The sequence below is a fragment of the Tenrec ecaudatus genome, chromosome 10 (assembly GCF_050624435.1).
Source record: "Tenrec ecaudatus isolate mTenEca1 chromosome 10, mTenEca1.hap1, whole genome shotgun sequence".
Lineage (NCBI taxonomy): Eukaryota > Metazoa > Chordata > Mammalia > Afrosoricida > Tenrecidae > Tenrec > Tenrec ecaudatus.
In genome coordinates this window covers 106,950,023-107,005,868 of record NC_134539.1, presented here as the reverse complement: position 1 = coordinate 107,005,868, position 55,846 = coordinate 106,950,023, and the positions used below count along the sequence as shown (strand labels likewise).

The following is a 55,846-nucleotide window of genomic DNA, read 5'->3' as shown; positions in this document are numbered from 1 at the left end:
CAATGGAAAGTATGATTCAGGAGAGGGATGGTCTCAGAGCCTCAGAAGCACGCCTCAGGTGCAGACTAATGGATTTGAAAGCTTCCATCTGTGCTACAAAGGAGAGCCTTCTCTCCTCTAGTAAAAGAGCTGAATTGCTTAGAACCAGGCCCAGAGACTCATTATACGAGTGGCTGAATTACAATGGCAGCTGAATTGCAGATCTACAGCAGTGTCTGATACCAGAGCGAGGGCACTGATTGGGAAAAGCTGGGACCCTGAAACATGGGATGGGAACATATGGGCTGATGATCCAGAAGAGGAGGATATTGAGCCCCTAGAAACAATGGACCCACCCCGGTCAATAGATCTACCCCTCCCAGCTGAAGATATGAATTCGCTATCAATAAAACAATCCACACCCGAGCAGATTAGCCAAACCATTCAAGTTGATATGCCAGGTGGGGCTGCATCGGTAGCATTGCCTGAGGGAGATGCCTTACAATTGCTGAGAGCAACCAGGAAACACCCTCACCACCCATTATTTCCTCTAGACCGGTCACTAAAAGTAAGTCTCAGAAAGCTCCTAAAGGTGAGCTTGAGATGATTACCCAAGGAGAAACACACTATACTCATAAAGATCTGCTCAAGTTTTCAAATACGTATACACAGAAGCCTGGGAACTATCCCTGGGAATGGTTACTAAGGGTGTGGGATACTGGTGCAAGGAATGTAATATTAGACTGGTCTGAGTTTCTGGAAATGGGACCCCTAAGCACAGATTCTTCTTTCAATGTCTCTGCGAGAGAGGCTGAGAGGATCTAATTCTTTATTTGGTTGGTTCAGTGAAGCATGGACTGCCAGATGGCCTAGATTGGACCAACTTGAAGTACCTGACCTACCTTGGCACACTGTAGAGGAAGGCATCCAAAAGCTTAGGGAAATTGATCTATCAGGATATTCCCTTAGACCCAAAAAGGGGGTGTCCTGAGAACATACCCTTTACCACAACCATAAGGAACAAGTTTGTGAAGCGGGCACCAGCATCTCTTAAGACTCCTGTAATTGCTATTTTATGTGCACCAGGATTAACAGTGGGCACTGCCCTAAGTGAACTCTGACATTTGCCCACAGTGGGGATGATTGGTCCCCATGATGGTATAGGGCAGGTGTCAGCACTGAATTAACAGAGACAGAGTGGGCGTGGTTATAATAGACAGCAAGGTTTCAGTAGTAATCAAAGTAACCTGTCTCATGTGGAGTTATGGCATTGGCTACTTAGCCACGGTGTCCCGGGGAATGAAATAGATGGGAAACCTACTATATATTTACATGATTTATACAGGTGGAAGAATGGTAGATCAGGTGAACAGCAGAATGGACAGTCACGATCACTCAATCAATTCCCAGACCTGAGCCAGTTTACAGACCCACAACCCCTTGAATGGGGGGGGGGGGGGGGGCGGGCTGGGTCTCTTTGAAGGAGGATCCTGCTATACTGTTAGTCTTTCTTCTAGCCTTCCCCAAAGGGACCTGCGACCTTTCACAAGAGTGACTGGTCACTGGGGGAAAGGAAATAATCAAACTTTTCTGGGATTACTGGACACTGGCTCAGAATTGACACTAATTCCAGGAGACCCAAAGTATTTAGAAAGTCCGGCAGTCAGAGTGGGGGCTTATGGAGGTCAAGTTATCAATGGAGTTTTAGCTCAGGTACGCATCAGAATGCAGCATTGGAATAGACATACTTAGTAACTGGCAGAACCCCCATATTGGATCCCTGAAATGTGGAATAAGGGCTATCACAGTAGGAAGGGCCAAGTGGCCACCATTAGAACTGCCATTGCCTAGGAAAATAGTAAACCAAAAGCTGTACCGCATTCCTGGAGGGATTGCAGAGATCAGTGCCACCATCAAAGACTTAAAAGATGCAGGGGTGGTGATTCCTACTACATCCCCATTTAACTCACCTATTTGGCCTGTAAAGAAGACAGATGGATCCTGGAGAATGACAGTGGAATTGCAACTGCTGTTCCAGATGTGATTTAATTGCTTGAGCAAATTAGTACTTCTCCTGGTACTTTGGTATGCAGCTATTGATCTAGCCAATGACTTGTCAATACCAGTCTCGAAGGACCACTAGAAGCAGTTTGCCTTCAGCTGGCAGGGGCATTAATACACTTTCACAACTCTTCCCCAGGGGTACATCAACTCTCTGCCCTGTGCCATAAATTAGTTAGAAGGGACCTTGATCTCCTGTCTATTCCATAAAATGTCACACTGGTCCATTATATTGATGACATTATGCTTACTGGACCCACTAAGGAGAATGTATCAAAGACTCTGGTTTAATAGTACAATATCTGCGTACAATAGGTTGGGAAATTAACCAACTAAGATTCAGGCACCCTTCACCTCAGTAAAATGTCTAGGGATCCAGTGGTGTGGGGCATGTCGATATATTCCCCCTCCAATAATTAAAAAGGAGGCACAATGCCCAGTGGGCCTCTTCGGAATTTGAAGGTAACATATCCCTCGTAATATATCCCTCACTTGGGTGTTCTACTTCTACCTATTTATCAGATGACACGAAAAGCCTCCAATTTTGGGGCCCAGAACAAGAAAAGGCTCTTCAACAGGTTCAGGCTGCCATGCAAGCTGCTTTGCCACTGGGACCATATGATCCCACTGGCCCATTGGTGCTAGAGGTGTCAGTTGTAGATAAAGATGCAGTGTGGAGTCTTTGGCTCTGCAGACAACTACTCCTTTGAAAAACAGCTGTTGGCCTGTTACTGGGCCTTGGTGGAGACTGAACGCCTCACCATGGGCCACCAAGTCACCATGAGGCATGAACTACCCATCATGAACTGGGTATTGTCTGACCCACAGAATCATAAAGTTGGACGTGCACAGCAATACTTTATTGTTAAATGGAAGTGATATATATGAGATTGGGCCAAAGCAGGACCTGAAGGGACAAGTAAGCTGCATGAAGCAGTGGCCCAAATGCCCAGTCTCCCTCCTGTCTTATTACCTTCTTTCTCCAAGTCTGCCTCTATGGCCTCCTGGGGAGTTCCTTACATACTGAAAACCAAAAAAGTCATGCTTGGTTCATGGATAGCTCTGCACGATATGCAGGTGCCACTCGTACGTGGACAGCAGCAGCACTACAGCCCCTTTCTGGGATCTCCCTAAAGGACAATGGTGAAGGGAAATCTTCCCAATGGGCAGAACTTCAAGCAGTGTACCTGGCCATTCAGTTTGCATAAAAGGAAAAATGGCCAGATGCGAGACTGTATACTGATTCATGGGCTGTGACTAATGGCTTGGCTGGATGGTCAGGGACTTGGAAGGAACATGATTGGAAGATTGGTGACAAGGAGGTGTGAGGAAAAGGTATGTGGATAGACCTCTCTGAATGGACCAAGACAGTAAAGGTAATTGTATCTCACGTGAACGCTCACCAAAGGGTTACCTCTGAAGAGGAGGACTTTAATAATCAAGTGGAAAAGATGACACGCGCTGTGGAGACTGGTCCGCCTCTTTCCTCTGCCACTGTTGTTATCACCCAATGGGCACATGAACAAAGTGGACATGGTGGCAGGGATGGAGGTTATGCATGGGCACAGCAACATGGACTTCCACTCGCCAAGGCTGACTTGGCCACTGCCACTGCTGAGTGCCCCAATATATAAACCAGCGGCCAATATATGGTGCTGTGTCTCCAATAGCCAGAATTCATGGGTCCAGGAACCAAGGGGTGGAAGCTAGAGTGGCACCACTCACTATTACTCCTAGTGATCCCCTTGTAGCATTTTTGCTTCCTGTCCCAGAAACCTTGTGCTCCTCAGGCCTGGAGGTCCTGGTCCCAAAGAAAGGAACTCTCCCACCTGGAAACACAGCACGAATTCCACTGAACTGGCAGCTGAGAATGCCCCCTGGCCCCTTTGGGAATCTCATGCCTTTGGATCAACAGGTCAGGAAGGGTGTCACCGTACTAAGTGGTGTGATTGATCCTGATTGCCAAGGAGAAATTGGACTGGTGCTACATAATGGAGGTAAAGAAGAATATGTCTGGAATCCAGGAGATCCCATAGGCCAACTCTTAGTGTTACTATGCCCTGTTATTAAAGTAAAATGGTAAGTTACAGCAACCCAATTCTGACAGGACATCTAATGACCCAGACCCCTCAGGAATGAAGGCCTGGGTCACCCCGTCAGGCCAAAAACCACAGCCAGCTGAGGTGCTTGCTGAGGGCAAAGGTAATACAGAATGGGTAGTAGTAGAAGGCAGTTCTACCTATCAATTACAACCATGTGATCAATTGCAAAAGCGCAGTTTGTAATTGTCAATGTATTTTCTTTTTATGTACTTATTGCATATCTTTCCTTTGTTCGGGTATGATATATCAGATACAATTGGACTCAGTGTATTTTCATATATATGTATAATAGATGTTTGATGTTAAGTACAAGTGTGATTTCATTAATGTCTGGAAATTACATATGGCTAAAGAATTGTGTACAGATGCCAAGTTGGCAAGGGGTGGATTGAGGTAGTTATTTTATTGTGCCAACCTGGCCTATAAACACATGTGGGATTAATTGAAAGGTGGCAAGATAAATGGCTCAGCGAGCCTCACCTCTCCTGTCTCTTGCTCTTTGATCATCAGACCAGTATGTGGCTGCCATGCTTGTTCTGTGCCTCAGTTTGCGGGCTACACTACCTGTGGGACACCTAACCCATGGACTGTGTCACTGTAATTTGAGATTCCTTCAAGACCTGCTTTGCCACATCATTGGAATTTACATCTCTTGAGCTGGGGACTGTTGGACCCTGTCATCTGACTGACTGTTGGTGACCTGCCTTGCTGTTTGTTGCCTGTGCCCGGAGAGGCTGAATTGCTCTGCAGAGGACTACCTGGCATCCGTCAAGACTTGAAGGACTGCCAGTATCTCACATCTGTCCTACGGGAGTGAGTTGCACTGAGCCATTTGTACTGCTTTATAATTTAATTAACTGTTTATTTCTTATGTTATCTACCTATCTGTATAAATATATAAAATTATTAGCAATCTGGTTTTGTTTCTCTAGAGAACCCTGTCCAACACAGGTTGCTACCTCTTAGAGCCAACTGGACAATAGCTTTCAGTAACCCCAATGTTCCCACATGGTCTGGGCAAAGAATCCCAGATGGAAACACAGCCGCCACTTTAAGCCGGCTGCTGAGTGAGGCAGGAGTGGTACCCACATCGGTGCCCAAAAGGCCTCTGAGTCTAACGACTCGAACAGTTCTGACTGCCATGACCCTCAGTCAGAAGAGTTAGGACAAGGCCAGTCTGTCATTACCCCATCGAGTTTTCTGTGGGAGGCCAGAAGCAGAGGGCAGCTCACATTGTCTCTTTTGTCTTATTCCCCTCCCAAGGCCCTTTCAGTGGCAACACTGAATCCTCTGAACAGGTCAGGATCTAGCTTTTTAGTACCAAAGTCTCATTTATAAATAAAAAGTGTTCCCTAAAGTATACAAGCAAGTGATCACACTGCTCTTGCGACCAGTCCTTGTAAACAGCTCTATCTAAAAAAACACGTACGTATGATGTCCATAGGGGAACCAATAAACCCAAATGACAGTGCCCAACTGTTAAGAAAGCTATCCGTGATCTGCTCCCCAGTGCATGTCTTTACATATCACAATCTCATCAATAGTATATTCTTTTCTGTTACAATATCAACTGTAAAATATGACCCCGCATGAACTGGATTAGTCTGTAAAGTGTCTTTTAAAATTTCCCCCGATTTTTAACTTTTCATTGTTAATTAAGTGAAGGTTTTACATTCAGCTGTTCATGCACATTTTGCTGAAACTCTTCCACTGTAATCCCCTCAGTGTATCACATTTCTCTCCCTTCCTGTATTCCCTGGTTCCCATCCCTCATTTTCCCCTAACCCCCTGTATGATGTCCTTGGAATGCTGCCGATCTTAAATGATTAAATGATTATTCTTACACAAGGGTGTGTTAGTCTGGGTAGACTAGAGAAACAAATTCATAGACACTCATATGTGCATAAGAAAGAAGTTTATATACAAGAGCAATTGACTACTGAGAAAACATCCCAGCCCAGTCCAGATCAAGTCCATAAATCCAATAGTAGCCTATATGTTCAATACCAATCTATAAAGTCCCCTTCAGACTCACAAAACACATGCAATGATGTCAAATGCAGGAAGATTACAGGCCAGTGGGTTGGAAGTCTTCTGGATCCAGTGGTGTTGTGAGCATCTCAGCGCTGGCAGGGGTCTCCACGTGGCTCCTTCCACAACAAAACACTGACTGCCTCAGGGTAGCTTCATGTGGCTTCTCCTCAGAAATGTCACACAGGGAGAGGTCCCAGAGAGAGAGTCTCCTGCCTCCAAGGAGGAGATACAGGAGTTCCCAGAATCCTTAGGAGAAGGCCATGCCCACACAGAGGCCTCATTGGCTATGAACTGATTGACAGCCTAGACCCCACCCCTTCACTCTGAATCCTCAAACTGACACCAGATTATGTAGCTACCACAAAGGGTAAGATCAATTCCAGACCTGAAGGGTCGCTAAGAGCCATACCTCGTCTTGGGAGTTCCATCAGGTTCTGTCTGACCAGTAAACCCGGTCTCATTGATGAGCTGGGGTTTGTTCCACAGTTTTCTTCCATTGTATCCAGGACTTTCTAATGTGCTACTCTTCAGAGTAGTTGCTGGTCGCTGGGCACTATCTAGTTCAGCTGATCTCGGGCGGTGGACACTGATGTTTGTGTGTTCCATTCAGTCATCTATTGAAATATTCTAGATGTTCATCATTCTTCTTCCCTTTGGATGTGAAGAGACAAATAGTCTTTGCTGCAATGAGAAAATAAATTTTAATAGTTGGACATACAAAGAAGTTGCAAAAGTGGTACAAAGAGGTTCCATGTATATTTCCTCAGACCCTCCGAAGATAACCTCCCATAAATTATAGGACATTACTAATCAGGAAATTGACATTGGTCCAATACTAACCACTCATCTACAGACCTTATTTGGATTTTTAAAAATCAATATTCAGATGCATTTGTGTTTGTATATGCATATAGTGCTATCAATTTTATCACCTGCATAAATTTGCATAATCATCATCTCAATAAAGATATACCCAAACCAATTCAAAGATATTGCCATTGAGCCAATTCTTATGGGCTCTAAAGGAGAAGAGAACTGCCCAGTGGGATTTGTAAGACTTTAGAATTTTTATGGGCACAAACAGCCTCATCTTTCTATATGGAGTGAGTGGTGGGTTTGAGTCACGGACCTTGTGTTTTGTAACTCAGCGCCTAGCCTACTACACCACCAGGGTGTCTTCAATAAGGAAACAGAGTGGTGCAATCACCAAAAAGAAGCTCCCTTCAGTTAGTCATTTAATAACATGCCTCTAACACTAACATCTGGAACCACTGGTCTCTTCTATACTTCTATTACTTTGAGAATGCTGTATAAATGGAACCGTCTTGTGTGCAACCTTTTGAGTTTGGCTTTTATCACTCAGCATAAAGCCCTTCCTTTTCCCTGCAGAGTAGTATTCCACTGTATGGACCTATTACAGTTTGTTTAGCCATCCACCCATGGAAGGGCATTTGAATGGTTTCTAGTTTGGAGGTACACATGAAGCTGTTGTTTGGATCTAAGTTTTCATTAAAGAATGTGAGACAAAATGTGGCCATCCTCACTCCCAAGGAGTCTTCCGGCTCTACTTCTTCTAAGACAGATTTGCTTGCTTTCCTGGCAGTCCATGGTCTTTTCAATATCCTTTGCCAGTACCGTGATACAATTAGATAAATTCTTCAGCAGGCGCCCTCAAACTATGGCTCGCAGGCCACATGCGGCCCACCAAGGACATTAATCCGGCCCGCCAGGTGTTTTTGCCCCATTTTGTTTTTACTTCAAAATAAGATATGTGTAGTGTGCACAGGAATTTGTTCATAGTTGTTGTTTTTTTTAAACTATAGTCCGGCCCTCCAATGGGTCTGAGGGACAGTGAACTGGCCCCTGTTTATAAAGCTTAAGGACCCCTGTTCTTCAGCCTTCCATATTCTACGTCCAACTTCCACACATACACAAAGCTACTGAAAATAGCACTGCTTTAATGGATTGTGTAAGATATGGCAATTAAACTATTATTTTTTTAAAAAGAATAAATGGGCATGAGGGTGATGAAAAGTTCCTAAAATACTACAAATATCCTAGAAAAAAGAAAATACCATAGCTCAGGTCAGGCACAGCTTAGTCCTCAAAGTGACATCCTGGCCAGTCAACACTTGACAGCGGTCCTGTGCAACAGGTTTGCCCAATGCAATACATCGTTGATCTCTTTGTTACTGTTGTTATTCGTTGCTGTCTTTTTTTTTTAACTTTTATTTATTTTTTTTTATTTTAACAATTTATTGGGGCTCATACAATTCTTTTCACAGTTCATACATATACATACATCAATTGTACAAAGCACATCTGCACAGTCTTTGCCCCAATCACTTTTTTCTCTTTTCTTCTTTTACATTTTATTAGGGACTCATACAACTCTTACCACAATCCATACATATACATACATCAATTGTATAAAGCACATCCATACATTCCCTGCCCCAATCATTCTCAAGGCATTTGCTCTCCACTTAAGCCCCTTGCATCAGGTCCTCTTTTCCCCCCCCCCTCCCTCCCCATTCCCCCCTCCCTCATATGCCCTTGGTAATTTATACCTCGTTATTTTGTCATATCTTGCCCTATCCGGAGTCTCCTTGTCTTTTTAATGACCTTTTACATCGTTCATCTCTTGACTGTTGCTTCCAAGCCTGTTGATTATGGATCCAAGCAGATCCTTGATAACTGCAATCTTTTCCCCATGCATCTGATGTTCTCTATCAATTGAGTGGTGTGGATTTGGGTTTCCTTTACATTGGGTTGCGATGTCATCAGGAGAGACCAATCCCTGGAGAAAGACATCATATGTGGTAAAATGGGGGGAGGGCAGTGAAAAAGAGGGAGTCCTTCAACAAGCTGGATTGGAAAAAAAAGAAACAGGTTGGATTGACACAGTGCCTGAGCAATAGGCTCAAGCATAACCATGTGAGAATGGACCAAGACCAGCAGACATGCCAGTCCTTCTTACGTAGCATCTCTGTGAAGCGGAGCCAACCGGATGGCACTTATCAGCTTAAAGTAACAAGTTTTCATTTCGCTAGGACAAATATCCTGGAGTGTGACTCCCCTAAGAAATGATGAATCTGGTTACTGTCTCAGTCATTTTCCCTATCCTGGATGGCATAGAAAGAAAACAATGCCGCCGCCGCCCTGCCACACCACCACCACCACCAAAACACCGAAAAACCTCAATCCAAAAGGAGGCAGAAAATAATAAAACTAGAACAAGTTCAAGATGAGCCCAAAGGGAAAACCACTGGCAAGACGTTCCCTTGTAGCCTAATTGGATCGGCAGTGATCCATCTTCCAATGCATTGTCTGAGGGCAAGACTACTCCCACCCCTGGTCGATGGACCGAGGGAGGTCAGTGGGGGCTTAATCCACATAAGGACTCCGCAAATGAACTTCGGTGCTCACTGTCGCGCATAGGCTTCTGCAAACCTGCTGCTCAGAACGCAATCGCTAATACAATTCCGTCCTCTGCTCACGGATTTTATGATTTCCAATGTTTGGGTCAGCTGGCTGGTGTGCTTCTTCCCTGTGGACTTAGCTGACACCTCTCTCAGATAGCTACTGATGTTAAGGCCCCAGGTGGTATTCTTTCTGATAGGTGTCACCATCTGATTACAATCTGATTTTTCCACTCCCACCACACTTTGCTAAAGCACTCTCCTCTTCAGCGATCCCGTCATGAGGGCCAGTACATCACCAGAACCACCTTAGATTAGACCTTACAACTAGTGTGAGCTCAAAATCCATTCATATACCTACGGCTTATATATGTATCCCAGGTCCACTTTAGAGGCAATATGACGAGTTTCTCGAGAAAAATATAAATAACTTCCAGAGGACATTCAGTAATTCTAACATCATCAATCTAGCACAATGGTGGCTGACAACAGCATAGATTTCATTGAAGGAATAGAATTGGTATTGAACATTAGCTATGAACAAGCTGCTATGACTTTTTCAGAGTGACTTATGATTGCCTCTTTCTTGCAGCTAGGAACCCTGGTGTAGTGATTACGTGCAGGGCTGCCAACTCCAAGGTCAGCAGTTCAAAACCACCGGCTGCACTGAGGGAGAAAGATGGGCTTTCTACTCACATAAAGATTTACAGCAGTGGTTCTCAACCCATGCGTGGATCATGACCCCTTTGGGAGTCGAACGACCCTTTCACAGGGTCACCCCATTCATAACAGTAGCAAAATGACAGTTATGAAATAGCAATGAAAATTAATTTTATGGCTGGGGGGTCACCACAACATGAGGAACTGTATAAAAAGATCACGGAGGTAGTTCTTTGTCCTGTAGGGTTACTATAAGGCAGCATTGACTCGATGGCATTGAGTTTGGTTTTATTATTATTTTTCGGTTTTAGTTTTTGCAGCTGGCAATGCTAATTTGTAGAAACCTGTGTTAGTTTGCGTAGACTAAAGAAACGAATTCATAGGCACTCATATGTGTAAAAGTAAGAGCTTTATAGAAAAGAGTAATCGTATATTGAGAAAACATCCTAGCCCAGTCCAGATCAAGTACATAAGTCCAATCCTAGCCTATATATCCAATACTTATCTATAAATTCTTCTTGTGACTCATGCAACAGATGCAATGATGCTGAATGCAGGAAGATCATGGGCCAGTGGGTGGAAAGCTTTGTGGATCCAGTGGCGGTAGAAGCATCTCAACACTGGTGTGGGTCTCCATGTGGCTCCTCTAGCTCTGGGCTCTGGCTGCATCAGTGTGGTTCTGTCAGTAACGACTCCCAGGGAGTGAGCATGTGTCCCACCTCCAGTGAGCTATTTATCTCCTTAGCGTCTCCAAATGAGGCCATCAAGCTGCGACCTGATTAACAGCCTAAACTCCACCCCTTTACTCTTAAGTCTCAAATTGACAACAGATTATGTAACTACCATACTTCCCAAAGTTGACTTTGACAACTGTATAAAAATGCTAAGCTTATTTACATTTTTATTAACACCCTCAACTTTTATTGTTTTAAAAATACAGTACTTGTATAGCTAGAGGCTGGTAGCTCTGTAAACATGTTTTTGCTAAATAGATAGTTTTATAAAACAGTAACTTGACTGGAGAGAGGCTGTGTAAAGTTATCTGTGTAGCAGTGTTTGGCTTTAAACTCCAAGTTTGTTTTATTTTGAATTTTGTGAAGTTGAAATACTTTACCTCTATTTGTATCACTGCCCTGAGTAAATTTTTTGAGAAATCACCCTTGTGTACACTCTGTCTTGTGCACCTCTGTCTCCTTCCATAACCCCCCCCCATTCTATTTATGAAAAGTTCACCCTTACACTGGTAAGTTTTCAAAAACTGAGGACAGCCAATACCTAAGGCTAAAACCTTCACAACTGAAAACTAGCTTCAGACTGTTTCAGTTTTCAGATGGAAATTCTATTACATTGTCTAGATGGGGACAAATGCTGCATCGTCCAGATAGATACTACGTGGCGTTACCAAGGTAATGGCTGTCTTCATTAGTTAGTGCTGCTGTACCGGAAAGCTCACAAGTATGTGGCGTTAGCAAACAGCAATGCGTTTGTCACGGTGTAGGAGGCTTGTCACCTGAATTCAAGGTGCCAGCTCTAAGGATGGCTTTCTCTCTGCCGGCTTTGGAGGTCGGTCGGTTTCTTTTTGAACTTCTGCTCCTGGACTCTGCTCATGCCCCGGTGGCATAGTGGTTACACGGTGGGCTTCTAACCACAAGGTCAGCAGTTGGTAACTCCTCAGAAGAAAGAGGAGGCGAGTCTTCAAAACCCACAGGGGCAGTTCTACCCTGTTCTATAGATTTGATTCGAGTCAGAGTCGACTCAATGGCAGTGAACTTTGAGGCATTTCTTTCTCCTCACTCCTGTTTCTCTGGTTTGCTTCCTTAATCTCCTTTACATATGAAGAGATTCATTTAAAATACACCCTATCTTTAATATAACAAAGACAACCCATGCCTAAATAGGAGTATGGCCACAGAGACAGAAGTTAGGATTTACGACCCGTATTTTGGAGGTGGACGTAATACTCCCTCAAATAATTTTAATTTGATATATACCAGTAACAATATATTCTTGAGTTGGAGAATGCTTTATTTAATGCTCAAGGGATAGCATCTAATTTTTAGACTCCTTTATTGAGGAAGCAAAATAAAAAGCCTGTCTTTCTTCCTAGGAGCCGCTGGTGGTTTTAAACGCCTGACCTTGACATTAGCAGCCCAATGCGTAACCCTTGGGCCAGCTAGGAGCTAGCAAAATATTTTTTTGAAATATCATTTTCACTTTAGACAAATTAGAAAGAAAATAATGACCCCATTCCAACCACAGATGATTACTAAAAGCAGTCACAACCAGATAAAATGATTGAGTTCTAAAATCAGTTATCCATTTGACCAGTTACCAATACAAGATAATGGGCAGGCTCTGTCTCTCTCTCATGACTTGCTGTGTTATGAGAAAATGTAATGTATAGCTAAAACTATTAATTATTTGCCAAGTAGGGAGTCTAATAAAAAGCAGCAGGCTGAGTGTTTGCTGGGTAAGTATGTCTGCATGCAAAAATCGAACTCCACAGTCAACTTCGGGGAATCATTAAATCAGAAGCATGAATGAGAATCCAAGAATGCCTTTATCAGCTTGTCATATATTGTAATCATACTCTTCCTAGGAGTTGATTGTGTTTAATAGAAGAAACCATTCCATTCCATATTATATTACATATGGAATCATCCGTCCCTTCCCTACTAATTTATAATATAACCTCTCTTGTAGATTAAGTTCTCTTAAAAATGACATGGGTCTACTGCTAGACTCTTTATTCTTGCATTCTAAAACTCATCCCAATAGCTAATGATGAGTTATTTTAACCTCGTAGATCTTTTAGTCTGGTAGGTAATTATCTCCGCCCTCCCCCAATTAACTCTTTTGGGTCGTGCAAATGATTTTAAGCATTTGACTACTAGCTGTCAGTGTGTAAGTTCAAACTCACCCAGAGGCGCCTCAGAAGACAAGGCTGGCTGTCTGCTTCGGAAAGGCCATAGACTGTCTCCCTCCACACTCGGGGGACTTGCCAGGAGTTGGAATCAGCTGAATGGTAGCAACAGCCTGCTGGCTGGAGCTGGGCCTAGGTCAAAGTTCAGGGACTTGGGAGTAGGAGTGTAGCTTAACCCAAGTTTGATTAGCACTTCATTTGGGGTCGATGACTGGGGACAATCAGTTCAGTTACTCCTTTATGAGGCAATGAATGGGAATTTGGAGATCGTCTCTATTCTGATGGCATCGTTGTTAAGCACTCAGTTGCTTACCAAGAGGTCTGAGGTTCGGATCCACCAGCCACTCGGCAAGAGACAGATGTGAGCTTCCGTAAAGATTCACAGCCTTGGCAGCCTGACGGGGCAGCTCCGCTCTGTCCTATGGAACCGCTACAATTAGAATTGCCTCAAGGGCAGAGTGTGGTGGCTGTCCTTGTCATAAGTAAACCACGGGGTGTCAGCACGTCCCATCTACCTCCGGCAGGAATGATGCTTCTTCTTAGGAAGCTGTGTTCTGAACACAGAGGGGGTAGATTTCGATAAGGATGGTTGTTTTCCCAGGGGCTTACAAAGCTTAAGTAAAATCCGACTTCTGTCAAAGTCTTCACTGTTATCTCCATCGATGAATAAATGAACTCAGAGCCATCAGCCAAGGGGGATGAAGAGCCGGGATAGGAAAGTTACCAGCCCAGGTCTTGCTGGGCACAACTGAGAGACAACGAGGCTGGATGGAGGTAAAAGGGGCACGTTTTACTTTGATTGATCAAGCAAGGAGCAAGTCAGGATTCCAGTTGTCAAGGGAAGTTCCCGGGGGTGGGGGATAAAAAGGGGTGTCTGTAGTTTTATAGGCACTCACTCACTGGCATTGAGTGGATGCTGACTCATAGCAACCCTACAGGACAGGGTCAAACTGCCCCAGTGAGTTTCCAAGACTGTAATTCTTTACCAAAGTAGAAAGCCCCATCATTCTCCCGAGGAGCAGCTGTTGGTTTTGAACAGCTGACCTTGTGGATTGCAGGCCAACCAGTAACCACTACACCACCAGGGCTCCTCTTATCTATTTACACCAGGAAGTAAACGGAGGGATCATGAATCTATAGCAGCTGTCTCAGGAGTGGTCGTGAATGTGCGTAACGGCAGGCTATGATTCTTGCTGGGATGTGGCTCATGGCAGCCCTGGCTGTCATGTCTTCCGAGTGGGTCTGGTGGTGTCCTTCTGGAGACTTCTGGTTCCTTGACCAAAGTGCTTTTGTTCCAAGGTGGACCGGAGGGTTGTGACTCTCCTTTCGTGCATGTTTTGGGGGGTCTTGGTCTGGTCAAATGGATACTCAGTTCCTGTGAGGGGTAAAGGGCTCACCACAGAGAGATTATCAGGAAGGTACAACCACCCACTGCCATGGCGTCCATTCCATCACCCAGTGACTTGTGGACTGACCCGCCGATAGGGCAGTGAACCAGGGAGGAAAGTACAGTTTAATAGATGAGGTATGTGCCCACAGCTTGGGACAACATCTCATATCCCAAGGGTATGGATCAGTGTAGAATTTGTTACACAGGCTAAGCAGGCTGAAGAGTAGTGTGTGGTGAATCCAGGCCATCTGCCTCTGGGGGAGCAAGTGCCAACTGCTAGGTGGCTCCTCTCTAACAGCAGGCACAGCAGGGCATTGGAATCCGTTGCTCCTCCATCCATCTGAGTGGGAGGTGGGGTGGGGTGGGGGTGGGGACCACAGCATGGCTAAAAACCGCTAGCCTTGGAGTCAAACAAAGTCCCCCACTCCCACCCCACCCCCACCCCCTCCACACACAGTTCATCTGTGCTCCTCATGCCTGATTTTTTTAAAGGTGGATCGCCAGGATTCCCCCACTGCCCCACCCCATCCCCCACCCCCATCCGAGGCATTTCTGGGTGGGCTCCAACCTCCAGCCTTTGGGTAGCAGCCAAGCGTCCTGACAGCTAGCACCACACAGGGGCTCCTTTGGGGACCCGGGAGAAAGGGACAAAGCAATAAAGGTGGTGGTGGGGGGTCTTCTCACTCCTGCGGATCCTCAAGCAGGATTTAGCGCGATTAGGTCTCCCTTCCGAGTTTGGGGGCGGGGATGGGGGGTGGTGTGGGGGGATGGATGGGCCATTTACTCTCTTACTCTCTCAGTGCAGACCTGGTTCATTCACAAGGGGTCTAGACCCTGTTCTCCTCCACAGCAGCCGGGGTCCGGGGTCCCGCGGGCCCCCACGGCCGGGATACTGCCGCACCCCTTCGAGCTGCGCAGGTCGGTCAGGGCTTCCGCTGAGTCTCCAATGCAGAGCTAAAGCTGCCCAGGCTGCGGACGGAGGACAGGGCTCCCTTCTCCCTCCCTAGCCAGTCTCACTAGGTGATAAGGGGTTTCAGAATCCGGGAGGTACCCAGGACAGGGGGAACCAGAGGAGGCGCAGTCCTGGGGGGATGGGGAGCGAGAGTGACAGAAGTTGAAATATCATTGAGGAGACTGAGCGGTCAATAGAGACTCATCGGAGACCCTCTAAATCATTCAATCAAACCAAACCAGTGTTATCCGAGTCTACTCTGCCCCACGGGGTGACCCCTTTGTGGCAGAGCAGAACTGGCCTGTCCAGAGACCTTTCCGAAGCCAATCTCTAGGTCTTCAGAGCCTTCGTAGCAGTGGCTACCGGTCGGACTCTCAACCCCAAGGGCAGCATTTCCAAACGCCGCAGCTCTGCCTGAGAAAGACGAGGCTTCCTACTTACAGTCTCGGGAACCCACGGGGGTGGCGCGGGAGTCAGAAGGGCTTCGACGGCAGGGAGTTTGGGTCTTCTTTGTTTTCCTCCTCCAGGCGTCGCCGCGAGGGTGCCGTTGGCCGACTTGTGTTTGTAGCAACAAGGCGTGACCGTTTGTACAAGCTGGGCTCTAGACATTCTAAGCCTAGACACGAGCAGGAGCGGCCCCAGCCCCAGACGGCTGCCGCAACCCACGCTGGGCCAGTGCCTGGCCGCTCACGTCCCTTCTCTTGCAGCTCGGGGGTGACTTGGGGGGTCACCCCTAGAAAGCCGTCGGAAGCGTCCGAGTCCGAAGGCAAAGGCGCCTCCGGCCACAGCGAGGTGGCAGAGTTGGGGGCAGGCACTCTTCACAGACCCTGAGGGTTGGCTCCGCCCCCGGGCCGGGGGCGGGGGGGTTGTCCCGCGGTGGGGGTGGGGTTGGGGGCGGAGTTGTCGCCGCTCCCACCCCCCCTACCCACCCCCGGCACTGCCGGAGGCTTCTTAAGCCCTCGGACTCCCAGCGGCCTCCCACTCGCCTCCTGCGCCAATTTGTGCTCCGCGCGATGGCCTCCGCGCTGAGCTATGTCTCCAAGTTCAAGTCTTGCGTGATTTTGTTCGGCACCCCGATACTGCTGCTGCCATTCATCATTCTGATGCCCGCCAAGGTCAGTTGCGTCTCCCAGCAGCTCGGCGGATCTCGGGCGCCGGCGCCCAGCAGCGGCCACTGAACTGAGCGCTGGGCGCGCACGGACCCCGGGAGGGTCCCAGCTCCCCTGGGCGCGCGTCCTCGCCAGCCCCTGATGCCCGAGGCCAGGCGCCCCACAATTGAATCCCTCGGGGCACGGAGAGCCCCGGGCGCCGCGACCTTGGGGACACTGATCCCGGGGCGCAGGAACGGTCCAGGCGAGCACAGAAAACTCGAAGGGCGCACAGAACCTGGGCACACAAACTGGGGGTCAACCCCGCGACATAGAATTCCCCATGGGGCAGAACGGCGTCTCCCCAGGAAAATGCGCTCCGTTAGGACGGGGAGCCTGAGCCGCCAGCTCTCCTCCTCTCTCCTCTGTCATCCCCTCTCTCGACTCTTCTCTCAGCAAGGGGACTCCAGGCTCTCGGTACCTACACGAAAGGCTCATCAGCAAAGTGGGTCCCGAGTACTGCTGTCGACAAACACGCTGGCTCTCCTTGGGGCCCCAGTTTCCCATCCATGCACCCGTGTATTTCCAGCTCTGAACCCTGGAAGCCGACGCTGAGTCAAAAATCTCCGCTCCGGGCTGAACGGGTGGCCCGTTGCACTGGCCGCCCGCCGCGGCTGTGGCAGGAGCGAGAGACGTTCCCAGAGCTCACGCCTTGGGTGGCAGGACGCAGGGTGGCAGGGAAATCGCGTCTCCGCCTTGCCTCGGCCTCCTGTGCGGCTGGCTGGGGGCCCCCCAGAGAATGAATGGCCTTGGCCGCAGGGTGGGGGCGGGGCCGGCGCCCTGGCCTGGGCTCCGCGGGGCTGTGTGCGGCCGGCCCGTTTGGCAGGCAGGCGCCCGAGCGCTTTGAAGGCTTTTGTGGTTCGCTGGTTGCTCCTTCCTCCACATTCCCTCTTAAAGCCCTTTCACTCCCAGCCCAGACAGGAAACCTCCGGCTCTGCCCCTCCTTCCCTATCCGGGGCAGGTTTGGGAAACAGAGGCGCTCTTGAGGGGAGGCTGAGAGCTCTTGAGGGAAGACTGAGGGCAGTCCTGGGGAGGGATGGTGGTGGGGGGAGGCAAACCAACCTGCCGAAGAACTGTTCTTCCACCATGCACTCATCCTGTGGCTTTAGCTGACCTTGACCGCCTGTGCTCCCTAGCCTTGGTGTTCTCATCTGTATAATGGGGCAGGGGGGAGGTCGCTTCTTTTACTTTAAGGTGACAGGCGGGAGTGGGGAGCAGGGAGGAGCCTTTGGGGCTTAGCGCAAACTCTGGAGGGGTCTCGGACAACAGGTCCCATGGTGGTGGCTCTTCCGTGGCCACCCTAGGTGATGCTGGCTGCTGAGTGGGAGGGAGGCGGACAGGAGAGCTGTGATTTCCCTTCTGCTGAGGGGGGAGGGGGGAGTGTTGTTCTTGGGATAATTATAGTAGCTTGGTTGACCTTCCTGCCCCTGGAGAGTGAGACTTTACTGCCACATACACAGGTAGGCCCTGACCGGGGACATGAATCCAGGCGTGTGTGCATGAGAGAGAGAGAGAGAGAGTTTAATGTGCTCTAGGAGTGGGGATCAGGAGAGGGAAGAAGTGACTAGTCACTAGTGAACACTGTTCCAAAGCTGCCTGAATATGCTTTCCCCCTGGGAACTCAGATGGACTTCTGCCTTCTTGGGTGTCATCGCCCCCCCCTCCCCCCACTGAGCCTTTAAAGAGCTCCCTTCCAGCCCCACCCTGCCCCATGACCAGACCGTTGAGCAAGGAAACCTGTGGGTGAGGGGCAAGAAGGAAGAGCAGCTGGGAAGGCAGTTGGGACCTTGGCACCTTGGGCAGCTTCACTGGGTGGGGGAGATACTACTTGTGGGGCTCATTGCCCTTCCGCAGCCCCAGCCTCTGCTCCTGCTGGGCCGCTTGCTGCAATTCCTGGCCTCTGCCTGACTTCCTTCCTGGCCCATTTCTGTTCCATGGTTCCTGCCTTTTCTCTGGACTCTCCCTTTCTTTTTTGATTAAATAAATGATATACTGATTATCATGATCACTTATACTAATCAATTCATTTCCTCTGCACACACTCTCTCTCTCCCTCTCAACTCACTGCCATGAGTCAATTCCGACGCATAGCGACCCTATAAGGCAGGGTAGCATGGCCTCTGTGGGTTTCAGAGACTGTAACACACACGTCCTGTCCTCTAATCTGCATTATTCATTGCACAACGTGTCATAGACAACCTTATACATCAATAAACGCATGCACAACGAACCATAGTTTTATTCATATGCCTATTCCATATTCATTGAGCTCTACTGTGTGGTGGTTCAAGTCCACCCAGAGATGGTTCAGAAGAAAGGCCTGGCGATCTTCTGAAAACAAAGAAAAACAGCCATTGCAAGCCTGATGGAGGCCACTCCTGCTCTGACACATGGGGGGTCACCGTGAGCCAGAATCCAGTCTTTGGCAGCTGTGGCCAGATGCTGAATGATATCCCACTGTGCTTTTACCTCAGCTTCAATCGCTTTTCTCCCACTTCCTCAGAAGCAGGGAAGTACTTTGGACTTATCCACAAGGAACTTGGCTCCTCTTGCAGGTTGAATCCACCACCTTCTCCATGCTTAGCCACACCCCACCCACTCCCTCAGTTTTTCTAACTTCCCCCTTCCTAGTCTGCTCTTTCCACTTCCCTGTGGCAGCCCTGCTGTCCTGGGAAGGTCACGTGTCCACCTGGTATTATACAGAGGCATGCTACCTCTCCTGTGCCTCCCAGTGTATCATGGAGGGGAGAGGCAAAGTTGGTGTGTTCCTCCCTGGCTTTTCTAATGGCCTTGTGTGGCAACCCCAGCCTCTGCATGGAAACAGATGGCACCTGTTACCTTTAAAGTAGGAACTTGATTGGGTGTTTCTAAGCTCCTATGATTGAGAAAGAAAATCACTAGGTACTCTCTGAGTGCCATAAATTATAAGTCCTTAGTTGCTGTCAGGTCAGCCCTGACTCATACAATCTTATACATAACCTTGTGTGGTCCTGCACCATCTGCCTGTTCGTTGGTACCAGGGCAACATGCTGGGTCTGCATTCGCTCCGATCCCAAAGTGGATCGCCATGCCTTTCTTTCTAGTCTTAGCCTGAAAGCTCCATGTGTCCCGGAGCATGGGTGACTCCGCTGGGATTTGCCATCGCTTCTAGCATCACAGCAATGTGAAATACATGTCAGCATGGCATGACAGAACGACAGATGGGAGGTGGGGTACTCTGAACTCTTCAATTGACGGAGGAGACTGTGGAGCAAGCCGAGGAGGCGGGGCCAGGGTGGGGGTGTGTGTCCCAAGTGGGAGGAGCATTGTAATGGAGGGCCTTGTTCAGAACTGCCTGCACAGGATAGTAACAAGAAAGAGACTGGTTTCTGGTTGGTTCTCGGGTTCTCCGTTGTTGTCTCTGGCAGGGATCACGCACACCTCCTGCCCCCAGCCCTGCCCTCCCGCTAGATACACAGCTCATGCCTGGACCACAGCAGTTTGTGACCTCTGAAGACCAGGCAGTGGCAGGCAGGGAGCTCCATTCTGCCTGTCATCAGACTTTAGTCCCCTTGGCTCTCAGCCAGTGGCAGAGTTCCTCCCTCCTCCGCCCCCCCCCCCCCCCCCCCGCAACCCCCCACCCCTGACATTAGGTAGACTATTTTGTTTAAAATCATTTTATTGGGGACTCTTACAACTCATCACAATTTGATAATTTATTATTATTTTGTCATGTCTTACACTGTCTGACATCTCCCTTCATCCACTTTTCTGTAAATCCTTGTAATTGGTTTCCCCTTTTTACACAACCCTCCATCCACCCTCCCTGTATCGCCACTCTCACCACTGGTCCTGAGGGGTTCATCTGTCCTGGATTCCCTGTGTTTCCAGTTTCTATCTGTACCAGTGTACATCCTCTGGTCCAGCCGGATTTGTAAGGTAGAACTGAGATCATGATAGTGAAGGGTGGGGGGAGAAAGCATTTAAGAACTAGAGGAAAGTTGTATGTTTCATCATTGCTACACTGCACCCTGACTGGCTCATCTCCTCCCCACCACCCTTCTGTAAAGGGATGTCCAGTTGCCTGCAGGTGGGCTTTTTGTCCCCACTCTGCACTCTTCCTCATTCACAATGATGTGATTTTTGATGCCTGGTACCTGATCTCTTCAACACCTTGTAGTCACACAGGCTAGTGTGCTTCTTCCATGTGGGCTTTGTTGCTTCTGAGCTAGATGGTTACTTGTTTACCTTCAAGTCTTTAAGACCCCAGATGCTATGTCTTTTGGTGGTTGGGCACCATCAGCTTTCTTTGCCACATTTGCTTATACACCTGCTTTGTCTTCAGCGATTGTGTCGGCAAGGTGAGCATCATGGAATGCCAGTTTAATAGAACAAAGTGTTCTTGAATTGAGGGAGTACTTGTGTGAAAGCCCAATCTCCATCTTCTACCTTAATACTAAACCTATAAATATATGCACATAGATCTATTTCCCCATCATCATATATACATATGTACATGCCTGTATTTAGACTTCTATAAATGTCCTTTGCCTCCTAGTTCCTTCCTCTATTTCCTTTTACTTTCCTCTTGTCCCACTGCCATGGTTAGCCTTCATTTGGGTTTCAGTAATTCCTCTAGGATACATTGCCTTTGATCAAGCCCTACGAGGCCTCTTAACATCCTCCTCACCACCGATTTTAGATCACTTGCTGTTCCCTTGTCCCTGGGTTTGTTAACACCACTTCTTTTCCCCGACCTCCCCAGTCTCCCATGTCCCCAGAGAACCATTGGTCTGTTTTCTCCTCCAGATTGTTTTTCCCGCCTATCTTATCTAGACAGACCTGCAGAGCTAATAATATGCACAAAAACAAAAGAGAATAAAACAAAGCAACAAAAGAAAACAAACAACAACACAAAAAAGAAAAGCCTGAAAGTAGTTCAAGCTCTGTTTGTTGACCTTTAGGAATGTCTTCTGGTTGAGTCTGATGGGGTGCCACGTCTTGGCCCCAAAGTCTATTTTTGGTATTCCCTCAGGACTTCTTTGCTCTGCTCCCCTTACTGTTCTGTTGCACGCCCTTAGTGTTTTGCCTCAGTGTGGTGGGGTCAGATCGGGTGCAATTCCTGCACTGTGTCTCCAGTGTAATCCCCTGTAGGGATATGGGTCAGTGAGGGACATCTTGTCTCACAATGGGGCCGGCCATATGGTCCTCTCGGTGCATTGGCTGCTCTGAGCGGGGATATCGTCCTCAAGGCTTGGTGGGCGAGGATGTGCTCCACTTTCTCTTCTTCCCTCTTCATTTGCTCCCGAGAGACATTTTTTTTTAAACCAAGAACCTCTTTATTCCCTTCACATCTTTTGAGACATTTTTAAAAAATTGCCATAACTAACTCATGGGATTAGCATCCAGGGATGTTCCCAACACCTAGAATGCCCTGGGCATCCTAGACCCTACAATGGAGAACTTTCGAGTGGGAAGCATCAGCGGTGGTGCCTTGAGAACCCTGCTTTAGACGGCAGGGCAGGGCCCCGGGCAAGCGAAGGGGGAGGCTGTGAGAGGAGAGCATCATGCTTCCAGTTACTGCAAATGCTTGGTGGGCCTTGGAGCCGCAGGGCCGGGTGTAACCCTAGGGGGGGCGGGCAGGGGGAAGAGATTCATAAGGCATGTGGATGCCCCTGGGTTTTATCGTGAAGGTAACAAGATATTTGCAAATCAGAGGGTGGCCTGGTTGAAGGTTTGCAAACCAGAAAGGCATGGTGCGGCTTGAAATCAAACCAGGAGACAGCTGCAGGGACCCAGGCAGATAATGGGGCCTGAACCCGGTCACTGGCCACAGGCTTGAAAGGGTAGGTGGGAAGGTGAGGTCAGAGATTTAAGGGTTTGAATCTGTAGTTTTTGGTAACTGACTTCCTTGGAGAGGGCTATAGTGAGGGAGTAAAAATGATACTAAAATATGAGACAGCACCTCACAACAACAATTTTGAAAAGTTGATCCATCCTAAAACGACGTAGAGACATGGCTCTCAGTAACCCTATTTTAATAGATGACAAGCCTGAGGTCCCAAGAGGTTAGTCTCCTGACTCACGGAAAGCCTGACCTTGAGGAGTAATACAGTAAAGACTCGCTTCTCCACCCAGGACTGTCTGGCTCCTTATCCCGACTCTTCCCAACAGGCATGAGCAGACCGTTGATGGAAACATAATGCAATAGCAAAGCTGGACGGAGCCCTGGTAGCTTAGTGGTTATGAGTCGGGCTGCAAGGTCAGCAGTTTGAAACCACCAGCCAGAGACGCTGTGAGTCGCGGGCCTCAGTGAATTGGCAGTGAGAGTAAAGCTGGAGCCCCACGTGATTAGTGCGAGGCTCATCTTCGGGTTGTGCTGATCCTAATAATTGAAAAGCCTGGAGGTACGAAACGTTGACGAGTCCTCTGGATGAACTGGCTGACGCCTGTATTTCTGAGAGCAGGGAACAGTCGAAGCGGTCCTTAGAGAAAACAGTTGGGGATCAGGACCGAGACCGTTTGCTGAAGACTGGCTTTAGAATAGATGCGCTGGGCACATAGGGTGACGCCAGCTTCATTTCCATGGCAGAAAAGGTGGCCCAACCGGGCGATGACCTAGGAGAAGATCTATCCCACCTCTGGAGTCCTCCCAGCTTTACGACTGGTCATGAGAAACATGCTGTGGTTGAATGCCCAGGACAGGAAGTAGGGTTGAAAGGGATTACGGAGAACACTGCATGGCGCATGGCGTTTGCAAAATGGAGAAGGATTGTGCTTGGCAAGATGCTTTGTAAATTTTCTCTTCCTCATTCTTCTACTCTCCCGCCTCCCTTGGCTGTTCGCATTTCATTCGGAGGGGCCAAGACACCACGGCTTGATGAAGGATGAAAGGACTTGTCTAGAAGCACAGCCTTAGGGAGCTGGGACAAGGGTTTGCAACCAGGGATCCGGCACCTTCCTCAAGGTCCCAGACCTGGAGAACAGGGGGCCTTGAGGGGGGTGGGGCACGCAGAGCGGCGGCCTCAGAGCTGTCTCTTCAGTTTGTCAGGTGTGCCTGTATCATCATCCTCATGGCCATTTACTGGTGCACGGAAGTCATCCCTCTGGCTGTCACCTCCCTCCTGCCCGTCTTGCTTTTCCCACTCTTCAAGATTCTGGACTCCAAGCAGGTGAGCCGACTCCGGGGGTCCTGGGGGCTTTGGGAATCTCCCACTGACTCTCTCCGGGCCCAGGTGTGGCCAGATAAGCCCCCTCCCAGGGCTCTCCCTGCTTGGAGGCGTGCCCCCTGAGCCTCCAGCCCCACTCTGCACTGTTGCCTGAAAGCACCCGGACCCACTTGTCCATCTGTCAGGACTCGAGTGGTCCTGGGCCCAGGCAGTGTGTCTCTCTCCAGGTGTGTGTCCAGTACATGAAGGACACCAACATGCTGTTCCTCGGTGGCCTTATAGTGGCAGTGGCTGTAGAGCGTTGGAACCTGCACAAGAGGATTGCCTTGCGCACGCTCCTCTGGGTGGGGGCCAAGCCCGCACGGTAATTATGCCTTCCCTCACACTTGCCCTGTGGCTCGCTGGGCTGGGGAGGGGGAAGTGGCAGAGCAGGGCACCCCCAGACAAGGACTGACCCAAGGCTTCCATGGCCTGCCTGCTTCTGGGGGAGACAGGTGGCAATCTTAGCTGGGGTGGGGGGAGAGGGTGGGGTGGTGCGCAGATGCATGGACGATGAGCGTGGGCACAGGGTGTGCAGCTGTGGGTAGGGATCAGGTCCTTGAGAGCCCCTGCATGTTAGGACGGGTCCTTGGGGAGGGGGCTGCAGGCTTCCATTAGAAAAAGTGGGTGTTGGAGGTGGGCTTGGAAGCTGGGCCTAGCTATACCTGAAGGGGACCTGTGAGGAAATGCAGACCAGAGCCATCCATGTCCTCTGGACAGAAGCTCCACCTTCCTCCCATCGCTCACAGCTGTTAACCCACACCCTCCCCCTTGGTGGTCAGCACGTGGGCCACCTCCAACCAACCAATGGAGTCGATAGAACCAGGATCACCTGGTTCTATGGTTTGTCTTCCATCCCCAGACTTGATCCTGGGGGGCTTCACATGTCTGCACATCCCGATCTCAGCGAGGAGGGGATTATGCCCTACGACCGCATTTTATAGGTGGAGGCAAGGCCTTCGAGACAGAGAAATGAAATGATTTGCCCCTGGTCGAATGGGATGAGACCCAGTCTCTTGGATGGATGCCTGCCCCTAGGTGTGCCCTCCCCTTTGAAACTCAAGATGCAGCTTTCTTTCAAGCAACGTGTAGTGATGCGTCCCGAGCAGCTTAGCTGGTGACTTCTGGTTGCTTGGGACCACCGTTTCCCTCAGTCTGCTCCTTAGTTCCTAGTAGGTACCCCGGGGTCTCACACCAAACAAACCCATGGACACAGTTCCACGCTGTCCCATGGGGTCACCACGAGTCTGAGCTGACTCGATGGGACTCAACGGCAGCCAGGAACCTCCGAGACAGCCTCCTGCCAGGGACGATGCAGGCCCCAGATGCACAGCACCTGTGCCGGCCCTCCCCCCTGCCCACTGACTCCCAGGGCTCCCTGGGTGGTTCTCTGGTCTCCCTCCATGCCAGGGAGAACCCACCGAGGGGACTGATCTGGGCTGGCTCCCAGATTAGGCAGCTCAGGGAGGCGTCAAGTTCCTCTCGCTTTCAAGGACCAACGTCCTAGAAATGTGGGGACTTGGGGGCCTCCGGAGCGGCCTGCTTTCTGCCAGCGGGTGTGGGGTGGGACGCCTCTACAGGGACCTCATCTAGAGTATGCTGGAGAGCTCTGCTTCCAGATCCCAGATCATCACACAGGTTTCTCTGCTCCTACCCAGCTCCCGGCTCCCGGCTCCCCTTCAGCGCTCCATCACTCACTGTCCGCAGCACTACCTACCGGGGGCCACCTTCATGCCGAGACCTCCTTGGTGCCTTAAAGCACCACGAACCTTCTTTGGCAACTGTTTGCATGCCAACCCTCGCCCTCTCGGACGCCTCTCCTTCCTGCCTGCGCGTCAGCCTGGGCTCTTAGGGTCCAAACACGAGCCTGGACCTTGGGGTGGTGTGCTTCCAAATCCCTTCTTCAGGCTCCTACTCTTTGGCCAGTGAACGGCCCTTGGGAGAAGCCTGACAGCAGGGGGCCACGGAGGCAGAGAGCAGTTGTGTTCCATTCGGCCAGCCCTCCTCCATTCCAGCCTTGTCATTCCTGGCCTTACACCGGTGGCCTAGAGGTGACACATTGGTCTGCTAGGCAGTTTGAAACCACCAGCTATGCTGCGGGAGAAAGATGCGGCTTTCTGTTCCAGGAAAAAGTGACAGTCTTGGGAACTCACCTGGGCAGTTCGACCCTGTCCTACAGAGTTACTATGGGGCGGCATTTACTCCGTTGAGAGCTTGTTGTTTGTTGTTGTTTGGGACCCTTACCCCGGGCTGTGGGGGTGCCATAGAAGACCTTACCCCTGTACTTAATAAGCTCAGTCTCTAAGCTGAGCACAGATGTGGAAACAGCTTCTCCCCATCCAGCCTGGTGGCGAGGGTCGGATGCCTGGTGGCATATACGGGGACGGAAGGCCCTGAAGGCAGTGGTCTGAGCAGGTTTTGAAAGACTGAGGCCTTCTAGGCAGGTGGCAGAAGTGGGGGTGGGGGGCAGTGGTGAGTGATTGTGTGTCATGAGCAAAAGGAACCTCTTTCCCGAATACTGTTTGGTTGATCTGGTCCCTTGCAGGATGGAGAGAGGGTGAAACTTGGTGTGGAGGGAGGGGTAGCAGTGGTGGGATCAGCCAGGAGGGAGGTCACGCCTCCCTGGCTCTCCCCACCCTTGAAGGGTGACTCTGTGCCACCCTTCTCAACTTAGGAGAGGGGAGTCAGCATCTGGGATGGGTGGACGTCTCCCACTCAGAGGCGGGGAGCCTGGGCTGCATGCACGCAGGGCTGCTTGACCACACACCTGCTCTGTGCTCTTCCGGGACCTCGGCTGCCATCCAAGTATAGACGCTCCCATTGGTGCGCCACCTGGATGCCTGGCATCTCCTTAGCACTACCGCCAGGACCAGGCCCTCTTACTGACCTCGGCGGCCAACAGAGTAGACATCCGTGTAGATATCTGCACCACTCATGAGAGGTGGTCAGGAAGAAGGCAGGAAGGAAGAAAAGATGGGAGGGAGAAGAGACACCCACTAACAGAAGACCCATTGTGTTGTGGAAATGGCCCCCAGGACCTTGGTCTGCCCTGGTGCCTTGAATCCCTGCAGGGTGGACCTGACCCGCTAGGACTCTACCTCAGGGTTGAAGTAGTGAGGGGGTAGGGGAAGATCCTTGGACTTTCCTCCCTGCTCCTTTTTTTCAGGCTGATGCTGGGCTTCATGGGCGTCACAGCCTTCCTGTCCATGTGGATCAGCAACACGGCCACCACGGCCATGATGGTGCCCATCGTGGAGGCCATGCTGCAGCAGATGGACACCAGGAGGACAGCCACTGAGCTGGAGCTGGCGGACAAGGCCAAGAACAGCGAGCTGCCGGGTGAGCCCCGCGATGGCAGCTTACCCCACTTGGCTTTCCAGCTCCCTGACGCCCTTTCCCAGTCTCCTAGAGCCCTCCTTTCCATGCTCGCAGACAAGAATATGGAGAAAAACCATCTTCTCCTGTGTTTCTGGAATGCAAGTCTGGCCCCCACAGCTAGATGCCCGTGGTAGTGTATTTCCTTTAGTAGACCTTATAACAACCCCCCCCCTCAGTTCCTGCCAATCAGAAATCACCAGCTCAGCTCCACCTGGCTGCTCACTTGTCATCCAGCAACATCTGAGTCCCTCCCAGGTGCCTATCAGCTCTTGCTGCCCCTGCTCATCCTCGGAGATGCTTTCTCTGACTTTGGTCGGGTAGCTCCCCACTCTGCGGGTCCCGCGGGTACTGGGGCTTGCTGCCCAGTGCTGCTTCCCTGCTCGGTGCCAAGTTCCTCTGGCTCGCTGCTACCCTGCCTCTTAGGGCTGGCACTCTGACCAGCAGAGGGGAACTCGGGGCCTAGGGAACACAGAACGCTCCCTAGGATGCAGGATCCTTGGAGAATAAATAGAATACGCATCCCTCTTCCTGATTTGGGTGGAACTACATCCATCCATATGCCAGATGCTGCGAGCGTGCGGAAAACAGTGGTACCTGGCCAAGAGGAGAGGACATTTGGAGTCGACTTGGACGCCCCCAGAGAGGAGGCGGGGATAAGAAGGGCCCTCCTAGATGGAAGGAGAGGCTTGAGCACCAGCGGGGAGGTGGGGAAGCATTTGGATGGAGTGTCGGGGCCTTAGGGGAGCCTTTGGGAAGGCAGACGGGATCAGTCTGGAGGCTGAGAAAGCAAGACAAGGGATATATATGGGTTGGGAGGGGTACCCCCAAGCTGCAGGTCAGCAGCAGAGTCAGGAGCTGGCTGGAGGGGGCAGTGGCTCCCAGGACCGGCTTAGGCCTGAATGCGGCACCTAATAACCTATGCGCCTGCCACAGGGACCCAAGTGGCTTTCGAAGGCCCAGCCATGGGACAGCAGGACAACGAGCACAGGAAGAACTTGGGCAAGGCCATGATGCTGAGTGTGTGCTACGCAGCCAGCATCGGCGGCACGGCCACCCTGACTGGGACGGGACCCAACGTGGTGCTCCAGGGGCAGATGCAGGAGTAAGTCACTGGCCCTACCTTCCAGAGGGGGGCTTGGGGCTGGAGTACCTGCCTCCACTCCCTTCCCCTCGCCCCACTGCCGGTGGGAAGAGGCGGCTCCATCCAGCCTTCGGCACCGGCACCCCAGCACCAACACGGAAGTCTTCCGGGCGGCTGGGAATCCTCAGGGCTGGGTTAAATGAGGACCGAGCTTGCTTTCTGTCCCAGGGTGTCCCCTCTTTCTTCCCCGGGCCAGCGATTCCCAGACAGAGAGGGAGAATCGAGTGAACTCTGAGCATAAGCGGTGGAGGTGTCACCATGTTCCCAGCTAAGGAGCCCTGGCGACACAGTAGGTGACTCGTCGGATTGTAGTTCGAAACCACCAGCCGCCCTGCAGGAGAAAGAGGGGGCTGTCTACTCCCGTAAAGGTTTTCAGTCTCAGAAACCCACAAGGGGCAGTTATACCCTGTCCTGCAGAGTCGCTGTGAGTCAGAGTCGACTCGAGGGCAGTGGTTGGATTCAGCCTGGCAGAAATTGTCATTGTTTTCTGGGCACTGAGTTGACCCCAAGTCACGGAGACTTTGTAGCAGAACTTCTTGGGAGGAATGCCCCCCCCATCACAGCCGACATCGCCTGCAGGACCCTCGGGATGCTGTCATCCATCATGGGGCCGGGGCAGGGTCTCTTCCAACCCACACCAGAAACACCAGACAGTCTTCTCCCGCAGTTCCTGAGGTTCACAGTGGCGAATTTTCAGAAGTCGATCTCCAGGCCTTTCTTCCCAGTCTTTCTCAATCTGCACGCTCCTTTGGAAGCTGTTCACCGGAGGGTGGCCGATAAAGTCCAAGCTGGTGTTTGAAGTACCAGGGGCATAGCCTTCCAGGGTCTCCCAGCAGCACCCAAGCCACCAGCATACGGCAAACTTGGGGGCCCGATGGTATCAGAGATCTACAAGACTGGACTCAGGGTTGGTGATTCAACCCCCTGGCTTGGGAATCCTCCATAAGACGGGGAAGATTCGGCATCTGCTCAGTGGCCATGGGCATAGATGGGAGATAGGCCCAGAGTTAGGTCTCTCATGGCCTCACCGTCTCGATCGCTTGGTTCTTTTGTTAGGTCCCGTTGAGTCGGCTCCCACTCCTATCCACCCTGTGTGCCACACAACCAAACTCTGTGCCAGCCTCACACGGGTTCTTCTGTTTGAGTCCATCGGCGTAGCCATGGTGTCAGTCCATCTTGTCCAGGGCCTTCCTCTCTTTCACTGTCCCTCCACTTTACCAGGCACGCTTACCAGAATGCTCCAGGGCCTGGTCTCTCCTGACAACACATCCAAAGTAGGTGAGACAAAGTCTCACCGCCCTTGCCTTTAAGGAGCATTCTGGCTGAACTTCTTCCAAGACAGACTTGTTTGTTCTTTTGACAGTGTGGGGACCTCCATTAACTACCCACTAATTGGATGATGGGGACTATCAAGGGCAATTAGTCCTCACGAGGCCCCAGGGGGACCCTAGAGATGGGTTGGCACTTTCCAGCTTTGGCTGCCAAGGGCTGCTGGCCCTGAGGACCTCAGTTGTAGGTCCGGTGCGAAGTGAGAGAAATCCAGGCTGTGCCCATGTGGAACTCATGGTCTCCCTCCCTGGGGTGGCAGATGTTAGAAAGTTCCAACCAGGTGGGTAAGCGCAGTCCTTGAGATTGATAGCAATTGCAGTGCACCCAAGGGGGGACACAGATCAGACGGCATTTTTCCTGGGTGGAAAAGAGCTCTGCCCAGGGGTGGGAAGGGCAGCTGGCACAGACCAGGAGCCTGGGTGGGTGGAAGCTGGTGGGCCCTGGCAGCCTCGCCGCTCCACAGCTCCGAGTTGAATCCAGTGTTTGTCCCTTGCAGATTGTTCCCTGCCAGTAAAGATGTCGTGAACTTTGCCTCTTGGTTCGCCTTTGCCTTCCCCAATATGCTGATAATGCTGCTGCTGGCCTGGCTCTGGCTCCAGTGTCTTTTTATGAAGTTCAAGTAAGTATGAGCTGTTAGGGGAGCGTCTGATCATGCCACACCTTGCGGAAAAGCCCCTGGGCTCAGCAGCGGAGTTGTCCAAGTTCGAGTCTGGGTCACAGGCGGGACCTAGGTCACAGTCCACTTCCCACCACGCCCCTCTCCCCCTGCTCTAGCAGCTCCCTGGGTCTTTGCACAGGCTGTTCCATCTTCCTACACGGAGCCCTGGTGGCCCAGTGGATTATGCATTGGGCTGCTCGCTAAAGGTCAGCAGTTCGAAACCTCGGGCCATTCAGAGAGAGAAAGAAGGGGACTTTCACTCCTGTGAAGAGTGAGTCCGGGAAACCTACGGCTCTACGCTGCCCTAGTAGGTCACGATGACTTGCCAGCCACTCGATGGCAGTGAGGCTGTTTGCTTGTTTTTTAGCTCCCTCTTTCTGGAATGCCATGATTCCTACCTTTTCTTCCCAGTGCCTCAGCCTTCAAGGCCCAGTTCAAATGCTGCTTCCTCAGTGACAACCACTCTGGCTTTTCCCCTCCCCGCTTCCATCTCAGAAGAACTGGCCCTCTGGGTGCCCCTGGGCATCACTGGTACCCGTGTGGCCTGTCCCCTGGCTTTTTTGCTCCACAAGGGCAGGGCCTCTGACCAGTCCTCTGAGCCCTGCTGCACCTGCTGCCGAGAAGAAAGGGCAGGTGTGTTTGCTCAGATCTATGCCAAACCTGCGTTCCTGGACCAGCAGCTATGAGGCTACACGTGTCCGCTAGTCAGGTCCCAGCAACATCCCCCACGCCGTCACCCCTGCGGTGATGTCCCAATCAGGACAGCCTGACCTTTACCAGAAGCCTGCAGTGTTCCCAACACAGCCAGCTTCTGGGAAGATGCCCTTCCTATTCCCAGCACCCAGGCACGTTCACCACAGGCAACCTTAAGTGAAGCCAGGCTTTGGACAGACACCCTAAAACGGTGGCTGGAAAACACTGAGGCAGAGTCACGGTGATTTTAAAAGCTGGGGTGGAAAGGTGATCTTCTCATTCAGGGAGGAATGCAAAGTGCTGATCCAGGGAGCACCCCGAGGACCGCACGGGGCGGGAGACAGGGGTGCCTGTGAGCGGCTCTGTAGGCAGGGGGAAATGAAGCATTTCCCTGGGTTTGGGCGCTGGAGGATGGGGGTGTCCTGAAAGTCTGATGTTGTGTCATGCTTTGAGAATCCAGACAGTGGCAGCATCTTCACAGGGGTCAGTCCCGTCACCGCTGTCTCCAGAGTAGGCATTCCTGGCAACCCTCCCCCATGCGTCCCCCAACACCCACAGTCCTGGTGTGTGCACATCCCCAGAGAAGAGAAGACCACAGTCCAGACAGAGGCTGTCTTTGCCCTGCCTCTCCATTGACTCTGGGGCTGTCCTGCTCGCTTGCTCTTGTCCCGCCCTCAGACTGCTCAGGAGACCTGGTCCAAGCCTGCTGCAGGCTCCAGAGGGGTGCCTGTGTCTCCTTTGGGGCGACAAGAACACTACAGACCAGCATTTATGGAGTGGCTGGTACATGCCAGAGAGGAGTAGCCAGGTCAGCAGTTAGAAACGAGCAACTTCTCTGAGGGCTTTGCTCTGTCAGGAGCGACCATCTCAGAAGCCCACAGGGGCAGTTCTCCCCGGGGCTACGGGGTCCCTGTGAGTCATAATCCACTTGAAGATAGGCAGTGGCTTGGGGGGCTTTCTCATCGGTGCTAAAGGACCCTCCCTCATGGCACCATGGGTTTAGGTTCGGGTTGCTAACTATCAGCTCAGCACTTCGAACTGGCAGGTACTCTGTGAGGGGTGGGGGGAATGAGGCCCTGCTTCTGGAAAGATCTGCCATCTCTGAAACGGTACGGAGCAGTTCTACTCTGTCCTATAGGGTCGCTGTAAATCAGAATCCACTCGGTTTGGGCTTTTGTGGTGCACGTTACCTATATGAGGCAAATTCATCTTCCCGACAGTCTTAGGTAGGGGCTATTATTCTGCTCAATTTACAGAAAAGGAAACTGAGGCATGGAGGGGTTAGGAATGCTAGGCAGGTTGTGTATCCAGGGGGCTGGGTCCCAGCACCTGTTCCCTTTTCACCAGCCACCACATCTCATCTCCTCTGGAGGGTGTCAGGTTTGCCGCCCTTGATGCCTGCTGCTGGCACATGCTCTCTGGGTCCCATGCCAGCCAGGCTGGGCAGTGGGCCACTCTAGACTCTCCATACGCTGGTGTCAGAGGTGCAGGTGTAGACTCCCCTCTCCCCGCAGCAGCCCGGGGGCTGCCCTGGAGCCCTGAAATGCAGTGGATTTCATTCAGGGGCAGAGGGACTGGCTTGTCTCCAAGGTCACAGGAGGACCATCCACCTCATGTCCAGCCATGGTGCTCAGGTACCAGGATGCTCCCAGCCAAGAGCTTGAAGCTGCGTGTCCCCCATTAGGTCTTCTTGGCTTCTAGGGAGCCTGCGGAGCATCCTGATGGATTCCACCCCTTCCTGACCTGCGGTTCCACTGCGGAACCTGTGGTTCTACTCAAAAGCCACATCACTCAGATGTGGAGATGAACGAGACAGGGATGGAGGGTGGTGGGGAGGGGGCACCCATGCAGCCTTATTTAGACCCCAGAAAACCAAACACCAAACTCACTGCCATCAAGCCAACACTGACTCATAGCACCCCTGTAGGGCAGGGTAGACCTGTCCCTGTGAGTTTCTGAGACTCTGGAGGGAGTAGATAGCCTCCTCTTTCTCCTGCAGAGGGACTGGTGGTTTTGAACTGCAGACCTTGTGGTTAGCAGCCCAACGTGTAGCCACTGCCACCAATTGGTGCCTCTTAGATCCCAGGGTGGGGAGAGAGATGGACACCTTTTCACTCTCAGCCTCAGTGATGCCCTTTGGCCCAGGTCATATCTGGCCATACACCAAGATCTGGTGACCTTCTCCTGGCCTCCTGAATGGCCCCTCCTGAGGTCAGTGAGTATCTCAGGTGCAGGAAGCACCTCTGCCATCATGATGTCTTGTCTTCATCACATGGTCATGGACAATAACCCCCAGGTCACTGCCTCGTCAAGAAAACCTGCATCTCCCTGAGTTTATGGTCAACTTCCAGGCCCACATACAACCCAATGGGGCCACTGAACTCCGTGCTCCCCCACCTCAGGACCACCCAGGGCTACCTGGAATATTAATCTAGTCAACCCCTTTGCTTGCACGTCAACTGTGACTCAGGGTGGTCCCTCGTGTGTCCGTGTTGGGCTGTGCTCCCCGGGGTTTCCAGTGGCTCTTGGAAGCTGGTCATCAGGCTATTCTATTCAAAAGCACCTCTGAGTGGACTCAAACCTCCGCCCTGGCAGTGAGAGCCAAGCGTGTGAACCATTCAGACTCACCACGTGGGATGTTACCACTGATTTTTTGCCCAACTTTCCTGCTCAGTCCAGCCTCCTGAAACAGAGGGGAGGGTTCCTGGGGGCCATGGTGGAGGCAGCCAGGGGCTCTCCTTTGCTGGTCAGTACAGGCTGCCCAAAGTCACCAGCACCATGCTGAGCACTGCTCTAGCAGGATACTTTGGTCCCCACCCATCTACCGGGGCTCCCTCAGGGAAACTGGACCCCGGTGCTGGCTGCACCTCCGGCCAGTGCTCCTCAGATGACAGAATTGACCCCGGGATGGGGTGAAGACCGGAACACACTACTGGGTAGGGACCAAGTTCAGACGACTGTGTAGAGCAGTGGTCAGCAAACTGCGGCTCTCGAGTACGTCCAGTGTGAAACTGATGGTAAAGCGATCCTAAGGTCATTTTAAAGGGTAATCATTTGGACAATGGCCATCTCATTTGTTTGTCAGAATATATTTGTGGCTCTTGAATCATTTTTAAATTGTGAGGGACAGGATCCTTTCCAGTCTGAAGCCTCTGAGAATCAGGGACATGTAGCCAGTATCCAACGTGGTCCCCCGGCTCCAGGTTCGCTCACTCCTCATCCTGGAAACTGGAAGCCCCTGGCCTTGCCCCAGAATCTCTAGAACGACAAGGGCCAGGACATGAGTGCTTGGTAGAGCAGTGGCCACAGCACCGAGGCGGCAAGGGCAGAGAGGGCCCTCAATGATGGCAGGGTCATCCGCTATGTACTGCGAGGAAGGTCAGACAGACGTGATGGAGGCGGGAAGGTCAGACAGACGTGATGGAGGCAGGAAAGTCAGACAGACATGATGTAGGCGGGAAGAGCTAAGGAGGTATTTGCAGCCCTGTGGCCACACTGCTGGCCTTTGCCATCGAGGGCTCCCAGCACGCCGGCGTCTGCCTGCACTGGCCAGCGCCTCAGCCACCCCTCTGCTCTGCCATGTAAGACATGCCCCTCGCTCTTCTGCGTTCCTGTGGCATTTTAAGTGCATGATTCAGTGACGTGGCTTCCATCCCCCACGTGGGGCAACCATGGCCACAGAGGCTGGTGAAACTGGAGCTAGGAGAGGGCTTCGAAAACACTGGTGGGGAACATGGAGTGAAAAGATCAGGGGCTTGCCCCACAAACTCTTTGGAGTCCCTTGGTACCCCCAAAAAGGTTTTCATTCCCCATCCCAACAACCCCCCAACACACACACATATACATAAACTGAAACTCGGTGCCCAGTAAGCAATAACTTCCCATCTCCCACCTGGTCGCCAACCATGGATTGGCCCTGGTCCCTGTGCTCGTGTCTAGCGGAGATCGTTCATTTAAACAGAGTCATACAACGTTTGCGCCTTTGGCACATCAGCCTCTCCGTGGCTCGATCACCGCCGTTTCTCGTGACGGCTGGCGGATAGCCCGTGGCACCTGTGCCCCATGCTTTGGCATCCACCCTGTTAATGGCTTGTGCTCTCGGCCTTGGTCTGTTTTCTCTTTCCCTCTAGTTTCAAGGCTGCGTGGGGCTGCGGAATTGAGAGTGAGGAGCGCGAGAAGGTCGCCAATGAGGTGCTGCGGGAAGAATACGGGAAGCTGGGCCCCTTCTCCTTCGCTGAGACCAACGTGCTGGTCTGCTTCATACTGCTGGTGGTCCTGTGGTTCTCCCGAGCCCCCGGCTTCTTGCCCGGCTGGCTGTCCATCGCCTGGGTGGAAGGCGACACCAAGTGAGTTAGCTGTTGGTGCCGCAGAACCCTCTGGCCTCGTGCAGCGGTGGGCGGGTATCAAAAGGCTGTGCCCTGGGCCACAGGTCCCTCGGGATTGGTTGGACCGTAGCATTTGTTCTGGGGTTGCGTTTCAGAGGGCGCAGGATGACACAGGTCACTCCCTGCTCTCTAGTCTTGGCGAGAAGGCCCTACATGTGTTCTGAATATTCTCTCTTCTCTCAACAGCCAACCTACTTGGCCAGGCTGGGGTAGCGAGAGCTTTGTCGGGCTAGGAGTTGGGTTTCCAAAGCTTGGGGGTCTCAGCTCTGCCACTGTTCTTTCCTTGGATGCTCGGCAAAGGCTTCCCCAGACTCATCTCCGGGGTCAAAAGGAAGCTTCTTGAGCTAGGCTTGGTAACGGTGGGCATCTGTCATTTCTCTCCCCGCTCAGAGGGTACCAGGGTGGAAGAATCCATTCTAATCAAGGCAGAAGATGTGGGCAGGTGCAGCCTATGGTTGGCTCTTCCATTTGGAAGTCTAGTTGGGTTAACCTCAACGTCCTTGTGGTTCTGTGCAGAAATGGCCACAAATACCACCTTTTCTGATCTCAGCCAAGCACCATCATCAACGCCCATCATGGCTTCTCTGTTCCACTTGGGCACCAGCTGCACACAGAGCATCTCTTCTCTGACCCTACCCACCTAGCCAGGTCAGAGCTCACCAGTCACTGCTGCCCACTACTGCAGAGGCAGCTGCAACCGCGACAATCTCCATGACTCCTTCGCCTCTGATCTTGAACTACAATTTTAGGATTTTCCTAGTATTCCTTCAGGGTGCCTGTTGCAAACTCGGGGGTTCCCTGGGCCCCCTAAGTTCTGGGGTTCCCTCTACCACCTCAAGCCACAAGCTCAGGGGTCCCCGGCACCCTTCAGCGCTCGCTCTTCTGTCAGATTTGATAACTTTGCTAGGATACATGACTGAACTCACAGAACGTGCTGTACTGAGGATGACAAGCCTGGTACAAGGAGCCCTGATAGAGCAGTGTGACGCTCTTGTCTATTAACTGCTCGGTCAGTGGCTTGAGCCCACCAGCCACCTCTCCTGGAGGAGACAAGCCTGCCTTCGTGAAGAGGGCCAGCCTCGGACACCTTATGAAACCGTGATGCTCGATCCTACAGGGCTGCTATGGGTCAGAATCAGCTGGACGGGGGTGGGAATCAAGGCTAAACAGCAAGATCCTCATAAAGAAGAGATGTCCTGTGGGTGAGGTGTGGGAGGGCTCTCAAAGCAAAGTTTCTCTCTCCAAAAGAAGGTGCATCATCCTCCTGAAAACACACCTTCCACCAACCAGGCAGGTCACGGAGAGTCTGCATACAGAGCCTTCATTCACAGTAATGCAGACTTCACTCCCTCCCGCTGAGCCAGGTGATGTGAGGGATCACGAGGTACCTATCATGTGCCGGTTTTATCTGGGCTGGCTAATCCCCACCCTACACTAGTCCCCACACATCATCTCAGTGACATAACCTGTTACGTGTGGTCTCCAGGGCTTATCAGTGAGGGCACTTGAATTCCAAGGTTTGTTTGTTTGTTTTTAATTTACCAAGAGAACGCCTTTCAGGAACCAAGGGTAAAACCACCTTCCTTGAACAAATTCTTCTGGTGAAGCGAAATTCTAAACCTCACTCTGGTGAGCCCCGTATTCTAGAGGATCTGAGAAAGGAGGTTCCAGAGTCCACCCATGAAGCGCTGCAGGCCAGGAGAGGGGAAGAAGGAGTCCACTCAAGGCCACCCAAAGTTGGTGGCAGAGTCAAGCCAAGAACGCGGGCCTCAGTTTCCAACCAGCTGTCCATTTACCACCTCCCTTCTCCGAACTCCAGTTTGTGTACCCAGTTGGATCTGTTTCTTTTGTTTTATTATTTTATCCCCCACCTACCTTACATGAGGTGAAATTGGCATGTTCTTGTTGTTAGGTGGTGTCAAGTCCATTCCAGTTCATAACTACCCACGCACGACAGAAGGAAACACTGCCTGGTCCTGCCCCATCCTCACGATCACCATGTGTGAGCCATGGGTGCAGCCACGGTGTCATTTCACCTTCGTGACCTTCTTTCTTCGCTTTCACTGACCTACTTCTCAAGCTTGATGTCCTTTCCCAGGAACTGGTGTCTCTTGATAGATGACATGTCCAAAATAAGTGAGACACAGTCTCAGCATCTTCACTTCGAGGAAGCGCTCCGGCTGTACGTCTTCTGAAGCAGAGTTGCTTGTTCTTGCTGTCCACCATCCCTGGCAAGATTCTTCGCCAACACCATCATTCCAATGCATCCATTCTTGTCCAGTCTCCCTTTTGCACTGTCCAACTTTCACTTGCATTTGAAGATACCATGGCTTACGTCAGGGGCATCTTAGTCCTCAAAGTGACAGCCTCGCTTTTTAAAGAGGTCTTGTGCCCCCTTGCCTGCTGCTGCCATGAGCACTGACTATGGCCCCAAGCAAAATGAAATCCCTGACACCTTAGGTCTTTGCTCCAGTTACCAAGATTTATCAGGATTTTGGTTTTCTTTACGTTGAGTTGGAATCCCTACCGAAGTTTGCAGTCCTTGATCTTCATCAGCAAGTGCCCCAAGTCCTCCACCTTCAGCAAGCAAGGTGGTGTCATCCGCATATTGCAGGTTGTTAATAAGCCCTTCCTCGAATCCCGACACCATGTTCTTTACATAGTCCAACTTTTCAGATCGTTTGCCCAGTATGCATATTAGAGAAATTATGGTGAGTGGATATGTCTAACCCCCACCTTTCCTGACCTTCAAACCTGTAGTATCCCGTGTTCTGTTCGTATGCTGCCTTTGGCCCAGATTCAGGTTCTGCAGGAACACAATGACGTGTTCTGGAATTCCCATGCTTCTCCATTGTTATCCATCATTTATTATGATCCACGTAGTTGAATGCCTTGGCATAATCAATGAAACATAAGTAGACATCTTTCAGGTATTCTCTGCTTTCAGTCAAGAGCCATCTGACATCCGAAATCATCTCCCTTGCTCCACGTTCTCTTCTGCTTGAGTTTTGGGCAGCTGCCTGTCAATGTACTATTACAATTGCTGTTGAGTTATCTTCAGCCAAATCTTTTTTTTTCAACAATTGCTACATATTTTATTTATCTCAACTCATGCATTGCCCTCCCTCAGTGCAGCGTCACCATCCCACTCCCTCCCTGTGCTCTGAGTTTGCAGGCCGCCTCCTTTCCTAACCTTCTGGACTTTGCCCTTGTGTCGATGCTGCCCTTGTGGTTTTTTTTTCTTCCTTTTTTTTATATTTTATTAGGGACTCCTACAGCTCTTATCACAATCCATACATATACATACATCAATTGTATAAAGCACATCCATACATTCCCTGCCCCAATCATTCTCAAAGCATTTACTCTCTACTTAAGCCCTTTGCATCAGGTCCTCTTTTTTTCCCCCCTCCCTCCCCACTCCCCCCTCCCTCATGTGCCCTTGGTAATTTATACATCGTTATTTTGTCATATCTTGCCCTATCCGGAGTCTCCCTTCCCCCCCTTCTCTGCCGTCCCTCTCCCAGGGAAGAGGTCACATGTGGATCCTTGTAATCAGTTCCCCCTTTCCAACCCACTCACCCTCTACTCTCCCAGCATCGCCCCTCACACCCTTGGTCCTGAAGGTCTCATCCACCCTGGATTCCCTGTACCTCCAGCCCTCATATGTACCAGTGTACAGCCTCTGCCCTATCCAGCCCTGCAAGGTAGAATTCGGATCATGGTAGTCGGTGGGAGGAAGCATCCAGGATCTGGGGGAAAGCTGTGTTCTTCATCGGTACTACCTCGCACCCTAATTAACCCATCTCCTCTCCTAAACCCCTCTATGAGGGGATCTCCATTGGCCGACACTTGGGCCTTGGGTCTCCACTCTGCACTTTCCCCTTCATTTAATATGGTATACATATACATATACACACATATACACATACATACACACACATTTTTTTTTTTTTGCATGGTGCCTTATACCCGGTCCCTTGGCACCTCGTGATTGCACTGGCCGGTGTTCTTCTTCCATGTGGGCTTTTTTGCTTCTGAGCTAGTTGGCCGCTTGTTCACCTTCAAGCCTTTAAGACCTCAGACACTATCTCTTTTGATAGCCGGGCACCATCAGCTTTCTTCACCACATTTGCTTATGCACCCATTTGTCTTCAGTGATCCTATCATGGAGGTGTGCAGTCAATGATATGATTTTTTTTGTTCTTTGATGCCTGGTAACTGATCCCTTCGGGACTTCAGCCAAATCTTAACTGGATATATTAATTATATTGTTCACCAATTTCTGCATCCTGTTGGGTCACCTTTCTTTGGGATGGACACAAATATTGATCTCTCCCAGTCAGTTGGCCAAGTGGAGGTCTTTGAAATTTCCTGGCAGAGGTGAATGAGTGCTTCCAGTGCGTCATCAGCTTGTGGGCACCTTTCAATCGACATTCCACTAATTCCTGGACACTTGTTTTCTTTCTTTTTTGCTAACAATGCCTTCCATGCGGCTTAGACTTCTTCAGTTATCATTGGCTTTTGATTATATGCTACCTCTTGAAATGGTTGAATGTCAACCAGTTCTTTTTGAGACAGTGATTCTGTATATTCCTTCCATCATCTTTGGATGCTTCCTTCATCGTTCGTTCAATATGTAGAATCCTTCAGTACAGCAACTTGAGCCTTGAATTTTTTTCTTCCATTCTTTCAACTTGAGATTTCTCTTCCTTTTTAGCTTTCTAACTCCAGGTCTTTGCACATTTCATTAAAATATATTTTTGCGCTGCCCTTTGCAAATTTCCATTCAGCTCTTCTACTTCACCATTTCTTCCAGTTGCTTTAGCTACTCGACATTCAAAAGCAAGTTCGATGGCCTTTTCCGACATCCACTTTGACCTTTCCTTCTTATCTCTTGAAGGACTCTTGCTCTCTCCTTGTAGGAAGTCCTTGAGCTCTTCCCACAGCGCATCAGAGCTTCTGTCATTCATGCTCAATGAGTCCCATCTAATCTTGAGATGCTCAAAATGCAGGAGGGATACAGTCGTGTCACATGGTGACTCTTGTGGATTTGTTTTAATGTCATTCAATTTCACTATGAACTCACCTATGAGCAATTAATTGATGGTCTATTCCCCAGTCAGCCCTGGACCTCATTTTGGCAACCAATAAGTCATTGTTGTTTTGGCCACTTAGGTACGCCACGGATGCCACGGTGGCCGTGTTCGTGGCCATTTTACTGTTCATCGTGCCTTCACAGAAGCCCAAGTTCAACTTCCGCAGTCAGTCTGAGGAAGGTAAGACCCTGGTCTTGACCACCCACTCATCCCAGCAGTCCAAGACCCCAGGTCTAGGAGGCAGAAAACTCGATCCTATGAAAAAGGACTCATTAGATCCCCAAACCTGAGAGAGGGGTGTTTTTAAGGTTTCTTTTCCTGGGTGGTGCTTAATGCAGATCTCTGTTTGCATATGAAAAATGTGAATTTAAAGCAATCCTTTTAACAGGAACAGGAAGATGTTTTAAAATTCCCCTAGTGCTCTCTGTGTTTATTTTCCGGCTCCCAGTCATGGCTACTAGGCATATAGGTTACATGGTGATGACCAACCACACAATTTGAATCCTGCGTCTCCGTTCTTTGTTGTTGCGTGTCACCACTTGGGGTTACAGTAGAAATGCCTCCTCTGTGGCCACAGTCAGTCCAGGTCTTTTGTTCTAGAACATGTGGGCTGTTTGGACACGTTATTTATCAAAATGTATCAAGCACATCTGTACATATGTTGCCATCATCATTTCCAAACATTTCCTATTTGAGCCCTTGGTATCAGCACCTCCTTTTTCTGGTAATATATTTTAAGAGCCGCGACCGCACGGCTGCTCTTTCACCCAGCAATGTCTCTCCTAGAAATGTACCCAAACAAAGGGAGAACCTAGACCCCAAGGAAGAGAGATACACGTGCATGGAATAGAATCAGAGCTGTAAGAGCCCCCAAGAAAATGATATATATATTTGCCTTCTGGAAAGGTTGTACCCTGAAATGTGGGTGTAACTCGGCTTCTGTTTCCTCTCCAGCAGTGGGTATGCAGGAGTCCCCAGATGACCACAAGCTCCCTGCCAAAGTCTTCTGAGTCAGATTTGTATGTAAATGAGAAGCGTTAGGGCAGTTCGTATCTCCTGCCAGTTAGGCCTGTATTTATCTTTGTATAGGAGGGAGTGTCAACGAGTTCCTGAAATATGAAAGGGGAATGGAATAGGCCCATGAATGCTTTTGAAACACCCCCCCACCCCGTGTATTGTACAGTGTTCCTTGCTGTCCCTTAAAGAAGCCGTTTCACATACCCCAAAGCATCGTGAACGTAATGTTGTGAGGTGCTGAGTCAGCGCTAATTCATAGCGACCAAACAAAACCCCTCTCAGTCCCACACCGTCCTCACAGGTGTGCTTAGGTGTGGGCCCATTGCGGCGGCCACTGCCGATCCATTCGTGTACTGTTACAGTACTGCCACTGCGACCCAGTCTGACGTGCCCGTTGGTTGGGAGAAACCACCGTATGGCCTTCGGACTTTTAATATAATAGAGTTTACAGGGCGGGTTCATAACTGCGAGTTGTGTGTAAATCTGACTTTTGTCACCTGAGGATATAATTCTTGTCATAAGAATTACACCTCATTTGCTTTCTGGTGTTGCTCTGGTTTGTGCAGGTAAAGTGGTTTTTGTTTTGTTTTGTTTTTCTTGCTCTTCTCAGAAAGAAAAGCTCCCTTTTACCCCCCTGCGCTGATGACTTGGAAGGTGGCCCACGAGAAAGTGCCCTGGGGCATTGTGCTGCTGCTGGGGGGCGGATTTGCTCTGGCTAAAGGATGCGAGGTAACCCCTCCTGCCCTGTGCTGCCCACCGGTCCCTTCTTCCACCAAGAGGGTGGCCAACGGGAGCCTGTGTCCCTTTAATTCTCTGTGCTGGTGTGTCCCTGTGTCTGTCTCCTCCTTAGAACAGCAGATTCTTGGAGGCAAAGGGCCTCTGTCTTGTACCCCAGGAACCCCGAACCAAGCGGCATGCCTGTGGAGTGATTGCAAGGACAGGCAGGCGACTAAGGGATCTTGGTTGATTAAGAGAGGGCGAAGGTGCTGTCAGGTCCCTTTTGGGGGGGGGGGTGATGTAGGTTTTTTTTTATCTCATCCTCTGAGACCCTTTAGAGAGTGGCTGATTGTTGCACTTTCCTTGATAGCAGTGTGCTCTCATTCCTGGGTTTTACACAGGCAGCAAGAATCTCTGCTCGTTAGTCCTCAGAAAAATCGTTCAAGTCCTGGTGAATATTTTCACTGTCTTTGGCTTTTCTCCTTGTTGTGTGGTCACCACCTTTAGATGCTGGTCTAAGAAAGTAATAGCATACCAAAAAAAAACACCCCAAACAAACCCAAAACTCGCTGCCATCGAGTCAATGCTGACTCACAGCGGACCGAAACTGTTTCCAGACATAGCCAGCCCAGCCTCTCTCTTGCTGCTGGTGGCTTCGAACTGCCAACCAGGCGGATTGCAGCCCAAAGCATAACCAGGGCTCCTCGAGTGGCAGCATAAGAGGAGAACAACTTTGGACATGTTGTCAAGAGTGACCAGTCCCCGGGGGTGGACGTCATGCTTGGTAACAGAGAGGGTAAAGGAGGAAGACCTTCAACGAGATGGGCTGACGGGGTGGCTCTATCAACGAGCTCCTGCCTCACTTCAATTGTGAGGGTGGTCCAGGAACGGGCAGTGTTTCCTAATGGGGTGCCCTGTTTTCAGGGTGTTGGGGAATTCAAACACACAGTTTCCTTTAACCCAACTGCCTGCTCTCCTGGGGGCAGATGGAGCCAGAGGGAGGGGTGAGACCACGTGCCAAGTCAGCTCCACCTCCTAGCGACCGTATGTACCACAGGACGAAACACTGCCTGTTGCCGTGCCGTCTTTACAAGCATTGCAATGTTGGAGCCCATCGAGGCAGCTGCTGTGTCCATCCGTCATGTTGAGGGCCTTCCTCTTTTTCGCTGCCCCTCTACTTTACCCAACACGATGTCCTTCTCCAGGGGCTGGCCTCTCCTGACCACGTGTCCAAAGTACGCGTGACACAGTCTCGCCACGTTGCCTCTAAAGAGCCTTCTGGCTGGACTTCTTCCAAGAGAGATGGGTTTGCGCTTTGGTCATAAATATTCAAGATGAGCAAACGAATGGCAAGCCCATCCATCCAGTCCTCTTCTCTAGCCCCGCACCTTCCATTCACTCATCAAACATGCGTAGGAGACCCAGAGGCATTGAGATACGGCCCCTATTCTTGAGGACATAGGAAGAGTACCTTTTAGGGACAAGGGACCTGCGGGAAAAGGGAGAGGCACGGTGTGTGTAGCCGAGGGAAGGTGAGGAGGAGGCTGGGGAGCTAACAGAAGCCACTGCAGTGTGCAGCCTTTGGATTGAAGAGAGGAAGGCCGCGCGCCATTATGAAGGCATTGGACAGCCACGTGAAGCTCGAGGCCAGCGAGGGCCTTGGCTAGATCTGCACCTGGGGAAAATCTCTCTGCTGGTTTGAGAGGTGGTCCGGGCGGGAGAGGGGTTGGGGGACAAGCGCTAGGTATTTTATAGCCATCGTCTCCCTCAGTCTCAGAATGAGTCCGTAGACCATTTAATGTCCTCTCCTATTGTCCCTCTTCCCTTGACCCCCGAGCTAGACCTTCTACTGGTTTCCTCCGGACTGTTCTTGCTCACGTTTTCTCGATTCCTCCTTAAATGTGAGGGTTTGCAAGGCTCCATCTTTGGCCTCTTCTCTGGCCCCCTCTTCATTCCCTCCCTAGATCAGTTCTTCTCAGCCCGACACCTCAAGTCTCAATCCCAAACTTATGACCCAGACCCTTCTCCTGAGCTCCAGGAACGAGGCCCAGCCCCCTCTCCTGAACTTCAGGAATGAGGACGGCAGGGAGGAGATAGACATGAGATGTTTGGGATAAACAGGGGATTCTTGGCTGCAAGGAACGAGGGGGGCTGAGAAACTTCCCCAGCATGACTCCCAGCCTCGTGCTTTGGATGGAGATGAATGGTTAAGTCCATTCATCACCATGCTGGAGCGACAAAGAGGAGACGCAGATAAGAATGAATCAGGTTGAGACCTATGGAATCAGACACAGATAGGCTCAGGCAACACCGTGGTTGGAAATTTCTAGAAGGGATATTGGTGTTGAAATCTGGAAAGTAGATCAAATGGGCTGGAACAGCTGGATGAGCTGGGAGAATGAGGAGAGAGGTTGAAATGGTGGGGGTCGGTGAGATCACACACACACACACACACACACACACACACACACACACACACACACACACGGCTTGGAGTGGAGGATGGGCCGGTCTTGCTGGAGCTGGATGAATGGTCCTGAAGAGACTGGACACTAGTAGCCCTGAGTGACTTTCCCCTGTGCTTCCCAGGCCTCGGGGCTGTCTGAGTGGATGGGGAAGCAGATGGAACCTTTGCATGCCGTGCCCCCCGCCGCCATCTCCTTGATCTTATCCTTGCTCGTGGCTGTGTTCACTGAGTGCACCAGCAATGTGGCCACCACCACCCTCTTCCTGCCCATCTTTGCCTCGATGGTAAGTAACCCTCCTGGGGATCGGGGAGGAACCCCAGCCAGTCTTTCAGAGGAAGCCGTCGGGAGGCAGCAAAATCAGGGCCCAGGGTGAAACTAGGCTTTGGAGACTGAGGTCCAACCTGGACACTGACTTGTGTCCCCTTCATGATCCTGGTCCACCATCCATGCGTGGCTGGTTCTTCTGCTGACCAGAGCATGAAGCATAGATCAGATACATCAGGTGGTCACACTTTATTGTATCCATGCCACTGGATTGTTTTATATGATGAATCCCAGTGAAGGCAGTGGGTCTCTGACAAGGTGAGCGTGGGGGTGTGGGAGAAGCAGGGGGATGCCACTGGCTAGGACGTACAAGAAGAGTCTTCAAGGAGAGTGGGACTTACAAAGGAGTGGGACAGCAGAGGCCTTCTGGGAAAATGGTGCGACCAGCTAAAGGCCATTGAGTACATGAGTGAGGACTCTCGGGAGCCTTGCTGGGCACAGGCAGCATTCTGAGAGGGAATCCACACAAGAGGAGGCCAAAGAGGTGACCAGGGGAGTGGCCCCCAAGGGAGGTAGTCCCCGGGGTGAAGCACCCATGGGCTAGCAGAACAGCTAGAGGTCTGAACCCACCCACAGGAGTGTGGGAAGCCAGGCCTGCAGAGCAGATGGGGCAGCTCTCCCTGCACACAGCGAGCGGGCCGCCAGGGTCAGAACCGACTTGGCAGCAATATTTTTGATGCACGCTTAAGGAGATAACCCGAGATGGTCATCTTATAATGATGTACACCCCAGATGATCTATAACAAAAATTATAATAGGGGATTGGTGAGACAGCTGGTCATGTTTTTTGTCATATATTCATACACTATCAGACTATGCAGTCTTTAAAAGCCAGTTTCAAAGAAAATTTAATAATACAGAAAGATCTCTAAAATCTCTAGTTTTAAAATCTATAGTTTCCCCCAATAATCTTTTTATTGGGGGAAAAAGTTAAAGTGCAGAACAGGATCATTGAATTATACCATTTGCCTTCAAAGTATATGTACATGTACAAATATCTCTAAGGTTTATGGTTAGGTCTAAAAAATATCTTTTTTGAAAAAATGATATTTTGTGTTCTTTGTGTGAGGCCAGCCGGGTTGACTAGAGAAACAAATCCAGTGAGCTTTATATCAAGAAGTGATCATGTATCAGGAAACCAGCCCAGCCCAATCCAACTCAAGTCCATAGTCCCATCTAGTCCTGAGTTCCTCTTCAGACCCACGCAGTCAACAAGCAATGATGCAGAATGCAGGAAGTTGACAGGCTGGTGGGTGCAGACTCTGGTGGATTCCAGGGTGGTGGAGGCATCTCCAGGGTTCTGGCCCCCACCACGGTCCTCTAGCAGGAAGGTGATAGCAGAGAGAGCGGGGAGGTGGGGAGGTTCCCAGGATCCTCCTTCTGAGAAGGTCACGCCCACAAGGAGGCACCATCAGGCTGTATGACCTGACTGACAGGCTAGACTCCACCCCTACACTTTCATATCTTCGAGTTGACATGAAATTATGCAACTACCACAGTCTTGTTCTGCACCTTTCAAACAAACAAACAAACAAACAAACAAACAAACCCAATTACAGATCTTAGAGATCTTTCCCTACTAGCCCATGACATATGGACCTCATTCTTCTGTATAATATAGCTGCACAAGAGTCTGTTGTCTGTACGTGTCATTTTTATTTTAATGCGCCTGTTCTCTGTGGCTAGCTGTTGCCATGTTGCGATAAATGCCTTTGCTTCACATGCATGTCTGTGCTCCAGAGCATGTACATCTGCACGAGAAGTGGTTAATTTTAACAGACAGTGATAACAGACAGATTAAAATGACTACTACGATATCACTTGTTCATCCATCACCTGTTTAACAAGGGGCCTGCTTGGCGCTAGGCGCTGTAAGAAGCGGCTGGATTTGACTCTGAAGAGCACGACAGCAGGGAGAAAGTTCCATGTGGGAGTGAGCATAGCCCAGACGCACATAAAGACACACACGAGCACAGGTGCAGGCAAAGACAGAAGGTGTGGTCCCCACCCTCTGGGAACTCTGAGTCTCTGGCAGGACGGACAGAAACGTGCTGCTGGCCTCTGACATGTGGCTGAGCATGCATGTGGGCTGTGGGGCATCTGGGAGATCTATGTTGTCTTAAGTGTCCAGCACCAACTCTAGCATGCGTTGCTGCCACTAGCTGCCTTCCAGTTGGCTCAGGGATCAGATGCTGTGATCCAGGGGAAGCAGTAGATTGCTGGGATTTCTTTTGAGCCCACCTTAGCCTGGAAGCTCCATTGAAACCTACTCGCTCAGCCGCAGCTATGTGCAAGCCTCCACTGAGAGAATGGGTGGCCACTGCCCGTGTGGTGCGTTGGCTGGAAATCAGAGGTGGGTCTCAACTATGGAAGGCAAGACTTCTGGAGCTGAACCATGATTGCCCCCGCTGGTCCAAAGCAGGTGTTTAAAATCTCGATGTGGCTGCACAGTGGGGCTCAGAAAGGTCTCCCAGGGTCCAGCTTTGAGTGCTCAGAGGGTAACCTGAGGAGCCAGACAGGAGGAGGTCCAAAGGTGGGAGGGCGCATGGTGCATCGGGCGGGTGTGCTTTTCAGAAGGATGATGTGTGTTTTCTGCATCCCCGACATGGCGGTTCTGTGTTTTTCCCTAGTCACGCTCCATTGGCCTCAACCCACTCTACGTCATGCTCCCCTGTACCCTGAGCTCCTCCTTCGCCTTCATGTTGCCCGTGGCCACCCCGCCCAATGCCATCGTGTTTGCCTACGGACACCTCAAGGTTTCTGACATGGTAACACACCTGCTCTTCATGCCCCCTCATACGGTGGTGCTGGTTCGCATGAGTGAGGTGGGAGTTTCACACTGAGGTCCTAGTTTTGGGGGTGGTACAGCATACCCAAGCCCATGCCCATTCTGTGTGTTCATACTACAGGGTTTCTTCCCCCTTCCCTAGCCCCGGCTGTCTTCTGCCAAGGCTGAGCAGTGGTTGCTAGAATGTCCCATCCAGAGAAGCCCATGCGTCCACTAGGGGTGCCCTTCCCTGGACACTTGGAAGGGGTGCGAGTGGGAGGCCCACATGGTCAAGGATAGAATTTCTACACCGGCAAGAGCCAGTCAAACGCTCGAAGCTCGGGGTGAGGGGAATGCTGACGACAGCGGAAGAGACTCGTAGAGGCGTCTGAAGAGATTGAAGCAAAGGAGGGGAGAGAGGAAGAGGAGAGTGATATCTTGGGAACAGACGCCGTGGCAGGAAGAATCCCTCTTGCCTGCTTTGGTGTTTTTACCTCTGATGGGAGGCGAGGGCAGACTTGCAGCTTCAGGTGGGCGACGAGGCAAAGGGACAAGGAACGTGGCCAAACCTGGGAGGCTGGAGCCTTGGTGAGAATCTTTGAGGTTCCGTGCGGATTTCTCTCGTTTAAAGTCTTATTGGCACTTCATCCACGCATCACACAATTCAATAGTTCAACCGTATCCAGAAGAGTCGTGCAATTGACCACAGTCCATTTAAGAACATTTTCTTTTTTCCCCTGGACTCATTGTTATGCATGTATTTTTTTTTCAATTATGGCAACAACATACTCCAGACATTCGCCAATTCAGAAACTTGTACGTGTACGATTCGGAGCCATTGATGGTACTCTTCCTGTTGTACAGCCTTGACTGGCATCCCTCTCCCAGTTGTTCCACCACCATTAACATGAACTCAATGCCCCCTGAGCAAAAACTCTTCCTCCTTCACCCATGGTAACCACAGGTCAAGCTTGGCTTTTCCTCTTCTTTTTTTAAGGAGTTTTCTTGATATAATATTCAAATATCATGCACTTTCATCGCTAAACTGCTTCTAACAAGAGTTGCATAGACAGCATCACAATCGGCTCTAGTGGTCCCGCCCCCCGGAGGGTTTCCACAGACAGGGAAATGGTGGATCTCAAAACCATGGACTGCCAACCTGACTCCAGTTCCCGGGAACCAATCTTCACCACGTGGCTACAGCCATGGTGAAGAAGCATTGAGAAGGAACACAGAGCAGGCATCAGAAAGAGCCAGGGGCAAGTCACCAGGAACCCAGTGGGTCCTTGTGAGGAAGCTAGGCTTTGGGTGAGCTGCGAGCTTGGGATCACACTGCCCGGAACGCCACCAACCACCTGAGACTGTCACCTTACCTTGCCTTCTTAAGACCCAGTTTTCAAAATGCTAGAATTGGCATAGGGAGGCTGTCTGTCCTGCCTGGTACTTGGTGGGCACAGCGTTGCTTTGCTGGGCCAGAGGCACAGTTAACAGAGAGCGTGGCACAGAGGAGGCCAGGCCTAGGCAGGCAGTCCTTCATCCCCTGCCCCTGAGAAGCCTGGGTCCTGGGTCCTGTGGTTCTGTTTGTCCTCGCGGGCAGCTCAGGCTGACCTGAGGGTGCTGACGCTGCCTTTGTTTTTGTCCAGGTGAAAACGGGACTCCTGATGAACATCATTGGAGTCTTCTGTGTGTTTTTGGCCATCAACACCTGGGGGCGGGTCTTATTTAACTTGGATCAATTCCCAGACTGGGCTAATGTGACACACATTGAGACTTAGAGTCACATGACCCGTGGACCCAGCCCTTGCCCTCCCGAGGACCCCGGAACCGTTTGACACACCTCACAGCAGCATGGCTGTGACCCAGTGCTGACCATGCTCCACCGAAACCCACGGCCACCTCATCCTTCCAGCCCGAAATCAGAAGCGGGGATGGGCAGCTGCAGGGCAGACTTGGACATCACTGCAATCCCCTGAAGAAGCTGCTGGTTCCCATCTTCCCTGGGGGCTCTGCTGCCATCTTTTGAGACAGGTAGGCTGCACAGGGACTCTGCCTTTCTGGTGCAGCCCAGGCCGCTGGTCCCCACGTGCTCAGTTCCGGGGCAATCTAAATGAGCACTGGATCCCAGGCAGGGAGGTGATGAACCAAGCTCCCAGGGCCCTTACCTCTGCCAACTCACCTTGGATCATCCCAGTCCAGGGACAGAACATCGGGTCTTGGACAGCTTCAAGTGAGAGTGTGAATCAGAGCATCCCTGGAAACTCCTGGAATGATGTGTATGGTACCAGCACCAAAGGATGAGGGATTTGAGTTGGTAACTTGAGGATGACTCCTGCCTTCTTGCCCAGAGGGCACCACTGGCAACCTCGCCCCTCTTTTTTACCTTGCTCCTTTTTAATTGACAATTTGGACTCTATCCCCAGCACTCTAGTGAGGCCCTTGCACCCGTGGGTCCCTCAGTTGTCTGGGCCAACATTGGTGAGAATCCACTGGCTGCACCCCCTCTTCTCTCAAGTAGGTCATTTTAACTCTGCTGGAAGATGGTTTTCCTGTCACCCTCACACAGATGGGATCACACTCCAAGACTGGGTAGCAATGGCTTCAGGGAGACCACAGTGGGGCATCTACAGGTCCAGGTGAACACAGCTGCCACATGCCAATAGTAAGAGTTGTTGGCCGTGCTAGAGTATGTGAGCTCCCCTGGGGAGAGCCCTCCCTTTGCGGAGTGGCAGTCGGGACCGTGCCCAGGGCTCAGTATCACAGAGGCACAGACTCCAGAGTGACTGTGGGAAGATGAGCCTCGGAGCCCCCCCCCGTGAGGTAGAGAGATGAGAGATAAAGACTCTAGCCCCCAACCCTGCTTTCCTTTCTTACTGTGCGGCTCACTCACGGTGACCCTATAGGACAGGGTAGAGCTGTCCCTGTGGGTTTCCGAGATTCTGTTCATGGGAGTAGAGGGCCTCTTCTTTTTCCCTTGGAGCGGCTGGTGGTTTTGAACTGCTGACCTTGAGGATCACAGCCCAACGAGTAGAAGCGGCAATCTGAGGTCAACTGAGGGCATTTTTCAGGGCAGGAGAAAGCATGGGAATCTTGAGACCCCGTCGATGACCACAAATGAATCTGATCTTGGTTGGGTGCAATCAATGATCCCTGGCAATCTCACCAATGGCTTGCCCTCCTTACATGTCTTTAATGGAAAGTTGTATGCTGTGCTGATGCATCTCTGGGTTTGGGCCATAGTGTGTGTGTGTGTGTGTGTGTGTGTGTGTGTGTAGCAAGATAGAAGGATGCACCCACCGCCAACCTTTAGTGGGTCAGACTTTCCCATGGTACATCCACTAGTTACCTTATGCAGCCCTTGGAAGACAGGTGTGTGCGATTACCTTGCTTATTTATCTCGTGAAGACTGAGGCTCAGAGAGGTCCTATGAGTTTGCTTGGGAAGAACAGTACGGAAATGACTTCCCTTTCCCCTAACCAAGGTAGATCTCATACCTGGCTTCATTCTTATCCACCCCTCTTTCATGGTCTCTACACGGCTGGTGGTGACACTTGGAGGGCTCCCAAGGGCTTTGCGTGTTCGGTGAGTCCAGTCCTGCCCCTAGACCTGAGCCAGAGCAGGTCACCATAGATGTGAGTGATAAATGATTTATCCATGTGACCAATTGGGTGCACGGATGGCAGTCCCGGGCAAGACCAGTGAGTAAATGAATAGATTGATTTGTCAAAATAAGAATAATAAAGGTAAACTGAGGTTGCTAATATTTTTTATAGTCATGTTTACTTTGAGCTGACTAGCCACTACCCACCCTTTGGAACCCCGATTCGTGATTCGCATCCTTGACTTCAAAATCTGTCTTCTTTGGGACTTTGGAAGACTGTGGATGCCTGGGTCTCAGTTGCAGGGATTCTAGTTCAGTTGGCGTAGAGCAGCGGTTCTCAACCTGTAGGTCACGACCCCTTTGGGGGTCAAACGACCTTTCACAGGGGTCGCCTAAGACCATCGGAAAACACATATTTCTAATGGTCTTAGGAATCGAGACACTGCTCCTCTATCCATCTCCAGATGGGTCCACCCTCATGCAGACACGAGTACCCGGCGTGAAGACTGTTACCCATGCTACACCATGCTTCAAGACAAAATTTCATTGATTTGTCATTAGAAATAAATATTTCACAATATCGAATGACATATTGTTTTTGTGATGAATCACTATGCTTTAATGATGTTCAATTTGTAACAATGAAAATACATCCTGCCTATCGGATGATTCATAACAGCAGCACAATTTTCAGTTATGAAGTAGCAACAAAATTAATGGTATGGTTGAGGGGACACCACCACATGAGGAGCTGTATGAAAGGGTCTCCGCATGAGGAAGGTGGAGAACCTCTGGCCTAGTGATAGCCGGGGCATCAGAATGTCTAAGAGCTTCTCAGAGGATTCTATGCACAGCCAAGGTTGAGTGCTGCCAACGTAATGCATTGCTATGGGGTCTGAGACCAGTGTAGGGTTTGTATGGAATTTCAGGGTACCACAAATCATTTCAGGGCAGGAATATGGTTTATCAGACCAATGCGAGGTGGGCATTGAAAGATGAACTGGCCAGGAGTGAGAGAGGAGGAGGTAGTGGGGTGGGTGAAGGATGCTATCAGACACCACCTGGTTGTGAGACTAAGGGAACTGGCTTGAGGGCTTCAGGCAAGCAAAACTCATGGCTGATGCCGACCAAAGGCTGCCTCTTACAGACCTCTTAAGTTGATTAGAGGTGGTTACAAGATGGCCTAGATCTTGGGGCTGCAAATAAGGGGAAATCTAGCCAACAGTGGCTTAAACCACAAGCCCATTGAATTTTTACTTAACACGGCACCTGGAGGTAAATAATTGCTTTCATTGGTCCAGCTGCTCACTCAGGCCACCAGGGATGCTAGCTCTGTCGCCTTCCTAGGAAGAATGCTTTTACCCTCATGCTCCATACAGACCCGTCTTCAAAGCAGGAAAGGAAGGGGTGACGGGCAGGGAGATGAAGGGGACGACAGCATCACTCCCTTTTATTAGGAAGGCCGACGTTTGATCCAGAAGTCCCCCAGGAGTCTTCCATTTTTGTCTTACTTGAAGAAAAAGGGTCACATGTCCACTCTAGACCAACCGTTGACTAAAGGAAATTGGAATACCTGAATGAGCTTGCGCCAATTAGAATTCAGTCCTTGGCTCAGGGGGCTGGTTGGTTTCACCTGAAAACTAGGCCTTTAATCTCATTACAAAATGAGGGTTCAGGCCGGGGGAAAAAAGAGAGGAAACTAACAGGCAGGTAGGGAACTTGACCCTCACGGTGGGCTGCTCACTTCCACTTTCTTGAGACTCTATGCAGGCAATTCCGCAGAAACGCGTTCCCGTGTAGGAAGCGTGCACGGTCGGCTGTCTGGTCAAGGGCTTCAGCTCGAACTCCAACTTGCCAAGGCTCCCTGGGGTGAAACTGGAACCGAGAGGCCAGAGTTACAGTCAAGATACAACGTTGATCTCGACATCTGATTCGGAACAAGCCATCCCCTTCTGAGCCTTAGCTCCTATGGTGAAACACCACAGCAGCGGGTCTCCACCTTCCTCACGCCGTGACCCTCTCACACAGCTCCTCATGTGGTGGTGACCCCCCCAACCATACCATTATTTCCGTTGCTACTTCATCACTGTCATTTTGCTCCTGTACAAAGGGTCGCCCAACTCACAAAGAGGTTGCGACTCACAGGTTGAGAGCCGCTGCACCCGAGGGTCTCTCTCGCTTGGGACTTTCCCCAGTCCTGAATCCATTATCCCAATTGACCTTAAATCCCCACCCCCACCCTATGCTGTCTCAGGTCACCATGTGTACGGGTCACTCCCTGTTCCCATCTAGATCTTCGACAGTTCCCGCAGGCTCTCTCACACCATTTCCCCACCCACAATTTGCCTCTGACGTTTGTAAAGAGGTTCCTTCTAAGACCCTTTCCCTTCTCTCTTCCTAGACTCTGGATTAGCCATTTATTAGGGTCCAAGGTTAGCTGATCCTTTTTTTTTTAAACGTTTTATCAGGGGCTCATACAACTCTTGTCACATTTCATTCCTACATCAATTGTGTCAAGCACACCTGTGCAGTCATTGCCCTAGCTGATCCTATAATTGCAAGGATTGTTCTCTTAGCTCTTTTGGACAGAAGAAGCCTATGACTCCGCAGGGAATCCCTTGTGCTTCAAAGGTCAGGGTGCCTGCCCTTATCTGCTGATCCTTGCATTGGGAGTTCTTGAAGACTGGCCATAAATCCTTTCCCTTAGGATGAAGACTTCCTTAGCGGCAGATCCTGGGCCTTTTCCTCTGACCTGCCAAGGAGTAGGGTCTCTCCAGGGCAGGTGAAGTCTTCTCCCCGGAAGGTGTCCACGCGTCCACATCAACTCTGGCAGTGAATGAGTTGAGGGAAAATAATCGACAGCAGGATGTGGGCTCTGAGATCAGCAGGCATCAGCTGTGCGGCACACAGGCCAATCTGTGACGTGACTTAAAGGCATTCAAGGCGAAAACATCCTTTGAGGGCATTTTCTTTATTGTGGGGATAAAGAACAAAAGGCTGGATGGTCTGGTTAAAACAAAACACACTACCTGCAAGTCCTGTTTTTAGCCCAGAATGTCTTCCTTCCAGGTAATGTCTCCTCATTTCACAGCCTCCTAATGGCATTGCTTGGCAAACACGCCGGGGGAGAGCCGACATTAAAAAGAAAGATAGTTTCATCCAGTTAAACTGTGTGCACCCCACGGTGTCCGTTTACATGATTAAACAAAAAGCTTTCTCATCTCTAGCTGAAATCCACACAATTGAATATTCCCTTCCTGTCTCACTCGGGGCCTTCCCTGCCCCAAGAACGTGTCCAGGGGCTCTTTTCCAGATCTTCTCTGCAGGGGGTGTACATCTGCAACCCTGGACCAAGACGGAGTCCGAAAATTCAAAAGGGCGCCTGTAGCCGGGGCGTCTGGGATACTTAGCATAACTAGTTGGGCATGCCCACCAGGCCGCCATTCTTGGAACTCCAGGTTAGGTCACCTAGCAGTAGGGTGCTCTTGCTGTGCAGGTCTCTTAAATCCGTTGGCCCCAAGCTTTCAGGAGGGGAGGTTTTGATCTGTGCAGGAACTGAGTCAGGGGTTCTCTGTACAAGGTCACATTGTCCTGCTCCTGCTCTTCTCCCTGATGGTCCCCTCAAGGCATTGTTCCCTGCAACCTGTGGCTTCTCCATGTATTTCTTGCTTCCTCGGTTCATTTGTCTCAGCTTGTGACCTCCGTATACGATCTTCAACGGTTAGCAGCTGGACTCATTCCCAGTTTGCCCCACTCAGAGACAGGCACGTGGGGCAAAGCTACTCCCCCAAGAACATGATTTTACTGTGTAAGCCCTTCCTTCGACAGGAGCACACATGTTCTGTGCTTGGCTCCTACCCTCTTCCTTAGCAATTTATTTGGAGATCATTCCGTTTCAGGGCACATAAATGCGACTAATAGTTTTTTCATTCAATATTTGACATGGAGATCACATTAAATTCAGTGACTTGTATAGCCTTAAAGTATACCATTAAATGACATATATATATATGTATGTGTGTATGTATATATATATTGTGTGTGAGCAGCACCCCATTTCCAGCCCCTTTCTCCCCTACTATCCCCTTGAACCCCTTCCATAGGTCAAGCTCCAAACTCACTGCCCTTGAAACCAAGGTGGAATGTGCCTGTGAGTTTCTGAGACTACTTCTTGATAGGAGTAGAAAGCCCTGCTTCCCCCCAGCTCCGTAGGCAAACATCGTCTGATTGCTGCCACCCTAGATCAGTTTCCCCCGTCGGACTTTATGCAAATGGAATCGTACATTACAGACTCTTGTGTCTGGTTTGCCTTGTATCACAGACGTTTTTGAGAGACGCGGTGTGCGAGAATCAGTCCACTCTGTACTACTGCTGTCGGGCGGTAGGTCCGTCGTACGAAAATACTCTAATTTGC

The 55,846-nt window shown here is 50.7% G+C and overlaps 1 protein-coding gene across 4 annotated transcripts; it reads left to right on the top strand.

Annotated features, from left to right (window-relative positions):
- Positions 1–16,536: 16,536 nt before the first annotated feature.
- On the top strand, positions 16,537–49,609 carry SLC13A5 (solute carrier family 13 member 5). Of its 4 annotated transcripts, none has more exons than XM_075559192.1 (12): positions 16,537–16,638; positions 23,694–23,822; positions 24,047–24,183; positions 27,076–27,197; positions 28,170–28,338; positions 30,203–30,325; positions 35,188–35,403; positions 40,621–40,721; positions 42,169–42,287; positions 44,865–45,026; positions 47,698–47,835; positions 49,478–49,609. In XM_075559192.1, the coding sequence occupies exons 1-12, from the start codon at positions 16,537–16,539 to the stop codon at positions 49,607–49,609; spliced, it is 1,650 nt and encodes a 549-aa protein (XP_075415307.1). The 4 variants fall into 4 exon arrangements, with proteins under 4 accessions (XP_075415307.1, XP_075415306.1, XP_075415308.1 ...); XM_075559191.1 differs by having other exon boundaries at positions 27,025–27,197; XM_075559193.1 differs by lacking the exon at positions 23,694–23,822 and having other exon boundaries at positions 27,025–27,197.
- The last annotated feature ends 6,237 nt before the right edge of the window (positions 49,610–55,846 follow it).

Excerpts from the sequence above, each read along its gene's own strand:
- SLC13A5 (XM_075559191.1), top strand. The coding sequence starts at position 16,537 with ATGGCCTCCGCGCTGAGCTATGTCTCCAAGTTCAAGTCTTGCGTGATT. Across the intron at positions 23,823-24,046 it reads AGATTCTGGACTCCAAGCAG|GTGTGTGTCCAGTACATGAA; the intron begins GTGAGCCGACTC and ends GTCTCTCTCCAG. Across the intron at positions 35,404-40,620 it reads TGGGTGGAAGGCGACACCAA|GTACGCCACGGATGCCACGG; the intron begins GTGAGTTAGCTG and ends TTGGCCACTTAG.